Genomic DNA, 60,948 nt, shown 5'->3' on the forward strand with positions numbered 1-60,948 from the left:
CCGAGGGTCTTTTCCAAACTGAATGATTCTGTGATTCTAATCCCTGGAAACAGTGGCATGTGCAAAGCATCTCGATACCAAATACTGAAACAAGTCCTAGGTGTACCCCACAAATGCAAAAAAGATCAGGTGCTTGCCTGGCACTTGGCACCTGTTCTGTGTTGCACGTATCAGTTTGACCAGAACACAGTCGATACACCCTCTAGGGACTGTGCTTCCTAAGGGATCAAATCAGTAAACCCATCAACAGTTGAGGACTGTATCCTGCTAACAAACACTTCTCCTCAGGCTTGAAGCCCTGTCACTGACTTTAATGCATTTCCAACTGCCACTTCTAAACTGGAATATAAATAAAATGGAAACAACATAATTAACAATCGTAACAACAGCCAGACCCTGAGTCATATGTTAATACTCCTTCCAAACCACCCTGAAAAGCACTCTCAATAGGTACAGTTCCTGTTTTTCATCATTAGATATTACGGGGTTTTAACTTATCTCTGATTAAAAGGAAGTGCAGTTATTGGAAAAAAATAGAGCCGTTTATACAGAATACATGTATTCAAATTTTATTGTTTGTTTTTATAAACAAAATGAAGACTCACTTCCAAGCTAATTTAGAGATTAGGCATAGGCAGATTCACTGCCGACTTCTCGGAGAGCACTGCTCCGGCTGCGCCGAGGCAGGTGCTGGCTCTGCAGCCAGACAGATCTGTGCAGAGGAAGGGCAGTGCTGCCCAGCACAGGTACATGGATTTGTCCTCATGGATCTGCCTGCAGCATCAGCATGCTGGTTTGCAAATGTGCTGGTCAAATGTTAACAAATTCAAACCATCCTGATGCGCTCAATACAGAATTGGGACAAAACTTAAACTATTAATCTGGCCCACTGTTAGGTCCCACGAACTTCAGTGATTTGGATGAAACACAACAGCCCCCTGGGCATGTTTCATCCCTGGTTTTGAAGTATACCAAAAGACTTCCTCAGCTCAGCTGGGTTTACACTGTATGATTACTGATCATGTGAAGCTTGGGGTTTCCATAGTGGATTGCTTGGATGTTAACTGACATCAATGTGAGGGGTAGGAAGTATTTTCATTGAGAAAGTAGCTGGGTGGTAAATATGATCTGCAATAGCTATTAAAGCAAAAATACATCTGATAGTGCTAAAAGTGAGCAGAACTTCACAGGAGATGAGTTTCACACTTTGATTCCCAACAGAAGGTGAGTAACAGCAGTTTTATGGAAATAGGACAAAAATAGTTTGCCTAGTATTTCATTTGAACATGGAAATGTTACATAAATTTATGGGACTGTGATAAAAAGTGGTGAAAAAAAACCTGTAAGAACCCAGAGAGCATATATAGGGCTGACAAAAGAAAGAGAATCTATATAGGTTTTGTAAGTTTTTTTCTATTTGCTTTGGATGTGGGTCTTTTTTTCATGTCTAGGTTCATCTTCTGAAGACAGATGTATTTGTATGTCTGTTTACATACATACAAACATCTTTATAACAAGGTATGAAAAAAGTAGAGAAACTAGGTTGTAGAAGAAGACTAAAAAAGTACATTCACACTGGATAGCTAATTGAGAAACTAGTCCCAAGTTCACTGCATTCTATGTGTGCTACCAGGGTCCATCTACTCTAGATGGACTAGAAGATGACTGTCAATAAAAATTTTAGGGCCGAAGGCATCAGTGCTCTGCATCTGCACAAACCTTTTCTAAGCACTGTGTGTACCAAGCACAGTCTAATTCACAATTAACTCTTTTCATGCTTTTAAACATAGTCATTTCATTCTGCTTATTTTAATGATAAACATCTAATTCCCAAGCTTAGTGAATGATACTTATTCAACACCCATGCTCAGAAGCAGGGGAAGGCATTTCCCTTTGAATGTCAGTCGTGGTGTTGCTGAATGGTCTGCATGCCTGGGCTCCTCCCGCCAGTCACATATAATAGTCATCTCTGAGAAAGGCAGAACCCACATTTTCATCTTGAGGAGCTCCAGCAGAGTAAAAAGGAACCTCTGTACTTTTAAATGATACACAAAACTAAGAAGTGGTGACGTTTCTGTCATAAAATTCATATGGACAGGTTACCTTTAAAAGACCTAACCTGAAAAGATTTAAGAAAAATTCACTGCATCAAGAACTTTCATTGCTTTTTTCATTGTCTGACAGTGTTGTGTTTGGTTAGTAACACCTACCAGCTCATGCACAGAAGTGATAACATCAAGAAATATTTTGAGGATATTTTCTGGCTGCTAGCAGTTGTGGCACTTGGTCCTCCCGATACTGATCAGTAGTGCTAAACTTCAGGAAAACATTTGAGGACAAGCTTCGCTTCAGAGCCTGAGGAGGTTTATTGACGTAGCATTCAGGACTGGTTTCAGAGGTGGGCACAGGCTCAGCGCTGATGGGAGTGACTGCAGCTCTTTGCCATCACCTGATCTGGAGCCCACACCACACCAGGCAGTGCCACAAGAGACAAGTTGTTGCCTCCATAGTGTGGCTGGTAACTCACACGGGTGTTTCCGCCTACCCACTGCCTGAGTGATGCTGTGTGCCAGCACCAAGCAGGAACCAGGCTGATGCTGAAATGCATAAAGACTAAACTGTCCGAAAAAAAGAACATGATCCTTACCTCTGGAAATGCCACAGAATACAACTTTCCCTTGCCCTCCATTCTAAAAACTTTATTGTGGCTTCCGAAAGAAATAACTCTTAGGAGAAGTCAGTGAATCTGGGAAAGATTAGAAATTTTAATGAAATAGGCACTGCCCTGACTGCTTTCTAATTGGTTAAAACTGACAGCAAAGAAAAAAACAGGCATTATGACTTTTCTCTTACAAAATATAAAGTTTTATAATCCACATATTTGTCTCGTTGATCAGAATCATTTAATTAATAATTTAATCAATTCCTGAAAGCCACTAAAACAAGGCTTAATACCCATAACAAGACATCATACGTTCAGTTAGAAAACCACACAATCTGGTATTTCTTAGAAAGATGAAGCATTTGTGTCATAGAAAAACAAATGTTATAAAATTAAGGAAACTTTACAAATTCAATGCAATTTTTGCTGTATCTGCTTTTCAAAGAATAAACACACTTTATAATCTTAACATTTTCCATTAAAATGCAGATGGTTACATTCTGCCTTCAGTTACACTCGCTGAATGTAGAATTCTACTTACAGAAAATAAAAAATGGATTCAGCAATTTCTTCTTGTGAAATGTAGGGAGAAACTAAATGGCATGTATAAAAAAAAGGCAGAAGTTTATGACTTAAAAATGTGATTAAATCACTCCAGTGTTTGGGACAGGTTTTCATGTTGGAAAACACTATGATCATTTTAGCTTTCTTTCACTCCCTTTCTCTGTACCTAATAGAGTATCTCCCTTCCCGCCTCTCTTTTGTTGGCCTTAAATTAGAAAAGCATACCTGTTCAGGAAGCATGCTTATTAACATGTTCAACATGTCCATCTAAAATACCACTGGAGTAAGAAGTACAGTAACAAAATCAACAGCCCTTCTTCACCCACTGTTGGGTTTTGGGGGGGTTTTTTGAGGAAAAATAGCATGTGGCTCTTTTACTCTGGATCTGATTAAGAGAAGCCTCAGACGTAAGAGATACTTAGAATTCCTAGAGTTGAATTTTTCTCCAAGTGCAAACCAAAATGTATGAATAACGTTGTTATTTGCAAGGCTGGTATAAATCTGGAAGAAGTCCACAAGGACTTGGTAACTGAGGAGTTCTGCCTTCTGTGTTCCTGTGACTGACTTTGGTTAAGCTATGCAGGTTCATGTCAACAAGAGTACAAAGACTGTATTTTTTTTCCTCAGAGGGAGATTTTTTGAAACATTACACAAGCTCTTAAGATCAAAATTTTATGTTATGATGAGCAACCTGATCTAACAACAACATTAGCCCTGCTTTGAGCGGGGAGTTGGACAAGATTTCCTTCCAAGGTCCCTTCCAGCCTAAATTGCTTCATTCTCTAATTCTGCGATTATTTAAAATGGGCCTCCATTCATGAGTTAGACAGTTGAACACTCCAGAATAAATTAACATTATTGTTGATGTTGTGCCTTGATAAGTAAACTGATCTGAATGTGCCTTTAAGAAAATAAATCTACGTATTATCAATTACAATGAAGAGGTAATTATATAAAATACAACAGTTTAGTACTGCTTTAGCTAGAAATATCAAGGAAGTGATATAAGTACAAAAATAATGATCTCTGATAACACAAGATGAAAAGAGTATCTGTGTGGGTCAAACCAAAGATCATTCACCTCAAACATCCTGTGTCGGACCGTGGCTGGTATGGAAGCCTGGGGAGGAGCGCAAGAACAGACGGGCATTTACTTGTCACTTCCCCATCTCTTGGCCCCCACCATGCTGAATGCTGCTGCCAGACAAGGGCTAGAGGGAGAAAGCAGACTGAGAGCTAGTATGGAGGCACCTTTTAATGTTAATTTCAAGACTGCAGTAGGAGGTACAAATGTTGACATGTTTTTAAATTAAAATAACTTTAATTGATCTGCTTAAATAACAATTTGCTTTCAAGTCCCACTCCTGTAGACATACATACTCAAGAGAACGCGGGGTATCCAAGCAGTCCTTTAGCAAGAAAAATCAGTAGACAGGCACACAAAAACTGCACAGCTGCATGAAGTTAGTCTAGATATTTGCCAGGTCAGAGCATACAGCTGTGTACATCAATAAACTAGAGCAAATTCAGCTGGGGCCAATGAGATGGTCAGGGGCCAGAGGAGAGGCTGGGGGGGCAGGGCTTGCTCAGCCTGATGAAAGCAGACTTTGGGGCACCTAACAGGAGCCCCCCATGCCTATGAGGAGGTCATCAAGATGTCAAAGCTGGACTCATCACAGTGGTGCAGGGTGGGAAGACAACGTAAATGCAAACAGGAGAGGTTCAGACTAGGTATAAGGAAAATATTCTTCCCCCAGCAGCCAACCAAAAATGGGAGCAGACTGCCCAGAGAGGTTGGGCAGTCTCCATCCTGGGAGGTTTTTCACCAGCAGGCTGCGTAAAACCCTGCCAAACTGCACTTGGCCTCCTCAGTGACCTCACCTGGAGCAGGGGGTTGCCCAAGTGTGCTCCCGAGCTCCATTCTAACCTGAATTATCCCACAGTCCTATGACTCTCAGTTGGTTACTATCCCATTTTGAAAGCACCTATGGCATGTTTTGCTTCTGGCCTGATCCTTTGACGTGGGAATTACTTTAAAATAAATAGGTCAATCAGAGTGTGGATTCAGCCCCCGCCTTGCTTTTTACAATGGCCTATGCACGCTACAGCACTTCCATGCTTCGCATCTGCCAGATACCCAGTCCTGCAGTACGGGATGTTGTACGTATTTTAACCAAAATCAGAGACAATCTGCTATTTCAGAGCGAACTGATGCAGTAAGTTTGTCTCCAGTTTCACTTACCCTTTGTTGACCCAAGGTGGTTGTACCAAAATCCAAAGAATGACACAAGCAGGGAGCAAAAGTGAAGGCAGACACACCCTCTATGGACTTTGTTTTTTCCAGTAATACTTTCTCTTAGCTCATACGCCTCTGCTGTGCAAACGGACAGATCATCTTTTCTGTGATGTATGAAGTTTTACTGAAGCTTCATGTCAGATCTTGTTTGAAAATATAACCTGGAAATCTTACAAACAAAACCATTATTTGCCACTGATGATAACAATCTTGTATTCTGCCAGGATTTGTTATATGCTCTGGAAAAACACATACTTTCTGTCACACACTTAGCTCCTTTGCACCATTAGAAATGCAGAGTAACTGCTGTTTTACCACCACCAAACTTTCTGGAGGCCAACATTTGGGGGTGCGGGAGCCGCAGGTATGGCCCCCCGCTCCACGCCCCCATCGCCCATCCCCCGTGCCGCAGAGAACGCGGCAGTTATTTGCGGGGTCTCTCGGCTCCCTCCCTCCCCAGGAGCGGACACTGCTGTGGGACACCTGCGAGGGACCGAGGACTGGCCGGGCTTTGTCCTGGCGGCTGGAATATCCGCGCCCCCCCCCCCGCCACCCGCCCCGGGCTGCCGGCGCGGTGCTGCCCCCCGCCGCGCGCGTTCCCATGGCGACGGCGTCCTGGCAACCGCTCCCGCTCCCGCAGCCCGGCCTGCGGTCCCGCTCCGCGCAGCCGGGCGGACGGACGGGCGGACAGCCGGACGGGCGGACAGCCGGGCGGGCGGACGGACGGGCGGGCGGGCGCCCCGGTGGCGGAGGGGCAGTCACGACGCTTCGCAAAGGGCCGCTGCAGCGGTAGCAGCGCGCTAAGGAGCGGGGCTCGGCCGGCCGCTGAGATGCGGGGGGAAGGCGGGCAGCCCCGTCCTGCCCGGAGCCAGCACTGGTGAGTGAGCGCAGCGCCCTGCGCCCGTCGCAGAGTCTGTCCCAGCTCTGTCCCTCCGTGTTGCATGGCCATAGAGTGGTGTCCGCGCTGTGGTGTCCTCCTGTCGGCTGTCGTCCACCCCCGTGCTCCCACGGCCACGGCCGCCTTTACCGGTGACCCTTCCAGCGAGGAGCGCGGCGGCGCCGCCGGGGGTCCCGGGCCTGCCCGCGCGGCCCAGCCGCGGGCGAGGCGGAGCCCCCGCCTCTCCCCGGCCCGGCTTCCCGCTCGGATCCCAAACGCTGCAGAGCTGCGTTCGCACACACACGCACCCGAGCCGATCAAGAGGACCCCCAGCCCGGGCTGGGAGCCACGCCGGCACGGTCGCCCTCTCCCCGCGGGGAGCCGCCTCCCTGCACCCCACCGCGCGGCGCGTACACGCTGCCACGACAGCGCGGAGGGCTCCTGCCAGGGTTTGTTTCACGGGACTCGCCCATACGGCCGGGTTCTGACCTATCCTTTGGCCGAGTTGCGACACAGGCACTTTCTCACTCCAAAATGTTGCCCCAAAGTGCTTCAGAGTAACACCAGGATCTTGTGGCTGCTGGGGTGCTGCTGTCCTGTGCTCCCTGTATGGCAACCAAAGCGGTTTCTATTTTAAGAAAAAAAGAGTGATTAAAGTGTTTGCCTAGGCAGGTATTTCAGTCTGCTGTGATTCCCGTGTGACTTGTGGCAAGTCACATAGCCCCCCCCCCCCCCCCCCCCCCATGTACTTCACTTCCCTACCAGCAACATAAGGAAAATAGTATTTTCAGGGAGAGTGATGCTTTCCTACCCCACAGGTGTATTGTGAGAACCAATGTGAAAAACGCTCTGAGGTGCACAGACATTACAGCAAGTATTACACATAGGTTATAATGGAAGATGGAGAACTGAACACTACAGATGCGATTATCCTTCAAAACAGGAGAAATGGAGAACCCGCAGAAAATAAACCTGCAAGGCAGTCTGCTGAAGTAGGGAAGGGATGCCACGGTACAAACAGCAAGGAGTGAGCTTTGTCTTGCTAGAAGCGTTTCTTCAGCATGTCCCATGTATGATTTTTTTTTTCCCCAAGCTTTTACATGTCTGATGTCAGTGACTTAAAGAAACAATAAAGAAGTAGCCCACGTTTGTACGGAAAAGCTGCCTTACATATCAAGTGAACAGTTGCTTTTGGCAATCAGGAATACCGTTTACAACTGGAAAAAATATTTATCTTGTCCATGTATATTTGACAAGTATATTTGGAATATTCAGTAAATTAAATCAATGAACGAAAATTTACTGGGTTAATATATCATTATTTAAATTGCTATAGCAGTATCAAGCAGGAGACAACATCATTTAAAAAAAAAAAAAAAGCACCTGAAGCCAGTATTTCAACTGGTATCTAAGTTGATCCCAGTTTACTGTCATTAAAATTGGAGCTATGGGAAATTACACTTCTCTGAATCAGAACATCTTATTTTTTCTTTTCTTTTATATTTATTAGTCTAAATTGGTATTACACACACTCACAGGGAGAGAATTTGTCATTAGGTCTGACACCTATCTGTTATGGTTTACCTCAAATACCTCCAAACTGCAGAAAAGTTTTGTACAACTGCTGAACAAGATCTTAACACATCCTTTCTGGATGTTGGATCAGATCAAGAAATCTGATAATTGAGGATGAGATATTTCACTGTGTACCGAGTCATGTGCTTAAGTTAGCAATAAAAAATGAATGAGAAGTCCATCTGTGTAACTTTTGTTTCATGTGCACAATTTTTCCAGACATTTGCATTTAGCTGCATGTCTAATGGTTGTCTGGCAGAAAAAGTAAACACTTGAAGCAATCCTATGCTTACTCTGCTGCAAACATTTTTTTTCCATCAATAATAAATGGATGCTGAAGGCCACAAAACACTTGAGCATCTTTTTGTTTGGCTGTTTTTTATAAAGTGTATTGTTTTACTATGATACTGCTAGATGTACAGACTCTAATATTTGCTCTTTTTCTAGGTAGCATCCAGTGCTTTGCTGCTGTGACACGCATAGCTCTTCTTAAATCAGTGGGATACTCCTGTGTTTATAGTTAAACTGTGTTTAAACACTTCATTGCATCAAGATCATTAAAATGTGCTATGGCCCAGAGGACTAAGAGTAAATGAGCTCAGATCTCCTGATACCTGTGTGCCTGGTTATTGTATAACCTCACGGTACAGCCAGGAGGGACACCCCACAGAGTGGTGCCGTTGTTTGAAAAAACCAACCGGGAAACTACAAGCGTGAGGAACAGATTGCAGGACTGGACATTCAGTGTCTGCGCAGGATTTTGAATGCAGAGGTCATCATAATGATACCCAGCTCTTATACTGTGCTTTTTACTTACAGGCATGTAAGAATTTAAACAAGGAGGTAGGTATCATTATCTCTGTCTTCCATATAGGGAAACTGAGTCATTAGACATGGAAATAACTTGTCCCAAGTCATCAGGATCAGAGATTGAGCAAGGAATTAAAATCAGACCTTCTGAATTCCAGTCTAGTGTCATTGCTGCTCAGCAACCCAGCTTCTCTTAAACTATTTTTTTTTCTAATTCCTAGTTTCTGAAGCACAATGCTATAAATAGAACACACATACTGTGACAATGTTTGCTCTCTGCTTTTAGGCAGTGCTTTCATACGTTTCTAAAGCACAAACATGCTTTGCGTTTTGTGATCTCAGAGAAGAGTCCTATCTCTTCTTTACAATTGATATTTCACTATTTTGTTTCAATAATGATTTTTCTCTTTCTGTTTGTAGAGCATATTGCGCTGGATTTCATCAGCAATTGCAAAATTATTTTCATACAACAGCCTTTAGTTTTCAGTGAGGATTTTAAGTTCCCAAGGAATTTAGGCTCAGGCCATACTCACTCTCTTTATAGGTTAAAAGGTTTATTTGCTTTATATAGGGTGGAATAGTTGGATTTGATTGAGGCTACCATCTTTCTCATTAATTTAATTTCTGTCAGTGGACAAAGCTAACTAAGCCAGGTACTGGTTTCACAGTAAGATATCTAAAATGTCTTTCTGAAGCTATTTAACAGACCTACTCTGCTGCAACATCTGTCACAGTCTGGCTGGCTATGTCTAAAAATTAAAAACAGAATCTATATTCTTACCATGGAAGAATTTACTTACAACATAAAGTGTGGTCATTTAGATTTGAAGACAAATTAATGAAAGACTCAGTTTTGCTAAACTATGCGATGTCTAACATATCTTATTTGGGTTTCTGACTGCCAATGCTTTTCCCTGAAAAACACTTTACCCCTAATAAATCTGCTGTCATGAAATATTTTTATTTCATTCTCTAGCCAATACTTTCTTAAGTTTTATGATAATCCAGTAGATTTTACTTTTTTATTTATTGATTGATGATGTCTGAGACCACTAGTCAGATTGGGGACAAGAAGTTTGTTTGCCTCTATCCTGCCAAACCAGTTCTTTAGGTCAACAGCAGATTTCAGTTTCAAGGCTGTCAAGCTTGCCTTTTTCAAAAGTATTAACAAAGCTTTTTTAGCATTTTTTTCTTCTGTTCTTTTCTATTGATTTTCACTTGCATTTATTCCATAAGCATATTTGAACTCCAAGATCAGAGCTGCCAGCGTAATCTTAAACTTTATTTAAAGGTTCACTTAAAGCAGAAGCATTAAGTCATTTCAGTGCGAGATATAAACCATTAAATAATTCAATGTGTACTTTTTCAACAGACATAAATTATTGACCAGAAAATGGCCCAGCGAAGCCCAATCTTCCCAACTCTTGCCCCTTCTGAAAGGTACAGTTTGGAATATAAAAAATAAAATCTTCATATTGCAGAGTATTATGTGTCTCTCAATTCCCTATATATAGTAATGCTGTGACATGGGACTTTGGCATTAGTATGTGAAGCAAAGTGAAGCACTGTAGACTCATTCAAATCATAGCCCAAATCACAATTCCTTACTCAACTTTTACTTAACCCTTTCCCCCAAAAAATAAATAGCTTAAACTTAACTGAGTAGAAGTCCAAGAATTCTATACTTTAGCCAATCTCCTAATAGCATGGAGTAAGTGCGAAAACTCTGAGCCAGAACTGACCTTTGTTGGAGTCCTCATACATCTCTACCAGTATCATCATGATGAATGTAAACTGTTAGTTTGGCTCATTAACATGAAGCAACATGGAGAATACACAGTAAATAACAGAGTTCCAAGAAAAAAGATCTCTTTCGAAGTGGGGTTGAACTTGTGTCTTTCACTTATGCTTCTGAAAATATTCTGAAAATACAGAATATAGTGGCAGGAAAAGATTGTGTGCATCAGCAGCCTAATTTTTTTAGTTTGAGTGCCCATGAGCTCCATTGCTTTCCATGGAAGCTATGCAGTGCAGAGCTCTCTTGGAAAATCTAGACAATTATTCAAGGTACAGAATGTAAGGTATTTTGGGGGAAAATCTGACTTCCAAGAGTATGGGAAGTTTGTCATAATTTTGGTCTCTCCTCAGTTTCTACACCTACATATGCTCCTGTCCAGTTCATGGGGGAGCAAGCTTCTGTATGCTGTTACAGGATAGCTATAGATACTGAAAAAAGGAATGGACACAAGATACTCCTTTTTAATATCAGTTTGTTTCCATTTAATTTGCAATATCTACCTTCCACAGCTACTGCTTTTATTAAGTCTGAAAACTGTAGAGACAAATAGCATTACTTCTGAAACTCAGTAAAAGGGTTTTGAATTTGGATTCTTAATCACAGTTCTGAATTGTAACTGCTTTTATGATGCTAATGTCCTTTTCTTAAGATCCTATGCTTTTGTAAGCTTCCTTAAAGAATAGGAAAAAGAGCCTGACCTGACTTTGTACAAGACACACGCAGTAGCCAACACAGCACCCACTTATGTGTAGCAGTGGGCTCTCTCTCCGAGTATTTTGGTGCTTCTCTCCAGTATCGCTACTAAGATAGTATCGCACTGTCTCCAGTGGAAAGACATTGCAAAGTTTTGTGTGAGAACTTAACAATATCTGGGTATTCTTCTTCACTAGACGGGTTCGAAACATACCACTGCATAGCCAGGCGTTGACAGCGGTCCCGCTGGCATCTGCAAGCCTGGTGGATCAGCTGGAAGACAGAATCCTAAGCCATGAGAAAACAACAGCGGCTCTTGTGGAACATGCTTTTCGTATTAAGGAGGACATTGTTTCCACTCTGCACAGAATGCAGAACAAAGGGGGGGGTGACCGGTTGGCTAGGCAACTCTTGGAAGAACATATCCGAAACATAACAGCAATAGTGAGGCAGCTTAATCGGGACATTGAGGTATGTTAAGAATTTTTCACAGGACTAATGCCATCTCAGCTACTTATTCCTTCTAATTTAGTAAGAAAGTTTACCACAAGTAAAGGTCAGACAAGGTCTGAAGATTCTGTCTAAATTGTTTTTATAACTTGAAAAACTGTTTGCAAACTGCATCATTCTTTCAGTGGCTATGAAAATAGCACAGGATATTAGCATATAAACACAGAAACCTTTGTGGTACTAATAAGCTTGCTTTCAAAAGCTGCACTGGAAAACCCTGAAAAAATGAATTAATGCAACACTAATACCCAGCTAAACTTCAGTCCAAAGGCTGTGCTGTATAAACACTAGGAAATGCCTTAGCTCTATAATAAAATTTCTTTCACTTCCAACATACTGACAACACCAAGTAGCAAACCCAGCTGCTCATTTTTATGACCTAATCATGTGCAGATACATGACTTCACATCTAACCTCTGCTGCAATGAGCAACAGGGGTGTGGTGGGGAAAATGAAAGGATAAAAATTAAAATTTAAGTCTCCATTCCATTGTGAAGTTATACTTTATACATATTAAGGTATTTATGGGCAGATTGAACACTAAGAATAAGAAATAATAAATGACCTAAAAGGTATCTGGTTTAGTAAGATACAAGACAAAGCTTTTAATAAAGTAATAATTAAATGGTATCTGATATTACTGAAATACTGAAAAATAATGAGTGACATTTTAAGTGTACATTAAATGTGACATATTGAGTTTATATTTGCATATGAATGCTTTGTAGATGCTGCAGGAACAGATACGTGTCAGAGACAATCTCAGCTATGGAACAAATTCTACCCTGAAGAGTCTGGAAATGCGGCAGCTTTCTGGTTTAGGAGATCTTCGGGGAAGAGTTGCAAGGTAAAAGTCAACACAGAAGTATATTTTGGGGACTAGCTAATGTTGTTTTGATCTTGAAATATGAATGTTAATGATAATGGTCTGAATTCAACTTTGGCAAAATTCCTGGAATAATTTTTCTTGGTGTTTTCAAGAAAATGAATAATAATCCTTTGCATTCCAGTATTACATATTAACAGTATCACCCTTAATTCCTGAAAACAGTTTTTAAATAAATTGCCTCAAATTCCTTAGGAATTTGGATTTGTTTCAGCTTTTAAAAGTGCTATGGTTAGACTGGTCTATGAAACAAATTAATTAGCACAATTATAAAGGCAGTATGGAACAATCTACACTCGTAAAGAACAGAATACTCGCACATTTTTGCATATATTTCAGAAGTAAAAGATCTGTGCATTCTGTTATTGGTTAGCAATATGAAAAACTACATAGGCTACCTGACACATAAGGAACAGAAAACTGTAAAATAATAAAGGTTTTACAGGCTGCTTGAAACTCCAGGTTACAATTGTGCAACTACACAGACTTAAGGTTGCACCATTAATGACACATTTACAAACCCCAGTACAAGCACATTTGCTTAAATGTCTGTAAAGTTGAATGCAAAAGACAGAAAATACCTACAGCTATAGAAAAAGGACCTAATCTGGCCTAAAGTAGCTTGGCTAATAACTTCAGTGGAATGACAGTTGTTCTGAATTTGACCTGTTCTCTACATTGTACAGATAATTTTTCTTTTTTGTACTTCAACTGATTTAGTGATAACCTTCAACAGCCTACAAAAATAATCAGGGAGGGATTTTCCTTGAGCTAAAGTTTTTTCATACATTATTTGATTGTTCAAAGTGTCCACTGTAACTTTCATAGCCCATTTTGTAAAGAATACTTTAGAGAGGTTTTACATACTCTCTTTTTTTAAGTTATGCACTATCCTTTTGTAAACAGGAATGAACTAAACAAGTTTGTCAAATCAGAAAATTGATTGAAAAATATAGATACACACACACATCTATATCTATTTCACTGAGAAATCCCTGACAAATTTACATGCTTAGATCTTCCTGCTTCTTTATATAAAAAGTCCACTTTGAAATCATACTACATCGTGAGAGAGGGGTCCATATGTGGAGCAACACAGTTACTGACACCTTAGGAAGGCAAATGTAGTGCCTTTGCTTTCAGTAACAGAACTCAAGCGAATAAATACGTGCCAGCGTGAGTTTCACAATGGGGCCCTTGCCTTTCCTGAGTACTTGGTATGGGGCTCGGTGGTGGACTAGCACTGTCTGTGCCAGGTTTTCTTCCTTTATTTACTTAGGGCAACGCCCTTGTACTGTGCCTGGGTTGCAATTTATCTGATAATTGTATGAGATTATACCAATCTGCCTTATGTCAGACTGTGCAAGGAATGTTGGATATTTGTATTCATTACCATGAGAGAATCAGTTTATTGTCTTTTAACTGTTACCTTCTATTCAGCAATATCCGCTCTACATAAAAATTTTCTGTCACTGAGGAAGAAAATAAGCTTCCCTTTATCAGAAATCAAGTTAAAGCAGTGTTCCATGGGAGAGTTATTTGCCTTTATTTACAGACATACTCTGTTTTGAAAATTAGTGTTCCTGTGAGCAGTAATTATAGTAATATCTGGAGATCATGGTCAAGATGGCAGTTTGTTATGCTGTTGGCACTGTACAGATACCTACCAGAAACTTTCCCGTGGATAAACACTTTCTGATTACTCTAGCCAATGTTCCTTACATAAAATAAGCTGAAGTCACCCAATGTAATTTTACTTTTACATCTAGTCCTGCTAGCTTTCAGATGAGTTCAAAGACTGAAACCTTAGAAACATGATCAAGTTACCGTGGGTTACCAACTTACTGCGCATGAGCTCTCAGCCACAGCCAAGGTACTATGTATGGCTCAGGCTGTAGTGACAGAAGGCTAATTTAACTCCAAGAACATCATGTTTGCTCTAGGCTAGAAGCGTGCAGATGGACAATCACTGTCAATCAGTTTATTTATAATGCATGATAGTGAATCACCTAAGTCTAAGCCTTTTGGTCCTGTAATAATTTTAGTGTCAATCTCAGGATTTCGGCCAATTTCAGTTCCAGTAACTACATCCATACTAAACATCTTATTCAACTTCAGTATTGGAGAGAGTGGTGTTTATTTCCTAACACCAACTGTTCTGTAACATGTCAATATATCATGGAACAACTGTCCCATTTTTTGAGGGTTGCTGCTTTTAATGATGAGAACAGGGATCCCTACATGCGCATGCAGTTCTTAAGCACAGCTCCAAAACCACACTACCCACAGCTCTGGATGAGTGAGATTCAGGCAGACCTCACAGCTGACCTCACCTGCATCACAGAATCAACCCATATTGCTACCAGAAGAAGACGGAATACACATTACAGCTCATGTCTCTGGACCATTTCTCATTAAGCATAATTTATTGATGAATTTGTAAAGCATCATTACAGAGTTCACCATGAATGATGCCATACATTTTCCTAAGAATCAGCATTATTATTAACTTTAAGAAGAATATTACCTCTATTAAATTCAGTGACACATTCAGCAGAAAATTAGATAGATGCCGATAGATCCATTACTCCAGCCTCCTATCCCTGATGTTGGCAATTTTATATAACACAGATTTACCTATTCTATTTCTAGTGATATTAGATCATAAATCTCTGGAGTAGTGCCTTATCATTTATTTACAGAATAACTTGTGGACTATGATCATTTGTCTGGAAAGTTGAAATACAGCAGTCTGGTCAGAACCATAGCAGTAGCTGTCTCTAGAAGCTTCCTGATAGCTGAAACTTCCAGAGAAATGGCAACTATGCATGTTCAAACTGGGCCTACTTTGCATATATATCTGATTTTTTATATACATTATAGATCTGATTCATTTCAGTCACCCTGGACTCACTACATGTAGGCAGATTTTCCTACACTGCACAGAAAATGAGTCTTGATGCATCTGGGATGCACTGCGTTTATGAACTTGATATGTACAATAAATCTGCTGCGCTCTGGCTACTGGCTGTGTAGGAGATGCACAGGGAGGGCTGATCCGGGCTCCTTGATCCAGGCTATCCAGAATCTACCAGCTCTGCTGTTCTTGTCCAGTGGATCCCCTGGACATATCAACTTGCTTTTCACTACTTGTTCTTCACCTACTTGTTTTCACTGAAACACTGGTATTTTAATTGAAACGTCTCCTGTTTTATTACAGCGGGAACATTAAAAACCTGTATGTACCGTTATATGGCATCCTGTTGCAGAGTATTGGTGTAGTTCTCAGCTTTATCTAGTCCCTGGTGGTACTGAATAGAGCAACCATTATGCTTTAATTTCTTAGAGATGAAAGAAACAAAAATACTCTTCAGTGTGCCAGAAAAATAACTACTGCTTTTGCTTACTACGAACTGGAAGGTAGTTTTTGAGAACTTTCAGAAAATGTCCTCCCAAATCAAACAGTAGTAAAATGAACATTGTGGTGCATCTTTGCCCCAAATTTCAACAGCGAATGTGTGCAACTCCACATGAAAAACTGCACTGGGTTGTTTGTATGACCAGCTTCAGCATTTCTGACATGAAGACAGAGAATTATTTATTGTGTATTTCTTTGTACAAAATGGTTTTATATACAGCTTATATTTTTAAGCTAGTATTCTTCCTAGAAATCTTAACCTGTTTCTCATTTCTTTCCTTGTGGTTTTAAGATGACCAAACCTCAAAAGTTGTTTTCAACTTCTGTCTTTATATCCATAGTCCACTGGCTTCATTTATATAAACAGTCTGATTAAATTACCCACGAACTTAAATCCAGTGTGCAGAAACATTTAGTTTTATTTTTAAGAAGAATTCTGTTGTTATTTTAACATGAATCTATAAATAAGTATCAAAGCAGAACTTTCAGAGGTATGGGAAATTCAGTGCGGATTGCAGTGTGCCTTTTTTTTTTCCTTCTTTTTTTTTTTTTTTTTAAACAGGGAAAAATTCCAAACCATAATGTGACCTTTTGTTTAGATTGATGATCTGATTTTGATGCAATAGAAACCTGCATCAAAAAAGTGTTAGAAAGCCCATGGTTTTCCATATGTTCATCTTGCTATTGCCTCCCGCCTCCCCCCTTTGAAGGCTAGTGGAAGCATGGACTGAAGTTATTTAATTGTTGTAAGTTTTTAACTCAAAATGTATACTCACATAACTAATACCAGAATCTCATTCTTTGTCTGCGACACATTAATGTTTTCTTCCAGGTCAAAACTAATCAGGTGTTTGTGAGTGTGCACAATATATATACAGCAAAGAGACTTCTCTTTGACCACTTCAATATATGGAATATTGTTTTTAAAAAAAACATAGCACAATAAGCATTCCATAACTACTGTCAATGGTATTTAAACTTTATTCCAACTTTGTTTAAAAGTGTGCCAATTACAGTATCCCTGTAGAAAAATGAAATAATCTGATTAATACATACCAGGCTGACACTAAATTAACATAGTCAGAATTTTAATGTTTCAGTTACCATGCAACTATGTGACCCCTTTGATCATGTAACTGAGTTCCTCAAAGAAGAGAGATGCATGGTGATTAAACCCAAAACACTCATTTGCCTTAAAAACAATTACAGATGCCTGCTGTTTACATTTGCTAGAGTAGTTTCAAAGCTGTTGCTTTTTATATTTTCTGTCATGCCTCAGAGAAACAAACTAACCATTTTTTTTGAGCCCATAGGCTTTTGTTGACTAGATGCAAGATGATTTCATTCCTCTGATTCTTTCTGATCATAACAACATGGAGAGATTTGGCTTCTCTTGCCTTTCTAAAGAAACTGCCTGACTGTAAGACCTACAAATATGGCTCACTGCTATGTAACCTTTAGCTGGTCTTCCTACAGATATTACTAACTGGTCTTACAATGCTGAACTGCTAAACAGTAAATTAAATTTCCACAAGTTTTGCAGTTTCTATGTGCTATTTTGCGTTACTGATTATTTTCATATTGAAATTGTACCATAATACTAAGCAGATGCTCCATTTGTCATTTTAGCTGTTCCTTTCCCTTCATGTTTAATGATAATGGTAGTTACTGTAACGGAGGTGATGAAAATGCATGTTGAAATGAAAGCCTTTGAACTGAAATGTGACTAAAAAGAGGTTAAAATGTGTCATCGGTTTAGGTAATGACTTAACATGCCTTAGCTTGTTCCATTTTACTGCCTTTTTCTCCCTCAAATTGTAACTGTTGTCTGTTCTCCGTCAGTTTCATAGATCAAATTTGGTAACATTGCCAATTACATAGTTCCCTTAGTAAAAAAATATACATGACTCATACTTCACAAAGGTCTTACTCCTGAAATTATAGTACTTATATTTTTGCAGCTCAGTTAATGTCCTTATTGTATTACTGTAGATTAAATCCATCTGACCAAAGTATTTTTGAAATGTGGTAGAAAATGCACATATTCTATAGCACATTTATCCTGAAAATGTTACAGCTTCAAGAATGAAGAAAGCATCAATGTGAAGAAAGGAAACTATAATTATGTTCCAAGACCACATTTCATAGTCTTTTGTGAGACAAAATTGCCATTGCTTTCAATGACAGTTTTACCTCAGTAGAGACTAATAACTGTAAAATTTGCCCCACATTGTTTACTACACATTAATTGTATACTACTATTTCACAAATAAAAATAAGAATGTAAAACTCAGAGCAACACAGCTACAATAATGAAAAAATGGTCCTCAATTATTTAGGCTTCCGATCATGTAGGCAAAATCATAAACACCTTAAAAATGTCTTTAGGAGTATGACAAAAATATGAGGTATTGAAATTCTTCATCTTTGCATTTCTAATGTGATTTCCCTGACTGAGAACAACACAGTCTACACATACTATGTCACTGCCAAGAAGACAGGAACGTGTGTGTCTGACTATTTGACTTCTAGTCCCATTTGGGAGCAGTTTGCTGAATACTATATGATATATCATCATTCTTACAGTCTCATAAGACACTGTTTTGCTAGACAGCCAGCAATTTTACAGAAATGCCCAGTCTAAAATGGACAATTTAAAAAACTGGACCTTATATTCTATTCAGCTGTTGCTTTGGTATTTGTTTATTCAAACAGGTGTGATGCTGGGTTAGCCAGACTGTCTGCAGAGCATAAAATTACGTATGAAAGACTTCAGAGCCTAAGTAAAGACCAACACACCTCCAAGCTGATCTTAGAATCTAAAATCAAAGAGGCGGAAATACAGGTATGGTATTTAGACCAAAGCGATCCATGTATGGGTAAGAGTTACAGTCTAATTCACACGGACCCAATTACTGTTGAATATTATCCTGTGAGGTCACAGATTTACAAATGGAGAGGTGTATCTGCTCACAGTCCTCATTAGATTGAATATTGGTACCTAGCTCCATTACTGTACTGGTCTAACTGAAAAAAGGTCCTGAATTTGCTGCCTTTAACATGCTGTGTAGAAGGGGCTAGAATTTAAAGGCACCTGAAAGGACTCCAGGCATTTACAAAAAGTCAGTGATTACTGGCCTGAACGGCTTTTTGAGGTTGAAATGTGAACATGACATGGATGCTCTACAAAACTACCACAGCAATGCAAGCATCAGTGTTTCCCTGTATTTTTTGGCCTTCCCAGGATGATTTCATATGTATTTGAAGACAATTTTTGAAGGTCTGCAACACAAAACTGGTTTGGGATTGTATGAATCCATTAATCTGTCCACCAGGTTTCTCTTGCATTGGGTGTGGGAATGGAAGTGAGCACTAAGATACAAGCAGAGACTTATGACATTGAGGAAAAGGATCCTTCATATCTCCATCTCAAGGTCTTCCCATTTTCTTGTGTAACAAAAGTATTTTACATCTTAATTTTGCAGTAGGTAAATGGTTAAAATCCACTTTACCTTCCTCAGAAGACTCAGTATAGCATATTAGCATGTAAGCATGCTAGGGGCATAGTGTCATGAGTCTTGTAAAATAGAACAGTATGTTTCATAGAACTGGGGTGAATGTTTTGGTGAGAGATATTTTCTGTTAGTAATGACCTATCCTCAGTGAAATCCAGCACTTTTATCACTGCAGTAGCCATTATACATGAAGTAATGAAGAATATCACTCAGTATTGGTGGAATGCTTTGCCATTCTTTACTCTGCTTACGTGGCAACATGGAAACGTATGGATCATGTAAATTCTGCTGTCTCAATGGGTGGAGCAGGCACATCCTTTCAAGGAAAGACTTTTCAAATTATTTATGGCTGAAAAATTACAGTTTTCACAGTGTCAATACTTTCATCTTGCAAGATAGTATATTTTTCATGGTAAAGTAAAATGTGCAAATTCAACAATTTGTGAAATGTCAGAAACAACAGCCCCTCTTTAAGATGTCCTCTACTGTTATGAAAACATCCCAAATGAGACTGTGATGAAATGCTGTTGAAAAATAGCAAGTTCTGAATTTTGTTTCAGATTTCTCACCTCCTGAGCAGAGTAGAGCAGTCAATCATGCAACAAGAAGCAAAGCTGAAGATTGCCTACAAAGAGAGCAACCAACAGCTCCACCTTCTGGATATGAAGTGAGTGCCCGGGAAACCTCGCTGCGGCCGCGCGCCTCGGGAGCCAGGGCCTCCCTCCATTAGCCAAGTTTGGCTTTGTAATCTTCAGGTCTACGAAAGCATGAACCTGTTTAAATATGCATGTGTGCCCAACAGATATTACAAAAGCATAACGGTCAAGTGGGACTCGCTTTCAACAAGAATTCTGCCCCTGATGTGGTTAGGCAATTTTGAAAAGCCCATTAAGTCCCTAGTTAAGTATTCAGACAGAACTTGTATTACAGAACACGGCTAAGGATTTTTGTAAGAGTGGCCTGGTACCTTTTTGCAAGAACTATATGAAACAACGAATGCTGGAGGGAGCTGTCAAGAGCAGGGCAAAAGGTTAAACTCAAGCAACCAGGAAGCGAGGCACAGCATTCACAAAGTGTTACTGCTTTAAATTGGCGTCAAATATGAATACAGAACTCAGATACCTAAATTATTAATGATGAGCTGCTGCGCTACTACTAGACATTATATAGGGATATTTTCAATTCAGATATTAACTCTTCCAGGCATTTCACTCAGAGGCAGTCCTGGCTTAAGCCAACCACATCTTTACTGCTTATTGCCATCCCATCAGTTACCTCAGTGAAACTTTGCAAACCAGATGAAAGAATAGATCCAGATTTCAAATACTCACTGCAAAAAAAGACTGTCTAAAGAAATAGCTTCACTGGCACAATTGGTTGGTGTAAACGAGGTGAGTATTGGCAATTTAAGTGGGGCTATATGAACCAGCATTGCCACTAAAATAAACGGTTACCAAATCTTTGTTCAGATTTAAGACCTATGGACATGAAGATTATAATCTGAATGGATGACCATATTCTGTTTTCAGTGCTGCAGATAATTTACATCTACTATGCCTTAAAATGTTGTGATGTGTTTCATATAAATAACTGCTCTTTTGTTGTGCTCTTTCATCTTTATTTTCTGAAACAATGTTACCTTACCCAGTTTAGTAGCCTTAAAGTTCAAAGATTCACCTTAAAATGGTGTCAAGAAGGTATTAAATTGTTGTTAATTTTTTTATGAACATGTTCATTAAAGAGTCACTGCTGAATGACCAAAAGTTCTACTCTTTTATATCTGCTAATTTCTATTATGCTCTTAGATTAAAAAATGCTATTGAGGAACTCAGCAGCCAGATTTTGTCTGCACGTAGCTGGTTGGAACAGGAACACGAAAGGATTGAGAAAGAGCTTGTGCAAAAAATTGACCAACTCTCATTGACTTTTAAGGAAAACACTGTAAGTTTCATTAAAATGTCCTAATACTTCTCAGGAAGTATTCAAAAGTATTATGAATATCTAAGATGATATAATTGAGATATTGAGTGATACTTTCAGACCTCCTCAATATTTGTATAAATCTTTTCACTGATGTCAAGTATAACATCCCCACAGCCTGACAGCCTTCAAATAAAGCTGATCACTTCTAAATGTATCAGTATTTTAGCCTACAGTAATCAAGTCAGTTTAAACCATTTTATAAAAATAATTAGAATTCCTTACACCTTTGAATTCTACATAAAAGATGATTAATCAATATCTACTGCAGATTTGGGAAAGACCACTGTAATTTCATATGTGGAGTAAATCATTAACATTCTTTTTCCCGGCTCCAGGAAATGAGTGAAAGAGCTATAGAGATGAAATTCAATCAAATGGCAGAGAAAATTGACAAAATAGAAGAAATACAGAAGATAACCATGGAAGCACATGAAGCAAAACAGACTGAAGAAAAGATAAATATTCGCATTGGCAAACTTCAAAATGAGATAAATGAAGATATAAAAGAAATGAAAGCTGAAGTTAATGCTGGTAGGACCATAGTTATCAAGCTCTTTATTCTGAATTGTAACAATGATTGACCTATAATAATACACAAAATGCCTTTGCTTGTATCAAAGTAGCTTAAAGACTTTTGGGCCAGATGTAATGGCTGTACCTGTGGCATTAAAAAGGATTTTCACTAAGTGTGAAAACAGTCTGAACACAGCAACAAGAGGTGACATTTTATTATCTTAGAAGTGCTCTCCCCAGAGCATACACAGGCATAGCTTGGCTGCAATCGGAGGCATTTTTGCCTTCAGCACAAAATTACAGTCCTATTTTTCTTCAGAACTTTTGCTATCTTCCTAGTGTAAAGCAGAGCGCTACGGTAGGAAGCACATTCTGATCGTAATTATGCAATACACTTGCTTTTGATTATGAACTAATTTAATTCTCACCTGCAATTAGGATTTGCAGCTATCTACGAGAGCATTGGGTCTCTACGGCAAGTTCTAGAAGCAAAAATGAAGCTGGACAGAGATGAACTACAGAAGCAGATCCACCAAATGAAGCAGGAGGTTCCAACATGGAGAGAGACTGGGCCATGACTGCAAGATTTTGTCTGAGAGATTAATGCTTACCTGGCTAAACAGACAGACTATAATCTTGTTGCAGTCTGTAATCCAAATTAAATGCATGTACCAAATGACATGCTGCTGTTGCACAGGTCTGTATGTTTACTCAAAGTGGTAAATGCAAGCTCTTCACAGATCAACTGACAAGCTTTTAGGGTTGAGGTGCTGATTTACCACTGCACTACTCTAGTTGCTCTCAGGAGATTAAGCACCATGTAAAACTGGAGTAATATATTGGTGAAAGTGGCACGTAATTTGCTAAAGGCATCTAGTGCTCCCCAGTTTTGCAGGCTTGATCAGGCAGGTATATGCTTATACATATATATAAATATATATAAGCACCCGCACAGCTTCCGCCACCCTTCTTTTTTTTTTTTTTTTTTTTTTTAAAAAAAAAAAAAGGTTGATATCATTTGTTTAATATCAGTTTGGCAAGGTTCTCCACCTTGATACAAATTACTTAATTGAAGTCAATGGACATTTTTACAGTGACTTTCTCTACTATTGAGTTCCTGGGGAGACAGAATTGGCACTAAACAGACCAATTTTCAAAATGTAGGTACCATCAGAAAAATCTTCATTTAGTTTTGCAAGTATCCTCTGTGTGTGTGTGTGTAAACCTAGTAGTGTTATATAATGTAGTTGTAGACCAAGGTGATTCATGAACAATGTAAGAAACTTAACTCACGGGGTCTTAAGTATTGTGACCTTTTAAAATTAACCAAATGGAGCTGAGACAAGATAAAAGATGTATATAGCATATTTTATAACCAGGCATGTGTTCCTGTGACTTGTTTCATTATATTGGTAAAAACTTTGAAAGGTTTGAAAACAAAAGAGAAGGTGATAATCTATCATAGTCTGGAGAACATAATGTAAAATAGAATGCAGTTTATGATCTGCTTACAAATTTTTACTGAAGTAAATCAACCGATTTTTTCAAATTTAAGTAGACTTTAATAATTTATTAGATTCAAATTGCTAATTGCACTCACAGTATTTCCAAATAATAATGGTGCTTATTTCCATTCCCAGAACAGATTACATAATGAAAATCAGCACCCATATGGCACATTAATCCGGACAGGACTATATATATATGTTGATTTTATACCTTCATTCATAGCTTGATATTGCTCCTCATGTTTGTAAATCATGCAGGATTAAGCACTCATGAAGAATAAAAGACTTCATCCAATGTTCTATTAATTTATAATATTAACAGTAATTCAAATACAAAAATATTATTAATTTACACAAGCCTTACTGTTAACATAAATAAATGAACAGGATGTCTCTGCACTGTCTTTAATGGACCTTTCTTTTGGCCAGTATTGCAAAACCATATTCCTTTCTGGAAAATCAGTGGCAATTTCTCATCACTTCCATGAAAGAAGGTTTGACCCACAGAGCCACCATATTAAAAAATTTTTGCTCCAAAAACTTAAATTCATTGATGTCAGTAGGGCAGTATAGTGTGTAAAAATCAAGAAAATGCATACATCTTTACAGGATTAGTATATATAAGTATATATATACTTCCTATATAGTTGAAAGTAATTTGATGTATCAAAGATACATTTTGCAACTCTGGCTTCCAGCGCACTCTGATAACAAAACTGCTTTTGTTATTCCTGTTGTGTATCATCCATGTGCCATGAAATGTATTTACAATGGCAGCTAAGGGGAAAGCCCATTTCACTAAAGGGAGACAATGAAACGCTTGCAGACATTTCTTAAGAATTGTCTTTAAAATTCATTCGTTCTTCATGTCTGTATTCTTATCTATTCTTAAATATTTAGCCATGTACAGTGGAAAAGCTATCACTGGTATTTTATAAAAAAAGAACAATTGGAATTTGGAGTAATTGGAAAACTACCTGAGGGAATCTGGTATGATATGAAGAACATACAAGGTGAAACAGTTTATATAGGACTTTAATAAAATGTTTCTCTTGTAAAAATCTTGTGTGATTCATCCAGATATAAAACAGCACATAAAACCCTATCCAATTTCACTTTTGCTGTTTTGAAAATATTTTTTCCTAAATCTCAGCTAAAGCAAATAACTAAAAGCCTGAATAAAACAATACTGAAATGGGAGCTACTGTCAAGCAGTGTCGTCAAACCCTATGAAATGTTGTGTGGAGGGAGGCACAGGTTACAGGGACTCCCATGTGGGGGACAGACAGAGGGAAACCGTGAGCTAGGCTAGATGTACACACGGACACACACAGGCGTAGTTTGCCCACTACTTCTACTCAGTTGTGAAAGGAGGTCACATATTCCAGACCAAGGGGGTTCTGCAGAAAAATTGAGGAAAAGCCAGAATGGAAAAAAGTAATATGAAGAAAAATTGAAAAATCTGGAGAAGTAACAGAGAAAAAGAGTAAGAAGAGTGGAGCAATGGAACAGTAGCTGCATGGGCAAAGGCAAGGAAGAGTAGCTACCTGCTGATGAAGATTTTAGAAAGAGCTGAAAGTTACAAACAATAATATATTTGATTCAAAACACAGAACCCACAAGGGCGAGCACATTAATGGATTTGTCATAATTTATGCTCCCTACTTGCCTGCTGCATTTTACTCTGCTCAAACAACTGGAAAAATAAATTCTTTTGGTTTGTTTTCCCTTCAGTTACTTTCCTTTTTGCCTTTTTTTTTTTTTTAGTTTTTTGCACAAAATAGGTCCTTTTAGTTATGTTTCCTAATCGTCTTTGTAACACTATTACTTTCTTTTATAGCTATATAAAGTTCACAGTGTCTCACTCTTAGTTGTTTTCAGCTGCAAGAGAGAAGCTATGGTATCCCAGACATGTGAAACTGGGGAAAAAATTAATTTTGAGGGTTTATTCTTACCCTTTGCATCTTTTATGCTCATCTAATGAAACTATGCTGGGGGTGGTCTTCTCTGACGCTGCTCTTCAAGCCAGTAACTCAGCACTTTGCTGATGTCTCCTGGATCGAACATCTTTAGGAAAGGATGTCAGTAACTCACAGGTTACACGGCCGGATTAAATCACCCTAAAGAAAGTAACTTCTGAAGACACACCTGAATTAGCAAAGTGCTTAAACATGTGTTTACAGTGAAGAAGCTCTAAAACGTCTGCAGGGACGGTGTCAGGGCCTTTGGTCACTGCTGGGCCTGGGGACGCGCCCCGAGCCCTGGGGGCCAGCGCGGGGCCCACGGGGGCCGCCCCGCGGGCCAGAGCTCTCGGCCCTGCTCCGGCTCGCCCGCCTCAGCCGCCAAGGGCCGAGCCTGGCCCCGCTCTCGGGCCGTGCCGGGCGCGGGGACGCTGCCCGGACCCCGCACCGCGGGGCGCCCCGTGGGCCTCGCTCCCCGGGGGCCCCGGGGGCCGCGCGGCCGGCGGGCGGAGCCCGGCCCGGGGCCGCCCGCCTGATGTCAGCGGGGCGGGCCTGAGCGCCCGCGCCTCCGCCCGCCGCGGCGGTACCGGCCCCGCCCGCCGGCCGCCGGCTGAGACAGGTACAGCAGAGCGAGCTGGGCCGCGCCGGGGCCTTCCCGCGCCCGCGGCCGCCGTGTCCGCTGTGCTCCGCCCGGCGGGGGCCGACCCGGGATGCTGCGCCGGTCCTGGCCGGGGGGCGGCAGCGGCGGGGGGGCGGCGGTGCGGAACGGCCGACTGCGCCGGGGCGGAGCGGGGCTGCGGCCGCGGGTCGCGGGGAGGAGCGCGGCCCGGTCGCGGCGCGGGCGGGCCAGGCTGCCGGGGGAGGCCGGGAGGGGCCGGCTCGGGCTGCCAGGGGTGGCGGCAGCAGTTCGGGGCGCGGGTACCGCTGCCCGGCCGCGGCCGCGGGGGCGGGGACGGGCGGCCGCAGCCCTTGGTGAGCTCCGGTCGGCAGCACGACCGGCGACTTACCGACCGCTGGACTCGGGGACCCCGGGAGCGGCGAATGCTCCGCGGTGCTCCCAGACTGGTAGAGCGAGGGTAGTGCACACAGGAATTGTCCGGGTCGTTGATAGATGTGTCTCCCGTGTAAATAATAATTGTAATAGCACAGTACAATACTTGAACCTGGATTTTCAAAGACAAATAGCATCCTTAGTCCTTCGGTAAGTTGAGCTATCTTGTTCGGTATCTTAGTTTAGGTATCTAATTCCCACGTGGAATCAGGATCTGGAATTCGGTGTTTTTCATATGAATACTGCCCTGCTTGAAGATGGTGCCTGGGGCTGCACTGAGACACCGAGAAACGAATTCACAGGGGATGAGAATGAGTACTAGGAGTCTTGTTTCTAGGTTTCCCATCCTACTTAGGAGACTACGTTGGAACAAAATATAGCTTCAACTGCCGTTGCAAATTCTGTAAGATACGAGAAACTCAGAAAAAGTACTCCCAATATGAAAAATCAGACAGCCTTCATACCTTCTTTCATTGAAAGTCTGGTGCTGGACATGTTTGAAGGGAAAGGAAGCAAAGATTAATTTTGCTCTTTTAGCCTCTTTCTTAGATAAAGGTGGCCACGCCCTATTCATAATTTATGGTAAGAATTAGAAAAAAGGCAGTCTGCAAACTGCGTGGGGATATTTAGATCAAAGATTTGTATATAATAAGGAAAGCAGGCTGCTTTTTTTCATAGCATAAAAAAAGGTGGGGAAAAAAAGAGATTACAAATTTAGCACAAAAAAATGTGCAGTCTGCTTTAAAACTCACACACAGATTTGGCATTTACTAATCTGACTACCTGGACTGAGCTCTCAATTTTGTCCAACCCAGATTCATGCAGAAGTATTGAATTGCAGAAAAATGAGACTGGAAGGGAATCCTGGAGATGATCTAGTCCAACTTCCTGTTTCAGACCAACATTGACTATACCCGTTACTACTTTAAAAAAAAAAAAAAAGTCTTAGATGTTAGAGACTGCATAATCTTCAGAGCTTCGTTAGCCTTACTTTTAAAATATTTTTGCTTATTTCTGTTTTGTCTTACTTTAAAACTGTTTGCAGTTCATGTAAATCAATTTGCAGCTGTCCTCTAAACTGTGAATATGAAAAATTATTTGCCATCGACTTTTTTCTATTTGAAGACTGTTACACTATAGCCAGTTCCTTTGCCATCTTCTCACTAGATGTAACGCTTAGCTTAGGCCTTGCCAGTGTGGAGTACAAGAATTATTTCACACATCTAACATACACGCATAGTACATGTAAGTATACTGCTTGCTGTTTGCACCTCTTTCTGCGGCAGTTGCGTGACACTGACTTGTGGTTGGTTTGTCAGGCACTGTGACTCCCAATTGCTTTGTTTTACAGCGATGCCACATAGTCCAGCAGCCCCATCCTGGATCTGTGCAGTCAGTTCTTTCCTTCTGTAGAATATTGTTCTTACCTGCATTGTACTTTGTCCATTTTTCAGACCATTTTTAAAAATTTTTCTTCCACTACTTACAGTCCCTCTCAGTTTCAGATTGCTGGTGGGTTTAATCCTTGTACGCCTTAGTTTGTGACCAAGGTGATTAAAGAAAACAGTGAATGAATAGCACATGGATGTTTGGACCCTCACTCAAACATACTTGTTTTGACATAGAACTGATGATTACTTTCTGGGGGTGGATATTCAACAGATTTTTTACTTATCTTGCTGAAATTCCATCACAGCTGTGTTTCCCCTGTTTACTCCTGAGAACCCCATATAGATACTGCTAAAAGTCTTGCTATAGTAAAGTTGTTATTCTGCCACTTCTCTCCATAAGGCCTATTGCTCTGACATAAGAAATCAGATGGATGCTGTGTGCCTTGTCTTTACAGATCTGTGCTGGTTGCTACCTCCTCTCCTTGTTATCTTCTAGGTACAAACTGGTAATTTGTTTGATGATTTGTTACCAAAGTTTTCAAGAATTTGAAGGGAATTTTGAAAGTGACTGGCACATTTGCCACTTCTAGTCTTCAGATACCTCATTATCCTCCATGAGTTTTGCAAGGTGTCTTTAACACTTCTAAGACAACATTTTTTGGGAATAAGTCTAGACTGAAGTTTTTAAAACATCTGGCTTAGACAAGCATTCTTTAACCTGTTTCAGTCTTGTTTCAAGGCTGAAATCTTGCCCTTTGTCACTGTTTAACTGAGATAGCTCCCATTTTCTCTTAACCTTTTTAGAGAAGAACAGTAAATGCTTCTGCCTTGGCATTAGCCACCCAGTAGTGTTCTCTCAGAGGAGCAGACCAACAATTCTTACGGTTGTTTTCCTACTGCTATGTCTATAGATCATTTTCTTGTTGCTCTTGGTATCTCTGGCCTTTTTAATCTTTGTCCTTGTATGCTTCTGCTATTCTTTTATACTGATCCTTTAAGAAAGCTGATATAGTTCTGATTTCCTTGTTTCCTTTCCTCTGTTTTCTTGTCATACCTGAGGCAAATCACCTTCTCCTTTTACATTTCTTATCCTTTCTTTGCATTAAGATAGTTGGCACTTGTGCCTTCAGTAAAGAAACTGCCATCTCTTTGTCACTCTTTTTGTGCCACAAGATCTTACTTGACAGTTTATTGACATCTGCTCCTCAAAATCCATTCTTTGTTTTTCTGCTCTTATTTTCTTCCCAAAGATACATTATGCACGGCCAGTGTCTGCTTACTTGCTCATACTTCTGGTGTTGTTATAAGCACAATCATTTTATCCTTCTTTTCCCCCAGTTAGTAGTTAACTGTGTTTATTGTAGAAACACCTTCAGATGAAAATCTGGAGTTGGAAGGACTTGGTTTAGGTAGGCATTTCAAGTGCAATAATGAAGAGCATGTATTCTCTAGGAGAAGGTAATAAAGAAGAGGTGCTGGCAGGATGTAAGTGTAAAAGAAGATGATAGAAGGAAGGATGTAGTTGTTTCATGTTCTGTCGATGAGAAAAGGAGCTTATTCTTACCCACTGAAGGGGAAGGCAGTAGCCAGCTTGGAATCCCACTGGCAAGTCCAGCAAGGATCACAGTGGCATACCATAACCTTGCTTAAAAAAATGAGGGCTTGTGCTATACGCATGCTTAGAGGACAGCTTTACTTTCTGTTTTGTCAAAAAAAGAGGAATTTTATATTTTATTTAATTTTGAGAGTAAGAATACAGGAAGACCATTTGAAATGCTTTCATTCTGATGGAAGCAGAATTCTGCTTGAAGGGAGCTGAACAAACTGCAAGAGCCCGTTCTAAAATTTCTGAGACACTTGAGGATCATAGACTGCCAACTGTCCCATCACAATCCCAGTCTCCTTTTCAGTTCCCTGGGATACAGTATTTTGTGAACATGAAATCTGGCTTCTCCAGATGGCTACCAAAAGCCTATGAACAACTCCATCTTTCAGAAGAAGGATTTAGTAATTGTAGACCTCATGGTGTTCTTTGGCAATGAGGCAAATTTCAGGCAACATTTGAAGTTGTATGTATTTTTGAAACTAGTATATCAGAAAAAATTGTCAGTAATACAGCTTAATATGTGCTAAAGGAGCATCTTCTGGGAGCTGAACAATCAACCACTAAAGCATCCTGTCTCGGAACTGTAAATATTTATAGCCTGTTCAGTTCTTAACATGCATGTGCAAACATGGATTTCACATTACACACAGTATTTGTTAACACAAACTTGTATTTGCATTGTTTCACTATGTACAACCTTTTGTCTATAACTTTGCATCATAAGAGTTTCTTCCAGGCCAGGTATTGTTTTTTAAATCTTCCGTGGTTTTAGTTCTACAACAGTTTTTTTCATCTATATGTTTCTCATAATATAACAGCAAGTGTGTAAGATGCAGAAGTGAATAACAACTTGCAAAGGCAGATTTAGTCTATTGAAACTAGTTTTTAGGTGAAAAGTTTAATGCTGAAAGACAACAGTACTGTAACAATTTGTGCCTGAGGCTTCTGCGATAACTGCCGTTAATTAATAGAAACTCAGGGAAATTAATGAGGTTTCACTTTGCTGTGATACCTAAAAGTTCACGTACATGACTGCGGCTGCCCGGGGTGAGCAGCGGTCCGTTCCGTGCCGGAGCTGGCGGTGGTCTGTTCGTTTGAAGAAGAGCCCCCGTCCCACCGGTCGGACAGCCGCTGCTCTCGAGGCCGCGGGGCGCGCCGGGGGTCACGGGGAGGCCGAGGGGGCGTCTCCCTTCGCTGAAGTAGCGGGGGGCGGGGCAGCTCCAAGGCCGCCGCCGTTACCGCCCCGTGGGCGGCGGTCGCGGTGCCGGCCCCGCCAGGCCCCGCCAGGCCCCGCCAGGCCGCCCCGCGGAGCGCGAGACCCGCCAGGGGGCGCCCGGCCCGGCGTCTCCCTGGTAACGGCGGTGCGGGGCGGGTAGGTCGCGCGCCGCCAATCGGCGCGCTGCAAGATGGCGGCGGCGGGAAGCGCGGGGCGGCGCGGCGGCCCGGTGGGGCCGGGCGGCGGGCGGGCGGCGTAGGGCCCCCCCCCATCTCCCCGCCCGCCATGGAGCGCGGCGGCAGCAGCAGCAGCAGCAGCAGCAGCCAGCTGGACCTCGGCTTCTCGCAGCAGGGCACGCCCCGCCTGATCGTGGAGGACTCGCAGCCGGAGGGCGCGGGGCGGGCCTGCCTTGGCGCGCCGGCCCGGCGGAGCCCGAGCCCCGTGCTGGTGAGCGCCCGGCGCGGGGGCGGCCCGGCCCGGCCCGACCCGGCCCTGACGTGGCGCCTACGTCTGTCTTGCAGGAGATCGTCTGCAGGAGGGTGCCCGGTGGCGGGGCGGCCCGGGAGCGACCCGCCGGTGGGAGCTCGGCGCGGGGCCGCGGCGCGCCCGGGGGCTGCGGCCGTGCTGGCGGCGCAGAGCCGATGAAGAGCCCGGCCCGTCCGGAGGCCGCGGGGCTGCGGGGCCGCCCCGCCGAGGAGCGGCCGCCGCCCGGCCGGGAGACCAGGTGCGCGGGCCGCCGGCTCCGGGGCCGCTGCCCTGTAAAATTGCTGTCGCGGGCCGGGGACAGGCTTAAAACTCGGGCGCGGCTCGGAAGGCTCGGGAGCGCCCGGGCAGGGGCTGCAGCCCCTCGGAGCACGGGGGGGTTCTAAGAGCCCTGCGGGAAACCCCGCAGCCGCGTGAGTAAGTCTCTGTGTTGCAGTGCCCTTGGGAAGGCTGGGGACGGCGCTGAAGGTGATGCCGAGGACTCTGCTGCTTTGCCCTGTGTAGAAGGTAACTTCTCCATTTCAGGTCTCTTGGGGCTGTGAATCTGATCAACCATCTCTGTAGTTTTTCAGTTCAGCTGCCTCACTCGTCTCACTGGGGGTAGTTATGCCGGTAATAATGGGTTAGAAATCGGTGTATTTTTCCGGAAGTTAATCTGTATGCTTTGGTGTTTGAAAAAACAAAATGGTGATTTCATAGCATTGTTAACCAGGATCCTGGAGACAGGAAGTGGCTTAGAAGAGCATGGATGCACCGTGGCCATTAGGAGAGGGAGCCTTTTTATGGCAAAGAACTCCTGGCATAATGGTGGTTGTCATCAAATGACATTCAGGCACAGGCTGTGTATTGTCAGGATTATTTCTTCATCACGGAATCCAAATCTGCTGCAGTACCTGGTGGCGCTGTGTAAGACCTTGCTGATTAACACTGGTTTCTGAGTTAATGGCCACTGTCCCTGTTCTCTTACTGTATTTTTAATTCGTACAGCTGAGATCAGTGTTAGTTTATTCAATAAAGTTTCAGCAATAGCCTGAATACTGTTCTCCTTAGAGGGTGTATCTTTTGTCCCTGTAAAGTGATAGATGGCTCTTTGATGTTATTTTTTTTGGGTATGTATGTTAGTTATGGATGTTTGGTGTTAGATACAGGCATGTCGCAGCTGCCTTTTGGAGCTCTAGAGCTCTCACAGAGCCAGGACTTTGAGAGTGACTTCATGCCCAGTGAGGGAGATGCTCGGCATCAGTTTCACCCCGGAGCTGCTGTTCCTTCTTCCAGACTTGTGAAGAACGATACTAAAGATGGTACATGAAAATGATCTTGGATGTCCTTTTGTTGCTCTGTCAATTCTCTCTGGTGTCTTTAAATTGTAGATGTTATGTTTCTTTGACAGGAAATACAGTATTAGTCATTTTCAAAAATGAGTTCACAGCTCATTGGTAGTTGAAAAGAATTTTGCCTTCTCTTTCCTTTGAGCTAGTTCACTTGTTTTCTTGTAGCTGTCCAAGTGCTGTCATTGATTCTTGCACCTCTCTTTTCTCATTTGTTTCCAGAATATTCAGATAATCTGACAGTGAATTCCCTTCCTGGTAAAAAAACTCATTCTGTCCTTTTTTGTTTGGTGGTTGTTATCATTGCTAGCTCAAGATTTATTTTTTTGTTATGTAAAACTTGTCTTAATATTTGTGTAACTTACAGAACTACACTTTCTTCTCTTTCTATATTAATCCAGGTGACCCAAGTAACAAATAGTTTTTTTTCTCTTGCTAGAACTGCATGGGGATAGCACAGAAACTGTCTCCAGCACAGAAGCACATACTGCTTTGGAAAGCCAGGCAGAGAAGTCGGAAAGGTAAAACAGTCCATGTTCTTTGAAGGTCTCTTGCTGACATTCTGGAAGTTGATTTGTGGCTTTTTTACTATATTTTTAGATGTAGGAGGGTTCAGGCTTCAAGGCAAAAGAGAAAAGTGAAGGGAAAGATGAAGTACTGATGCGACCTTTTTGCAACTGAGGAGAGAGGTGGTGTCGAACTCACACATGAAGATATCAATAGGTTTATTTTTAAGGGAGAGTGCACTAGATAAGAAAATATACTAATAGCTTTCTTAAAAGTTAAATGACTGGAATATAGTAAAAGTAATAATTCAGTTTAAATCACAGAGGTTATTTCAAGATAACTTAGTCACTGCGGCATGGGCTTTGGCCTCACAGGAGAAATCTAGAGGCTAAGTGGTGCTATTCCAGGATGCTTTGGAGTATTTGCTCCTATAAGCTTTATAATTGTTTTTAAATGTGAAACTTCAGTTTGTTGAAAATGTCATGCCAGATAGCTCATCTTGTATTGTCATATTCTGCCACAAAATAATATTAAAAAAGAGGTGAAACAAAATTCCTAGAATCCATGTTGAATAGAAGTCAGAAGAACAATATGCATTCCATTTAAGCATCACTTAGATTGGTAGAAAACTTAAAAAACAATTCTGAAAGTGTAACTTGCCAAGGATCAACATGTTTTGTCAGGAGAGGGAGTTTGGTCTTCCTTTTTATCTTTTCTTTTTTTTTTCCTGTGGTATACACAAATGAGTACCTTTTATCTGTGCTGATAATTTTTCTTTACAGTAGTGCAGTTTTACTTCATACTTTGAATTTCTCAGGTTGGTGACTGTGTCTTGCTTTTCCAGAACTCTGCAGGAAGTAGAAGACCATACTGGGAAACAGATGCCTGTCTGTGACCCCACTAAGACTGAGAAATCCCTTGATTCTAGTCACGAGGAGTTGGATATCTTGTCAACTCAGGAAGAAATGTTTCCTGAGAGTAATGCACCAGGTAACAATGAACAAGCAGAGCCAAAATGTCCTAACCATCATCCCTGCTTGATCTTTTTAGGCATGTAGTGTCTTAGGGTGCAGAGTGCTGTGAGTATTTTTCACGTAATTTCTGCTGAAATTGAGAATGCATTGGAAATGAAAGGCCACAACCTCTTTTACTCTACTGTAGAGCAATGTCTAAATGTCACTCTGTGTTAGAACGATTACACTGGCTTGTTAAATACATTTAATTTCCGTTCTTTCTGTGCCCTTTGAAGAACAAAACCAAAACCACCCCTCTTACCCTCTCCTGAAACACAATAATAATGCTCAGCCTTTGTAGTGATGCAATCTAAAGTGTGGATAAGTAGTGTAGGCAAAGGTTGTCGACTTTCTTATGCTGGGTAGCTTTGGCAAAACATTACACCTTACTCCTCTGACTTGGCCTACCTATCTGGGATAGGACAGGATCCTGCAATCAAAATCTCATACCACAGTTTTGGTCGGTCTTATTTGTCACCTAGGTTAACGTTCCTACCCTGTAAGAGAAGAGATTACCTGAAATAGGATCAGGAGAGAGGTCATCACTGCATGTTTTGCTAGGAGGAGGTCTGTGTCTGGTTTTGGTATCCACAACTGAAAGGCTAATAAAGGAGTAGAAAGGTTCTTAATCTTAATAGTGAAAGGCCTAGAACGTAAAGTTTTGAAAGGCAACTCTTTCACAGTTTATAAAGCATGATCTAAATGAAGTCTCACTTTATGCTTTCTCTTTAGTTTTAATTTGTGCACAGTTGTGTCCATACCAGTATGATCTTGTGCGTGAACCCTCTGTATCCGGAAGGTTCAGTAACAGCCTCCTGCTCCCACAGAGTCAGCAGTCAGTGCAAGGTGTCGTCTTGTAAGAACCTTGCCTGTGTTTCCATTCTAGTGCTGGATCAAATGCACTGATATTGGAGCCATTGGGGATATTTCTTTTAAAATTCCCAAGTAGGAAGACTTGTACAGTCTGGCCCAATAAAAATCTATTCTATAGGTACAAACTTATGTTTTTCATCTTGACTATATTATGCTCACATTTCATATACTGAACTTTCATGTGCAGTCCATCTCTAACTCTGCGAAAATCAGCTTGTCCTTGCCTGCCTGAGAAGTAACTGTGCAGTAGTGTGAATATCATTCTTCAGAATTTTCTGATCAACTTGGTTATTGGCCAGATTTATAATCTTATTTCCTTTTGTTCGAAATGGCTGCAGGGAGTGGCTGTCCGAGCACCAGGGTGGAAGAGGGAAGTTCTCTGGCGTATACCCCTGCTCGCAGCCTGCAACTCCTGCAGCTCTCCGGACAGGGATCCCTTGCACAGGAGAGTCATTCCATGTAAGCAAAAAAAATCCCCAAGCTATTGCAGTAGCTTAATTGCATTAGTGCGTTTCTACTACTGTTTTCTTTATTCAAGGACTTGTGCTTGATTTTAAGCATTCAATGTTTTAATTTTGTGCTATGAGAGGAGCATGGCTTTACTTTGTGATGAAATGAGCTAACGATGCCCATGTGGTCAATGGCCGTTTCTCAAGTCTCTTGATAGTGAACACCTGACACTCTCCTTTTATGAGAAGACTTCTATTGTGACAAGCTGGAGCTACATTTGGGGAGAAGTTAATGCATTTTCTAGTGATGTATGGTTGTCTTTTCCATGTTCCCTTCTCTTGGTCCACAGTGTCTCTTCAGGTGTAGTTACTCCTCCTCCTGTTGCCTTTGGATCCAGTGCTCTTGTCCCCAGCACTCCTACTGAACAGGAGCAAGCAAAAGGTAAAGTTTCCTGCATACCTCTCTGTGGTTGTGTTTCTGTGCTCTGAGGTTTAGTCTGAGCATGCAGTCTTTTCAAAACCTGATAAAATTATAAAGAGTAAAGCAGTATTGAGAATAGTGAAAGAGGTAGGTGAAGGGAGATCTGTATTTGTGACTCAGATGCTGATGGACTGTTGGTATGTCCTGCACAGGTATCATCATCAAATTACCAATGTGGGCTAGCTCCCCTTCACTTGAAAGATGGGAAGTACTTCATATGGGATACAGATTGCTGCTTGCAACTGTCCTCCTTTCTTAGGGACAAGCCATTCTTGCTACAGGCAGATATCTGTATTAAGGATATACTCTTAGGGCAATAGAAAGGACAGAGGAGGACTGCATCATAACAGTTATTTTACCTTAACTTGGATGACTTACACAGTATTTTAAAAAGCTTTCGTATTTTATATTTGTGTATTCTAGAACACCGTGCCAAAAGAGGGATTGTTCTGTATGATACCTTGGTTCTTAAACATTTTCTCTAAGCAACCCTTTGCCATCAGGGATAAGATATCCATCCGCTCAGACTTTATACAAAATCACCATTCCTTTCTGTGAGATTCCTGTCACAGAATGTGTAATACTTTTAGAATACATATTTTGTTAGCTGGGGTCTGAATTTGGTACATTTTTAATAAAGATAGCAAAAGGAAAAAAACCCTGATAAATGCTATTTATAAATTTAGATACTTTTTTCTAACTGTAGAAGTTGTAGACCTGTAGCAAAATAGTTACATGAATTCTTAACAAAACATTTTCTCCCACCCTTAAATTTAAGTATATGGATGTTCTTGTTGATTTCTTTTTTTTTTTCCCCCTCCAAAAAGAATTCACCTGGAGAGAAGACTTTAGACTCACCCATTAAAGTATGAGAATGTTGCATACATCACTGGAGACAAGTCTTTTAATAGAATGTTGGAAACCTTAGGTACAGTGCAAGAATTTGCTAATAATGTATCTTCTGCCCTTTCAAACCAGATGAGCAGGTGGATATATCTGTCCCTGCAGAAGGAAGAGAGCTGGTGCAGAAGCAGAGAGGAGATACGCTGGTGGAGATGGGCATCCTGTGTATCCCACCAGCACCTCTTGTCCTGCCGCAGGCTTCAACTCCAGTGTCCCAGAGTGCCCCAGCCTTCTTCCCTGGATCCTTACCTATACCATCACAGCCAGAGTTCTCTCATGTAAGGGTTCATGCAGATATTTTTTCTGAGGTTTTTATATATGGCTGTTGCAGAAGATGCATGTTTGAGTCAGCCTCTGTGCTTCTGCGTTGAGCTTCCCTACGAAGCTCGTTCTCAAGAGCTTTCCCGTTCCCACCCGTCACCATTACATGTTGGTCATGCTGCCTGACAGTTTATCCCGCAGAGAAAGTGTGGAGCAGCTTAAGAGGACATAGTGAGTTACTGAACGTGGAATTTGTTGTCTTGTAATCTGTGCTAGAAACCTTTTCTGTGGGTTTTTTTTCCTTTCTCTCTTTGAAAGGCTGCTGCTTTCTGATGATGAATTGGGCATCCTGCATCTCAATTGTGTCATAAATTAGGCTTTTATCAGGATAGACCTTAGCATAATTTGTTACAGAGAAGGTGAAACTGTTTTGTGATAAAGCATTTGTACTCACCTACAAGGCTAGAATTCATTTACTCATTTTTCAAGTTGCTTATTGTCTGTTGTTTCCTTTGTGCTTTTTCATTCTGGAAGTTACTACTGTTCAAAGGGTTTTAACAGACAGTTGGTGGCTTTATAGCTTAATATTACAAATTTCATCAACTTAAGGCAGAAAATAAAGGTTGTACTAGAGACTCAGTAGTCGAAGCAGGGCTTCTCCTTAGCTGAAAGTAACTTTCATGCTAATGTGATAGATTTCTCCAGAGAATCTTTCCAGAACCCTTGTTTGTTTGACTAAAAACAGCTACTGATTTGCCATAGTTGACCTGTACTTCATGGTTTGGTAGTGTGAGATGTGTACCAAGGATTGTGTTTGACTTTGCTGCGGAGGTACTAAAAAGTGATGGGTGGTGATAATTTTTCTCAACAAGAATGGGGCAATTATGACTCTTCTAAATGGGGGGCGGGGGGCAGAAGTTGGGCTTTTTTATCTGTAGTTTTGTGCTGATCTTGCTCTGCTCCATAATCTAGTGTAATGTTCTAGGAATAACAGATAAAAAGTGTTACCCAGGATGCCGTGGTGCTCCATGTCCCACTCTCTTCATTTTAGGATATCTTTGTTCCAACTCAGAGCCCAGAGAAGAAGCATGAAGAAGAAAAAGCTGCTCCTTTAACCCATTTATGCTTGCCAGGAGATCTCTCTGGACCCACAGATGCTTTGTCAAAGATGTCTGCAGGTGACTCCATGTCACAGCCTTCTGAGTCCTGTAAGCTGATGCTTTCTGCAAGTGAATGTAGCCAGCCCACAAATCCGGAGGTCAGCTCAGGCTCTCTGAACATGGGCCAAGATAGCGAAACCACGCAGGTGGGGATGATTTCTGAGTGCGAGGCCTCAGACTCGAAACTCTCTTCTGTGGAGAATGACAATGTAAAACTGAGGCTGGATGCAGGTGATCAAGCCCTTTCTGAAATCTCTGAAAAAGCAAAGAAGGAGGATTTACAGGCTGCAGGAAAGCCTGTAATGCAGTTAGTTAGTGCAGGGGTAGCAGGAGATGTGTCATTAGCCCCTACAGCTCATCGGGAGGTTGAGTGTATTTCTGGAAGTCAGACTGCTGCAGATCAGTCTGGTCTGCCTGAGGTTTTGTCATGCACTCAGGGTAAAGAAGCACAGTCTGAGGATTATCCGTTGGAAGAAACTTCTGAACCTGAAGCAGTTCCTGAGACTCAGTGTGAAGAACAAGAAGAAAAAGTGCAAGTAAAAGAGAAGCAAATAAATGAAGATGGGTCCCGTGTTAATACAACACTTTCTCAGAGGTTTATTCTTGAAAGGGAAGTACAGTGTCATGAAGATATGGAAGTGGAATTTGCTGATGGTTCTTGTAAAAGTAGCAAAAATTTGTCTGATCAGGCTGAAGAATTAGGAAATATTGGACCAGAAAGCCAGAGAAAAGAAACTTCAAAAGATTGTACTTCTGGCACTGGAGTGTCAAAGAGCATGGATAAACTGTCCTTTAAGGCTGCTTTGGAGAACATGCCAAGGCTCAATAAAGTTTTATCTAAGCCTTCTGCAGGAGAGTTACTGGAACAGCACAACAATCTGTTTCCTATGTTAAAGAGTGATGTTCCCTTGGAAGTGGCATTGTGTGCCAAAAAACACCCAGGTTGTTCAGAACTAGGACAGATAATCGTAATAGGAAATAAGCCACCACTTCAAGAGAGAGGGGTTGACATGCTGGTGACTCAACAGGAGAATCGGGTGCCAAAGAATACGGAGGACACTGTTACAACAAGGAGTCTGGAGGGAGAAGAGCGGAGGCAGCCACAGGAGAAGGCAACTGCTAAATCCCCCAGTCCTAGTGGTAAGTGAATTTAGGTTAGTAGTTTGCAGGTGTGTGTTTTGAATGATGTCAAGGACAGCTGTGTACAATCCTCTGTGTTTTCAGGGAGTGCTGACCTTGGATGTGTGATGAACAGTGTCTCAAGAGCAGCACTGCAAGTTACTGTGTTAGTGCGTAACATGCCTTTATTTTTTTCCCCTTTGTCACACTACTTCAGGCCAGAATGATAAAGTAGTTCTTGTTCCTAACACTTTCTCACTGTTTTATGGCAGAAACAAAGAGCAGCTTTGAAAACTCAAAATGTTGTCACCTTGGCAATGCCCAGGAATTCTTGTAACTTTTTTTTTTTGCCTAGAAACAGCAAGAGTAGTATCCTTGAAAGGAAAAAGGCGTGTGGTAGTCTCTGCTTTCCCTCTTGTAGGTCTCCTTTCCTTTTTTCATTCTCAGATTATTTTAGAGTAGAATGGCTTTTCACTCGTGTGTAAGCTGTGGCTCAGCAGGTGTTGTCATGATGCGTTGAAATCCCTTTAACATGCTCTTCTGTACAAGGAATGTGAGGTGCTGTACCTGGGTTTTGTGGAACTTTTGCCTCTTAGTTGGTTCTGTACTCCTCAAATAGGAAGGTATTAGAAAACAAAGTTTTACTAGAGATTTGTCGAGTTGTACCCATTTTTGAGATTTTAAGTCATCTTTCATTAAACTGCAGGATGAGAGTGGGAGAGAGTTTTCCCCCTCTTATGATGATGGTAGGTGACTTCCAGGCTCCTGAAGTTGGTGATTATGAAAGCTGAGGGTCTGAAAACATTACTTGTCAACAGGTGATGGTTGTCTTTACATCTCCTGAACAGACTGGTATGTTAGTAGAAGTTTATTTAACTCTTCACTGATGTGCTAGGTGGTTTATGCTCTGTCAGTTATCTAAGTCCTTCAGTTAGAGTTCAGTGGAAGATTAATAGAGTTGTGCAGTGCTATTAGAATTAAATGAGATGTCTAGTGGGGAAAGTGATTGTGAACCATCTGCTAGATTCAGATTGACTAGTCTGTGATTTTGATTTGTGGAACCTATAAAGCTGGGGGCTAGATAGAATTTCTCTTACCTCTCAAAGGTCATGGTACTGTTGTGTAGCCCTGTAGTCTGTTCTGCAGAGCTTTGTGCAAGTGATAATCTTTTCTAGTTTTCCCTTTTGAGGAATTAGTGTAAGACGCAGTGCTTAAAAAGCATTTCCTAACACTCAGCCTTCTTTTTGTCTTTTACCTACTCAGTTGATAACTGGTCTGAATAACTTTCTGTTCTTTGTCAGTGAGGGATATCTCTCCTATTTTATCTGCCAATTTATGTTTGGGTGTTTTTTCAAGAGCTGTACATTTCTTAAGAACTTTTTCAGAACTTCCCTTGTCAGTCTCACAAATCCAATATTCTTTCTTACTGTTTTCTGAACTGCTTGTTTAATTTTTCCAGTTACGAACTGATCCTTATTGCCATTTTTGGCAGCTTTGGCTGTTTCTTCCTGAAAGCCTTCTGAGCTCGTTCTTAAATGGTTCCCTCCCCTTTTCTTCAGTTCTTGTGACCTTGAACCATGCTGACTTCTGGAACATGTGATCCTGTTTGGGAAGGTCAAAATGGCATATTTCAAAAGGAGCACGATGAAGAGCTTTCTTCTTTATGTCTGAACAGAAGTAGGTGAGATGACTTTGAAATGCTAGATGGAGATTGGATGTACAGAGATTGAGTGTAATACATGTGTTTTCAATACCAAATTTGCTGACAAGTTTGAGAAAGATGCCATTTAATAGTATGGAACTGGCTGGTGAGAAGAAACGAGAGATACTAAAAGACAGGATGAAGGTAGCATCTTACATTGTAAGATAAGAATGACAGGTGAACTTTGATACCTGTTGGTGTTAGATTACAGTGAGGTGTGGAAAAGAGATGCAGGTCATCAGTTTTGGAGAGACTTCCAGCAAAAGTTAAGAGCAGTTTTCAAGCTAGACTTTGTTATAAGTATCTGTTGACCTATTCTAAAACAAAATAAAACTCAAATTATTTTCAAGGAGTATGGATTGTAGTGGCCACAGCACTTGAACATCACTGACATCTGAGACCAACTTCGGCAGTGGTTACTTCATTTTTGAGCTATGTATACATTTAGTCATGTAAAAATTCCTGTGCTTTAGGGCTTCTGGTATTTTCTTTCTTTAGATTTAAAAACTCCACTTTCCCAGTAACTTACTCATATGAATTAATCTGTATTGTTGAGCACTGCTTAATATAACAGCTATCATAGCAATTTAACTGATGTAACTTTTACACCCAATCTTCCAAGTACAGTAGGACCAGTCAGATGTTCGGGTGCTTTTTTGGTTTCACATTCTTTAACATCCCATAACTAGTGACCATCGCTTTCTTTTGGAATGTTAGAGCAAACATCTTTGTTGTTGAGCGTGAGAGTGTTTCAGTTGGCCAGAAATGCAATGATTTTTTTTTTTTTTTTTTTTAATGTAGTGCATCCCCTGACAATAGAGTCTTTGTTGGCTTGGGGAACCGGTGCTAAGCAAGTAACATGCTGGAGGCAATGCGGTGGGTTCTTTTCTCAGTCAAGACAGTAGTGTCATCAATTTCAGATTTAAGTTCTTAATTTGTGGTATTTGGATGTGTTTTAGCAACATCTTATCCAAAGCTTGGAGGCTGCCTCTCTAATCATATTTAGGGAAAGCTTTGAATGTTGTTTATAAGAGGTACAATTGAATCATGCTGTATTTTTCAAACTAGGGAAAAAACCAAAATGCTTCAGTGACATATTTTGGAGGCTGCACACCAAATCTGAATCACCAGGGTTTGAGATACTCTGTGGACCAAGAAGAACAGCTTCTTTGTTAGTGTTAGATTATTCTGTTGCCATTTAATGGCTTTTTGTTGTTGTCGGGGTGGGGTTTTTGCAGTCTTTCCCATTCAGTGTCTTGCAATAGGTCATTGTGCCTTTGTGATAACTCTGAACTGAAGACTGAAAGTGATGGTTTCTGTGAATTGAGATACTACAACAGTCAGAAGAACAGTTACACTGCATCAGTCTGGCTTGGTATACAAGTTCCCCCAGTATTGAATACGAGATGCATATGGATGAATATAGGACAAAAATGCAGTGGGGAGATACAAGAAGTCTTTCACCATCAAAAGTATGATGTAGGAGCATGCTGAGTCTGACGTAATGTCTTTTTTTTTGATATCTTGGATAGTTGTTGTTTTCTCCCCCACCATGGAATTTCTGTGTGTGGTTTGTTGTGGGTTTGTTTTTTTTTTTTAACCTCTGTAAACTTTTAGACTTCAAAGCTTCCTGCAGTAGGAAGTTTGACAGCTTAAATTATGTACTGGGTAAAAAACTAGCTTTATTTCACCAGGTGTTAGTTTCATTTGATGCCCCCTAATTCTGAAGACTTTAAAATCTGAGAATTTAAATTTTATGTAGAAACTTGCACATGGCAAGAATGAAGGAATTTTATATTAGTATCAGAAAATCTATTTCCTTTCCATTAAGCCTGTTAGGGAAGTACAAAGACTGCAGGAGCTCAAATGTTATTTAACATGAAGTTGAATGATGAAGTTTTAGATACAGTATTCTTAATTTCCTTTAACTAAAGGAAGAAAAGCTTTATTCTATAAAAAGTAATGCTTTGAGGGGATCTGGTCAAAATACAGGTCAGGAAGTTCAGAGGTGTTCTGATGCCATTGCATTTTGTGATCTCAAATTAACTTTTCTGTGAACAAGTCCAAGGCATTTGGTATGATGGGTCTGCATGTTTCTTAAGACAGTTTGACATATTTAAGAGAACAGTACTGGTCTTTGAAATTAAGAACAGTATAGATTTTATTAAAGTGATATGTTTGGCAGTACACTGCTGAAATGATGATAAAGATAAGTAGCTGTAGTTATGTAACAAGGTAGGTTTAATGGCCTTTCACAGAGTTCACAATCCAAAACTTCTCTTTTAAGAGAGTGCGAACAAAATTGCATTTAACTTAAGGTAACATCTCCCTTGTTATAAACTTGTACTTGAAATGTTTTTTCTTAGATAAATCTAAATGCAACTTAAACGCATCACACTTGGCTGGATTTATTTTCAAAAGTGAACAATAAGCCACTCTTTGGAGTGGATAGGAAGGATAGTGACAAAGATGTTGAAAACCTATTTTGACCTCAGTGAGGGAGGAAAGACTTATTCCATTAGTTTTGTTAAATATGGAAATTTGGAAAGAATGCAGCTTGCAGATTATTGGTATGTGAAGTTGAAGGTTTGCAAATAAATGGCATGGGGTGAGGCAAAAGGAGGGAGCATTTTTCTAGGTTCTTAATGTATTTTATCTGTTAAATCCTGCAAGATCCCCATAAGGTAAATCCACCAAGGCATGGTTTCCCTGGTGGGATAGGCTGCCTCGGCCCATAGACCCTGCAGACCCTCTGTGCTGCGGGCTGCCCGAGAAGGGGTAGAAGTACTGGAGAGGACAGGAGGATGGGATCAGCCCTTCTGTTGGCAGCTTGCAGCTGGTTATGAAAATGCAGTATCTCTTATTTCTCTTAAAGCTCACTTTCCAGGCAAGTTTCTGCTGTCATTGTCTAACCCTTAATTGACTGCTGCTAATTGTTTGGGCTCAGAGGTGGCTGTCTGTCTGACATGTACCGCTGACCTTTTATGCAAGGCTGTTTGATGATAAAACATCATTCTGTTTAAGTTTCAGGTTGTTAATTCAGGCAACAGATAGCTCTGCCAATCGCCTTCTGTCCTAACATTCATTTCTGTTTCTGGCCTCATCTCCCTTTTCTGTGGAAAATCCTGAGTATTTCTGAAGCAGAGCTGCGTTCTGTAAAAGTCCTATTCATGTCAGGATATTTAGTCTCACTTTTATCTAGCACCTGGGGACAGCTGCATCAAGTTGACCACAGCCCAGATTTTTACCAAGAGAGATTGTCCACACGACTTGTGAGGAAGATCAGTTAAAGCAGCTGTCCTGAAACCAGTAGCTCTTCAGGGGGGTTTTGTACAGAACAGTACCAGGGTGATGCTTTTCCCCATTTCCACAGCATAGTGAACCTGTGCTTTTCATATCTGAAGCAAAGCAGTCCCCTGAAATTACTGATCCTGGCGCTTTTTCTCTTTTAGGAACCCCGTTTCATTTTACTTTGCCGAAGGAGGGTGATGTCATTCAGCCCTTGACCAGCATAACGCCACCTCTTATTGGCCAGTTTAAAATGGGACCCAGAAGACACAGCACACCAATTGGTGAGTTCGACCCACACGGCTCTGTTCTGCAGTGGAAGCCTGTTGGGAAGCTTTTGATTATTGATGGGGTAACTCGAAGCTACCTTGGCAGAAAACTCTGCAGTTATACGGGGAGTGTTCGTGCCTTTTCCACACCTTCCTTGTTAGGTTCTCTCCTCAATCTCTAGCCAAGGTGTTTGATCCCTGAGTGTGGGGTGGTAGGGAACTTGTCTTCCTTGTACTCACTGCATTCCCACATACAACTCCATTAAAGAATGTGGAAGACCCCTCTGAGTAGTGAAAGAGCTTAGACTAAGAGAAGATTGTTTCTAGTATTCATCATCTTTTAGTAGGACTTTCTCTGCTAGGTTCACAAAATGCCCTGCATATGCTGGATGAAAGGAAGCAGAGTCCTGGTTTGAGCCCAGAAGGCAACTGAGCCCTGGGCAGCCACTCTCACCCCTTCCTCCTCAGTAATAGGATGGAGCAAATAAAGCAAAAAGCTCAGGAATCGAGATAAGGACAGGGAGGGCTGACTCACCCATTACAGGCAAAAGACAGACTCGTTAGGGGAATTAAAACCCATCAATTTAATTCAAACACTGACAACAACACTTAACAGAGTAGGACAGTGAGAAGTGTTACCACATCTTAAAAACACTTTCCCCCACCCCTCCCTTTTTCCTGGGCTCAGCTTTGCTCCCAGTCCCTCTAGCTCTTCCCCCCACCCCCAGGTAGCACAGGGGGCAGGGAACGGGGGTTCTGCTGCTTCTTCCTCGAGGCGGGGGCAAGGGGAGAAACTCCACACATTATTCCCTTGCTCCACATGACGCCCCTCTCACAGGAGACAGTCCTCCACAAACCTTCTCTGTCATGAGTACAGCAGCGGGGGCTGCTTCTCCCCTCAGAGTCCTGGCCTCCTTTGGGTGCAGTCACCTCCCCTGGCGTGGGCCCTCCCCAGGCCGCAGGTCAGCCTCTGCTCCTCCGGTGACTCCCACGGGTGCAGGGGGGGCCCTGTCATCTCACCACGGGGGACAGGGAGGCTGTGCTCCAGCACCTCCCCCCCTTCCTCGACCTTCCTTCCACTGACTCGGGGTTTGCAGAAGTGTCATAACCCCACCTCACAACCCCAGCTCTTCCTCCCAGGTTCCCGTTGTTAAATACGTTATTGCAGAGGCGCAGCCGCTGTCGCTCGTTGGCTCGGTGCTGGCCAGAGGCAGGTCCGACTTGGAGCCGGGGGAGCTTTGAGAAGCTTCTCACAGGGGCCACCACTGTAGACCCCCCCGCCGCCGTGCACACACACCCCCAGCACAAGTATGTATTTCTGCTTGGGTAGTAGTAAAGTGTTCTTTGCAAGCTAGGAATGATACCTGTGCTATAGAATTTTCATGCTTCAGAACCCTAGATAGAAATTTCTGCTACTGCACTATTGCAAATGAGGTGTGCAGTGAAGCATCTTCAAAACAGTACTGGAACCTGAACCCCAGCAGTGTGAATGACAGTAGCTACTTTCTGTTTTATTTTTGTTTTTGTTTCCCTATTTTCAGTGGATGATAGTTGCCCAGACAGCACTATAGTGACTAGTGATGTTACAGCAGAGGGCACAATGGGCACCAACAACGTCACCATGGAAAGTGCAGTGGTATCAGCAGATGTGTCAGACGTGTGTGAGAAAGGAGATTCTCATGTGGTTCCTGAGGCTGATGCAAAACTCTCTCTGCGAATGAACCTTGTTACCCCCGTGAATGACGGGAGCGAGGAGTCCCTGCCGTTCAGCTTGGAAAGTAAGACAATGAAACCTTGAAACATACGGGTCCTACTAGATCTCAGCCCTAACACAGAACCTCTTTGTGGCATTCCCTGCGACAGTCTCTGTAATTTTTCTCACTTTTCTTTTTGGGCAGTGTCACTTAAATTTGTTTCTCTGTTTCTGCAATGCTCTAAGCAAGGATGGAGTGAGAGGAGAGGCCTCTGTTCTGAGGAAAGGTATTTCCAACAGACTAAAAATTGTGATGTATAGTGGCAACATCACAGGACAGGAACTGGATTTGATTATACTGGGAGGGAAAAGATATTAAAGGCATAATCTGCACAAAAAAGTTTGACAACATTTTAACTAGAACAATGACATTCAGTCTAATAGTCTAAAACTTGTAGGAACTTTGTGGTGAGAAGTTGTGCATGGAGGTCTGGGCACCCTTTGTCCAGCGTTACTCAGCCTCTCTCTTCCATGAGAGGCGGGGGCTGGGAACAGGCAGGAAGGTCTGTTCAGGTGACGCCGAAATCACGGTTCCCTTCCTTCTTGTTTCAGAGCCTACAGCCAGTGACAGGAAAGATGGATCCACTGCTGCTGCCAGGTAACGGTTTGTTGCTGCACAGAATTAATATGAAGGTCTGGGTAGATCCTTTTTCCACTTGTTACCAGCAGCAAAAAAAAAAAAAAAAGCCTTAAAAATGAGACACAGAAGGAGGGAACCGTTTTAGCAGTAGACATTAACTCTTCAGCTCTCGCAGCAGGTTTTAAGTACATAGGCAAGGTGGGTGCCCCACCTGCTCTTCCACTGTAGGCTTTGTGCTTCCTACTAATGTCAGCATTTTGCCTCCTTCTGATTGTAGTCAAAGCAGAAATTCATGTCTTGTGCAGTCTGGAATGCAGGTCTGCCCTATCCACCTCTAAAATTCCAAACATGGTTTTATGCTTTCCTATTGTGCAATTCTCTGCAAAGAATCTCTGAGGAGTTCTGAAAGAGAATTCTCTTTTTGGTATGAAGCTAGAAACATAACCAGGTCATCAGTGTACTGAAATCACAGTTTAATGGGTTGACCAAAGCATAAGTTACTCCCTTTGGTCTCTTGATCTGTATGTATCTATCTTATCTCACATTTAATGCCTAGCATTGCTTAATTTTAGTTTGGCGAGTACAGTCGGTAAGTACTGATAAGAATCTGAGATAGAAGATAGTGACCGATAGTCATCTGAGTAAAGTAAAATGGTTTGAAGCAGTGAGAAAACTTTGAAATGAACTCAGTATCTCTTGTCACAGGATTGCATGCTGGATGGTGATCATGCCTCAGTGCTGAAGATGAGTGGCAGTCATTCCTCACTGATTGAGGATGGGTTGCCTTTGTTAGGTAGAGGTTGAACTTGACCTCTCAGGGTCTGCTTTATGACTGTCATTCCCAATATTTTTGGGGTGTCATGAAAATCCTAAGAAGTAAGCGATAAAGGGTCTAACTGTGTCCCCTGATGGTACCAGAGGTAGTAGATGGTGAAACTCCTGATGGCGCTGCAGTTTTCCACACTAAGTTTTCTGGAATTGTTGTGTTGCTCTTGCCCGTTAGGGCATCTGCAGAAACGACAGAAATGCTTATGCAATTGCAGCTTGTTTCTTGACCTTTGAGACTGACCATCTCACTTGTTCTGTGGCTGTATAGGTCAACAAGCTCGATACCAGTTGTTGCTTCCCCAAGGGGCTAGAGAACTCTTGTTTTGCTGTCTAAGGGATTTTCTCACTCCCTGATGCTATTTTGTTTGTTTGTTTGTTTTAAATCTGCACTGCTAGCTCCCAGAAAGCATCATCTGTGTTTAGTCGTGTCTGTGAAGTTCGTCGAGAGGATGAGGCCAGAGGTCATGGTCTTTCCGCTTCTCCGTTTAGGTAACTCCTCACAGTCTTTGCCTGCCAGTCCTGGTTGGATTTATATGCACATGTGCATTTTCTACATCAAAGAAATTGCACTAAGTCATTGTCTTTGGGTGACTTAGAAGGTTGGGGACAACAGGGTAAGTATAATAAATACTGTACATTTGTATCTCACATGGTGATCAGACTTACCTTTTTGACTGAGCAACGATGTGATTCCAGCTGTCTAATATGCTTTGGTAAAATCTGGGGCTTGAGAGAACTAAGATCTTACTTACAGCTGTTTTAATACCTTTTCTTTCTCCTTCTTCCAAGATCTTCTGACCTGTTGTGTTTGTTATTGTTTCTGCTATTGTCTCCCTTCCAAGTCCATCAGTTTTTGCTGTGTCTGGTTGCTTTGAAAAGAGGACTGTACTACTGCATATGTAATGGTGATCAGGGTGCTGGCTGGAGGACCAAGTGTAGAAAACTGCTGCTTCAGTGTTTTCCATTCTGTCTTTTGATGGGGCAGTGAGATCTTGGTCTATGGAGAAAGAGTAACCTATATTTCAGGAGCACTGTACAGTTACACTAAAGACTGTAATGAATAGGGAGTTCCAGTGCTGGGTGATGTACAGACAGAGCGGAAAACGGTCACTCTGCAAAGTCCTCAAGTACATGAGGGAACTCAAATGTATGCTCCTAGTAAGGCTCAGTGTACAGTCCCATATAGTCCCTGATAACACTTTTGACAGGGCAGACAAATTCTAATGAAAACAAGAGACAGCATTTGTGTTTGTGCTCCTGCTTGTCCTCACTAGGTGTGGTTACCAGTTCCAAGGCAGCAAAGTGCTGAAGCAGCCTGTAGCAGCTCAGGAGGGCAAGACTTCCAGAAGCACATTGCATAGTTGGTGCCTGACGTGCAGAGTGTAGATTGCTTTATTAGTGTTTGGAAAAGCACCTGGTTCTCTACAGGTGTCAGCCATTCTTCTTGCTACTGTGTGAATAGCTTCTGATGGTGAAAGGTTACTTTATAATTTGAGACTCACTGAGTTCTGTGCAATCTTAAGAAGTAATTGAATGACTGCCAGGCTTGTGTTTCATAGTGCTTTCACTTGAGTGGCAGCATATTGGTTGTCTTGCTTTTTTAATCAGTAATTTTGATCTGTGTATAACTGGTTTGCAGGGGGAATCTGTTCAGTTTTCCTGGCACGCAAGAAGATGCTGAATTACATAAAAATCCAGGTGATTGGCAGTACCAGCAACACAAGGCAGATGGCAGTGGTGGACAGGTCCCAATTCCTCAGAGGATGCCGCAGGGCTGCCCTCAGCAGCCTCCTGGTGCAGAGGATGGGGAGTCTGTAGAGACTGGTATTGTAAGCACTCAGACAGAAGAAGGGAGAAAAATGCAGGAGAAATCAAGTAAGGCTGATAAAATTGATGAAAGCCGAGAGAGGCGGGCAAACACCAAGAATAAAGGGACTCAGACTACAGCAGACTGTCTTTTTACCCCAACAACTGTTACAACAGCAACACAGACGTCGGAAGAAATCTGTAGGCAGGTGGAAGTGGGAACCAGTATGTCTGGGCAAAGACCTGGGCGGCAAGATGCGAATGTCCAAACCGAGGAGAGTGAAGAAAAGCTTGTGAACGCCTCTGGAGAGGACACAGACTCTCTGCACAGTCAGGTGGGATGAAGGCTGCCTGTATTTAATTTTACTGCTTTAGAACAGTAAAGTGTCTCTTCAGCCAGTAAATTCACTGACAGTAGGTTCTCTGTTGAAAAAAGCCAAAAGACCACTTTAAACTGTTAATGTCACAAACTTTCCTGTATCAACTGTACACAACTGCTGAGGTATCAATACTCACTAGGCAGCATAAGTTTGGGAAGTCAATGTCTCCATATTTATTTTCTAGAAAAATACCACAAGTTTGGTTGGTTTGTTTGGGGATTTGGGGGGGGGGTTGTGTCCAGATGTAGTTAACACTGTAAAAAAAATTTCACTGTTTGTTGGATGGAAATGAGTTGCATGAAATTTTGAATAAAGGGTTTGATGCCTTCTGTTTTGCACCAGCCAGCTTCTGACAGCTTGTTCTGCTACTCCGTCCAATGTCAGTGGATAAACACATGAGGGGAGAGCTCCTTCAGAGAAACATTCTAACAAGATAAATAACTTGGAATTAGTATTTCAGGAAGTATTGCAGACTCAAGAAAAATCACTGCTTTGCAGATACAGCTTCTATATTTTCTTGTGAAGACAAAAACTAGAAAAATTGTTTTTTCTAAACTTGAGTTAAGAATAGCATGTCCTCTGGGAAATAGGAGAGTAACAGGGCCATAAATATGCAGTGCAACACTAATGTGATATGTCTGAGAGTCCACTGAACAAAAGAGTATCAGAAGCCATGCTAAGCAAGTTTGCTGTTTCCTTCTTGAACTGCTACAATTTCACTCCCTCTACCCATCAGCAAGGCAACAAAATGTGTTCAGTTCTCCCTTGTTTAGTGTCTCTTGTGTTGTTGCATCTAATTTGTAACAAGATGCTGAAAGGTTCCCTGCCCAAGTACTTGAACGTGGTATGAAGAAACTGTACTGCAGAGATAGCTCTACCCAGAAATTATTTGCTTTTCATTGTGGTCTGTTTTGTTTTTAATTTGTCCTGTTTATTTCAGGGAGAGGAGGAGTTTAACCTCCTTCACCCACCCAAAGGCCAAGTTCAGCATCGCCACACGCGAACTATTAGAGAAGTGCGCACTGTAGTTACGCGTGTTATAACAGATGTCTACTACATAAATGGTGCAGAGGTGGAACGAAAGGTCGTTGAGGTAAGTTCCTGTTTTCAGGGCCAAACGTAATGAGATGTTTGCTGTAAAATAAAGTAAATTAAAATGAGAATGTGTTGTGGCTGCAGAAAAGATGTTGAGTGAACAAGTCAGCGTGCTGTGATGACAAATGTTTCTTCGTGAGCGACCATGCAGAGTGTTTGGTGTGTGGTGAAAGCTGTCTATTTGTTGCTGGTGTACTTTGTTCCTGTTACTGTATTCTGAAGGCACTGACCTTTTTTCTTCCCAAAGAACTGAACAAAAGACTCTGCTGTGTACATCCAACTGCTTTAAAATTCTTGGGTGTCTGTCAGAATAGAGAGATTTCAGAATGGGCAGAAATTCTATTAGTAAGCAAAGATCACTGCTGCCTGTAAAATTGAATGATGTAAGGTAGTTTAGCCTGTTTTGCAGCTCAGCGTCACTTTTAACCACACTCTTTTGAGTCCTGTGGACCAGATTCCATAAGAGAACTACAAAAAGCAACTTAAAACCAAAAAATAAGCAAGCCTATTGTTAGTACACTTGTGTTGGTGTATGTCCGTTAATTAATCAGAAAATCTTTAGGGAATCTCAAAAGATAGCTGGCAAATGCTGGTTTGATGTGCACAGCATCGGCCTACTAGCAATAAAACGTTACTGCTGTTCTGCTGCAAAGGTGAACAACATGAGAGTCTTGTGCTGTGTTGTTACAGTGAGTAATGACCCAAAAGGATAAATTAGTTCAGTGCAAACCTTATACTTTCACACCTGATACTGCCCATGAACTTGCTTATAGTAACATTAAAATAATTAAGTTTCCTGAAATGTGCTTACGTAGGTTGTGTAATCACAATCACATAACCATTTCCAGTTTATCTACCAACACTGGCTATCGCTATTTTGTAGTTACATATTTTTATATCCATAAAACTTTAATGGCCTCAAATGACCAGCTGTCTGAAACTGATCTTGGGTTATTAGTAACCAAGGCTGCTAGTGTCTCATGTATTTGTTGCACTCTCAAAGGATGGGAATTGTTCAAAGCCAGACTGTCCTGTTGACTGATTTCTTAATGTGACTTCTTTGTACAGAACAGCAACAGCCCTGTGCTGAGAGACACACTGTCTGCCATTGATCAGTCCAGACTCAAATCTGCACGGCTGTCTTCAGTGTCACAAGTGTGGCCTCACCTGATTGTAGAGCTTCCATCCAGCAAGTGTGTGACCTTTGATGAACTTTGATGAACCTCTTTTTTTTTTTTTTCTTCTTCTCCCCCCCTCCCCCCTTAAGGAAACTGAGGAGCCTGTAGTGGAGTGCCAGGAGTGTGAGACTGACACATCCTCCTCCAGAACTGCAGTGGGCTCATCGCTGACCTCAGGGGACCTTGGTGATGTCAGCTCCTTCTCCTCCAAGGCCTCAAGCCTTCACCGTACATCCAGTGGAGCAAGCAGTGGTCACTCTGCCACACACAGCAGCAGCAGCAGCTCAGGGCGAGGAACTGGAGCTGTCAAAGGGAAAGTGTGTGGGACAGAAACTGGAGAGTTTGCTTTACCCATTGGCAGAGGCGTCTTAGGAAAATTAAGGTATGTGCAGAACCCTGGGAAAGGAAGAACAGATACTTTACAGAAGTGAACAGCTGCCTTGGGTGGAGTGTGAAGCAGGGTAAACCCTAAAGCAAGAATTTTCTGGGAAGAATCTGGCTTGATGAACAGAAATAAGGAGATAGTCTTTGCTTTCACATCTGTTCTTCCTAAAGGAGTCGTTTGTTTCCTTGTGAGGCATTGCTTTGACTAAGCTCTTGCCAGTTTAGCAGTGATGAAGCAAACTTCTTGACCAGTTGTGAGATCACAGAGAAAATGTGGGGAGCCTCATGAGCTGGCTTCTCTTTTCTCCAGCCCTAGGAAAGGAGCTGGTCAGCCAGCATCTCCACTCCGAGTTAGCCAGGCAGGAGCACTGCCTTGTGAGGAAGAGGAGGACTCTATGCCTGGCACTCGTCAGGGTGGCAGAGCACCTGTGACACCTCGTGGGCGAGGAAGAAGAGGCCGCCCACCATCTCGAACAACAGGAACAAGGTACCCTGGAAAAAGGAGACCGTAACTTTAATTTATTGCCAAGGAAGAGGATGGGGAGCTGCTGTCTTAATGTGACAGAGAAAGAGGAGTACTGAATGTTTCGGGAGCTAGTTTTTGGTGATAGCATGCAGCAGCTGCAGGCGTCTCGCCCAAGTACTCTTTGTTTAGTAACTGTTTTTCCTGATCCTTCTGGGACTGCTTTCCTCTTCTTTCCTTCTGGGACTGCTTTTCTCTTTTCCACAGAGATTTAGCTGGACTGCCAGGAGTGGAGGATCTCTCAACTACAGCATCACCTGAGGAGAAGTCGTTTACTCGTTCAGTTCGCCTGCCAGATGGAGGGGAGAAATCTGATGCTTCTGGCTTCTGTGCCTTACGTCGAAGTGACTCTCCAGAAATCCCATTACAAGTGGTGACTGGTCCTTCAGACTGTGCAGACTCGTCCTCTGGGAGCAGCTTTGTAGGCCTCAGGGTTGTAGCAAAGTGGTCCTCAAATGGGTACTTCTATTCTGGGATGATTACCCAGGATGTTGGGGCAGGAAAGTACAAGCTGCTCTTTGATGACGGATATGAATGTGATGTGCTCGGGAAAGATATTTTACTCTGTGATCCCATCCCCCTGGAGACTGAGGTGACTGCGCTCTCAGAGGACGAGTACTTCAGCGCTGGTGAGAGCAGTGGGTGACCTCCATCCTTGGGTGTTCTGAGTTGCTGAATGCACTGGGAAATGGGTGACTGTTCAGGAGGATGAGGAGCCTGGGTATAGCTGGTTAATGGGTGTTATTTGCTGTCTTGTCAGGTGTGGTGAAGGGACACCGGAAGGAGTCTGGAGAGCTGTACTATTGCATTGAAAAGGAAGGCCAGAGGAAGTGGTACAAACGAATGGCTGTTATCCTGTCCCTGGAACAAGGAAATAAGCTCCGGGAGCAGTTTGGGCTGGGTCCTTATGAACCTGTCACCCCCCTGACCAAAGCAGCTGACATCAGTCTTGGTAAGGGGAGGTGCTGTTGAGCTGCTGGCTGGGCTGTTCTGTGTCTTGTGCCTTTGAGATGCTTCTAACTCCTGATCTGCATTGCCAGTGCTTAAATCTTTCTGGCTATTCAGCAGTGCTTTTGGTACTTCCTAATGGGATCTTTGAGATCCTTCTATTGTTTTGTGTCTTGCTCAGAGACTTAGTGGTATTGACTGGCTTGTGGAGAGTGGCCTGCTCCTAGGACAGTGATGCTTGCTGGCCTCATTGACACTTGGTGGATGGCTGCTATGGTACAAACTCCTCAGCAGTACTGGGAGCAAAAGAGACAGGCAGGGTACAGGGCTGGAGAAGAAAGCTATACGAGCGAGGTATCTTTTTTTGTTGCTCTTCTCTGTCAGGGTGGTAGTGTGTACCTTCTAGGTACTATTCAGTTTAGCCACCTCTGTACAGATAGGTAGGGTGAAAGCTCGTGGAGTTAGGTGACAGCCAGTGACTACTCTCTGCATACTGTATTCCAGATAATCTTGTGGAGGGGAAGAGGAAGCGACGTAGTAACCTTGGTTCTCCCAGCACTTCCAGCAGCAGCACAACTCCCCCTCGTAAAGGGCAGGAGAGTCCACGCATCCCGCTAGGCACACTATCAGGGAAGAGGAAGCTCGTTGCCTCTGAAGAAGAGAGATCCCCAGCTAAACGTGGCCGCAAGTCAGCAGTGATAAAGCCTGGTGAGAACCTTATTTTCTGCTCCTAAATTTGCATTCAGCTGTTTTTTCCCTCCCTGGTATTTTTATAATTGATCTTTCCCATAAGCAAAGAGCAGCTCAGCTTGCTTGTTTGCCTTGCAGGATTCGAGACTTACTCTCCCTGGATGCATTCAGCAGCCGGAGATGTTTTTAGCATAGTCTCAGTACTTACCTGCCATCTTTTCAGTTTTGCCTCTCTCCTTGCCTATCTCTTTTTTAATCTGTTTAGTCAGTCCTGAAATACCTGGTGATTAAAGGGACCCTTCACCACAGTAAGTGTTGTTTCAGGATGTTGATACTGGTGAGCATTGTGCCATTAGTCATTCAGGTTTTGATTTGAAGATTCTTTGTAACCAGGAGAGTAGAAGATTGCTACCTATCCTAGTGTAATTCTAACCCAGTCCTGCCTCCCTCTGTCTCCTCCAGTAAAATAACTGAAGTTGAACATATCCCAAATCTTACGCAGGGTGTTTGTGCTGACCCTGACTTTTGAGACTCGTGGTGCTTCCATCTCTCTGCAGGGGCTGTGAGAGCCGGAGAGTTCGTAAGCACTTGTGAAGGTGCCGATGCTGTAGATCTCCCAGTGCTGGAGGACCATCATGGACCCTTGCCCCACAATAAAACCCTCTTTTTGGGCTATGCCTTTCTCCTCACCATGGCAACACCCAGTGACAAATTGGTCAATCACCAAAAGCCATCAGATGGTCCCACAGGGAGTAGTGAGGAGGAAGAAGGTAAGGCAAATCTTACCCATTGCATTTCAAGTGGAATGCTGTGGATTTAGCAAAAACGCTGGATGCTGTCTGATCAGGCATTTGTGTGAGTGCTTGTTTTACTCTTTAGCTCTTTAATCCTTTACAGAAAGGACCTAAGGCTCAGTCTTTATTTTAGAGAATTTACAGCCTAAAATGTGGCAAACATCAATGATGATCATAGGGCTGTTCAGCAAGTTAAGAAAGATGTGAAAACTAGTGACATCAGCAGTCTCAGAATAGTATAATATGAGAATGAAGGTTCTGAGAGCTCCAGGGATAGTGCTGGGAAACACAGTACTTCAGAGCATGAATGGGTTGCTCCAGTTTGCCTTTGCTAGGGTCATGTTTCATGCAGTGAACTGCAGCATGAGAAAAGTGACAGGGTGCTCACCTGGCTAGTTTGTTTGGCCAGTGCTGTGCTTCCCTATCTGCTGCCTTTTTTTTTTTTTTTTTTTAACCCTTCTAAGGGTTTTCTCTAGGTATTCTTGGGAGAAAGGCTGGGGTCCCTTACTGGAAGGGATGAGGGCTCTGTAGACTGAGAGGTGTATGGACATAAGCAGATAAATTATAGCCAAAAATTGAACTTTCTGTTTCTGCTGTAGAATTTTTAGAGATGACTCCATACGACAAACATTACATAGCACAGCAGCTGCGAGCAGGAGCTGGCTATATCCTGGAAGACTTCAATGAAACCCAGGTAAGGGCTCACTCACTAATCTAGAACGATAGTCACAGAATAGTTGAGGTTGGAAGGGAGTTCTGTAGCTTGTCTTGTCCACCCCCTCTGCTGAAAGCAGGATCCAGTAGAGCAGATTGCTTAGGTCCTCGTCCAGTTGGGTTTTGAGTACCCTCAGGGATGGAAACTCCACAACCTCTGTGGGCAGCTTGATCCTGTGATTGACCACTTCCGAGTTAAAAAACAAAAACAAAAAAACCCCCACACCACTTTAAATGGAATTTCCTGAATTTCAGTTTGTACCTGTTGCTTCTTGTCCTTTTAGTGGATAACAGTGAAAAGAGTCTGGCTCCATCTTTGTGCACCCTCCTATCAGTCATGAATATGCATTGATAAGACTACCCAAAGCCTTCCCTTTTTGAGCTTAAGCAAGCTCAGCTCTGTCAGCCTCTTCTCATGTGTCAGGTGTTCCAGTGCCCGGGGACTGGGTCTGCTCCAGTGTGTCTTGTGTTTGCAAAACCCGGGGGTGGATGCAGTACTCCAGCTGCAGCCTCACCACGGTGCAGCGCCTAGAACAGTTGGAGGCAGAGCTCTTCACTTACCAGATCCACTTGGGCTAATAATTTCATTTCATGTCACTTTTACTTAAACTTAGATTTTTTTAATAGGAGCATCTTGCTTGAGGATGCAGAGTCTCAAGTGAATGAGTTCCAAACTAAAAGAGGAATCTTCTCGTTTGTCTGAACTGGAAGAGATAGTTACAATACAAAAACTACTGGGCAGAGTTTTTGCCTCTGGACTGCGTAGCTTGGAATAGGTGATTATTCTAGGTACTCCTGATTTCAGAATCTGTTTATCTAATTCACCTTTCACATAATACAGCTGTGAAAATCAGGGTTTCAGTTGTTGTCTGCTATAGAGCGTTTAGCAGCAGCATAACTTCTGGGTTTTTTTGCAAGCATTGTCTCCTGTTTACATGCCTGTCTATCTCCCCTGAAGTGTAACGCAGCGTATCAGTGTCTTTTAATTGCGGACCAGCATTGTCGAACTCGGAAATACTTGCTGTGCCTTGCCAGAGGGATCCCTTGTGTGTCTCACATCTGGGTCCATGATAGCTGTCACGCTAACCAGCTTCAGAATTACCGGAATTACCTTTTGCCAGCTGGTTATAGCCTCCAGGAGCAAAAATTGCTAGAATGGTAAGTGCCAAATAACCGTGACCTTGAGTCCACAGACTGAGGATTTAATCAGAACTGTTACACTTGGGAGGCTCTTGAATACTACAGGTACTGAAGGTGTCCGTGGTCCTGCTCCCCATGCTCTCCTTCCCATGTAGGAACAGCACTTTGTCCTGGTTTGAGCCCAGAGGGCAACTGAGCACTGGGCAGCCACTCTCACCCCTTCCTCCTCAGTAATAGGATGGAGGAAACAAAGGAAAAGCTCGGGAATCAAGATAAGGACAGGGAGGGCTGACTCACCCATTACAGGCAAAAGACAGACTCGTTAGGGGAAGAAAATAAGAACATCACTTTAATTCAAACTCTAACAATAACACACTTAACAGACAGAGTAGGACAGTGAGAAGCATTACCACATCTTAAAAACACCCTCCCCCACCCCTCCCTTCTTCCCGGGCTGTTTTCTTCCCAATTTCTCTACCTCTTCCCCCCTCAGTGGCTCAGGAAACAGGGGTTACGGTCAGTCTGCCAATCCTTCCTTCTCGGGGGGTGGGGGGGGAACTCCTCACCTTCTCTGTCATGGTCCTCCCAGCGTGCGGAGGCTGCTTCTCCCCTCAGAGTCCTGGCCTCCTTTGGGTGCAGTCACCTCCCCTGGCGTGGGCCCTCCCCAGGCCGCAGGTCAGCCTCTGCTCCTCCGGTGACTCCCACGGGTGCAGGGGGGGCCCTGTCATCTCACCACGGGGGACAGGGAGGCTGTGCTCCAGCACCTCCCCCAACTTCCTCGACCTTCCTTCCACTGACTCGGGGTTTGCAGAAGTGTCATAACCCCACCTCACAACCCCAGCTCTTCCTCCCAGGTTCCCGTTGTTAAATACGTTATTGCAGAGGCGCAGCCGCCGTCGCTCGTTGGCTCGGTGCTGGCCAGAGGCAGGTCCGACTTGGAGCCGGGGGAGCTTTGAGAAGCTTCTCACAGGGGCCACCACTGTAACACAAGACACACAGACCCCCACCCCCCTGGTGGTGCACACACACCCCCAGCACACACTCCCATCTCTTCCCTTGGGTTTCCAGTAACCCCTAATGCCAGGGTACGTTTGGGTGCCATATACACAAAAAAGCCTCCTGGGAAGGAGGGAAGATGTCAGTCCCCTCACGAAGAAGACAGAAGTCAGGCAAGACTTCCCACACACTTGGCTGACTTCTCCAGTTGCTCAGAAATGGATAAATGAGAGCAAATCTACTGTGATTTCCTTTTCCTTTGGCACGTTTTGAGCCAGCTGCATTTTCTATGGAGTCTAATCCAGTAGGTCTGATCTGAGACAAAGAGTTGTCAGGCCAGACCCCTCAGGCAAGGTGAGGGCTGGGCAAAAGCAGTCTGTAAGTCTCTGGGTTTTTGGGCAGGAGACTGATGCCCGCCTGCTCAGTCCTGTCAAACCAGAGGCATTTTGGATACATGTAGAAAAGGTGGTTCTGGATTAAGGAGGAGCTTAGCCTAACTTTGGATTTAGGCTGCTGCATACACACACCCCCTCACCAATGTTGTCTAGCTCTGTTTTACTGTCTATAAACAGAGGACAGTTGTTCCAGGTATTTTGGGGGGATGGTAAGAGAGCAGGTCACTATGCAGAATAGTCCAAGAGCCAATACAGGAGCCAGTCAGGTGACTAGAAGTAGGTAATGGTCCTGAAATAAAGTCTCAGACTACTTGGATATTCTGAGCAGTCTGCATTGCTCTTCTTTGTTCTACAGGCACCCACGAGAAAACCCATTTCATAACCTGAAGGTTCTCCTGGTGTCAGACCAGCAGCAGAACTTCCTGGATCTGTGGTCTGAAATCCTCATGACGGGGGGAGCAGCATCTGTTAAACAGCATTACTCAAGTGCTCACAACAAAGGTATTCATTGGCTGGTTTCTCAGGCCTAGTTGGGCATCCCGTGCCACTGTGGTCTCTAATATGTTTTAAAACTGTTTAGGATGGGCTTACAAGGTTGTCTATAAGCATAAAGGAAAGCAAGTGCAGACACTAGCTCTCTGCTTGAAGGTAAATAGAAAATTACATCTAGACCTTTCCAGAGAAGGAGATGCAGCAATGCGGGAGACGAGCCGTTAGCTTCCCACCTATGTTGAAAGGGGGAAATGGGCAAGAGTGGCTCCTGGACCTTCTGTAGGCCACTCAAGCTGTGCTTCCTTGTCCTTCTGAGCTCAGCTGTCTCTCCCTCTGGGATGCAGGCCCTAGTACTCACAGACCAAGGTCAGGACTTGCTTATCTAGTCTTGCCTGTAATGTTGGCTACTGGGTTTCTGTTAATTTCTATCTGGACTAGAGGGAATCTTTTACTTGCAAGGTGCAGTGTGGCTGTAGAGCATGTCTTAACATTTACAAATAGCATTCATGGGCTAGGAATGCCAGGACATGGAAGAGAGATGGATAGTGGTGAAACACACTGATCTGCTGCTGCAGAGAAGATCGGTTCTCTTTTTTTCACCTGACAGATGCCTGTCTTTCCTCCTGTGCAGATATTGCTTTGGGTGTTTATGATGTGGTGGTGACTGATTTTTCCTGCCCAGCTGGTGTCTTGAAGTGTGCAGAAGCGTTACGGCTGCCTGTTGTCTCGCAAGAGTGGGTGATCCAAAGCCTTATTGCTGGGGAGAGAGTAGGCTACAACAAGCATCCAAAATACAAACATGACTATGTCCCCCACTAAACTAAAACTTTGCCCTGCTGTCCCACTGTTGTGCAGACTGTGTTTTAATCAGGTTTTAAATGTTTGTGTAATTGGACAGTGTGCATGGATTGCTGTATATAGTTTTATCTGCTGGACTTTTATGATGAAATAAATGTTCAATCTCTTGTGGTAGCTGCTGGGACTCCTTATTTATCTAAACTTACTCGAGGGCCGTGTCTGAAGAGGAAGGCAGAGAGAAGAGAAATGCTTACGTATCTCTGAGGTGAATAGCACTAATACTCTACTTTCTGACCTCAACACAGTCAGTTATAAAGGAAGGGAAAGGGGCGTTCTCTGTATTTACAGGAGCGAGTGCCCTGTGACCAAGTTCAGGGCAGCAGCGGCAGCACTTCTGTTGGTTGGAAGAATAGCACTTTGTGTACTCCTCCGCCTTGTTCCTGCTGTTCTCCATTCATTTCATCACGATGTTGCTGAAGTGACTGGTAAGAATTTCTAGGACACTGTGTCATTTTGTTTTGGCTACTTTTTCCCTGTTGTGACTATATAGGTGTTAACCTGCCTCAGTGCAGACTAGCACTACCTAAGCAGAGATCTAGACACAGGGACCCAGCACAACTAAACTGTGGGGAGAGCGAGGTGCAGAGCATGCAAGTGCTGTGTCTCTAAACGGCAGCAGGGTAAAGCACCTGCCTCGGAGCTGCTGCATTCACAGCCAGGCACCTTATCTTAGTGCTCACCTGGCAGAAAGGCAAAAGCCAAGCTTGACAGCTCTCCGCTCCGGC

The 60,948-nt window shown here is 42.5% G+C and overlaps 2 protein-coding genes across 11 annotated transcripts; both read left to right on the plus strand.

The window, feature by feature from the left end:
• Positions 1–8,792: 8,792 nt before the first annotated feature.
• FAM81A (family with sequence similarity 81 member A) lies at positions 8,793–24,004 on the plus strand. The gene is made up of 9 exons (XM_074837347.1): positions 8,793–8,817; positions 10,157–10,224; positions 11,473–11,746; positions 12,514–12,632; positions 18,805–18,934; positions 20,165–20,271; positions 21,410–21,545; positions 21,923–22,118; positions 22,539–24,004. Exons 2-9 carry the CDS (start codon positions 10,178–10,180, stop codon positions 22,676–22,678), a joined length of 1,149 nt encoding a protein of 382 aa, XP_074693448.1. The 5' UTR covers positions 8,793–8,817; positions 10,157–10,177; the 3' UTR covers positions 22,679–24,004.
• Positions 24,005–31,053: 7,049 nt separating this feature from the next.
• TP53BP1 (tumor protein p53 binding protein 1) lies at positions 31,054–60,337 on the plus strand. Of its 10 annotated transcripts, none has more exons than XM_074836819.1 (27): positions 31,060–31,280; positions 31,355–31,557; positions 31,753–31,823; positions 32,459–32,617; positions 32,867–32,902; positions 33,084–33,165; positions 33,996–34,141; positions 35,376–35,496; positions 35,837–35,928; positions 36,946–37,148; positions 38,183–39,431; positions 44,565–44,684; positions 46,211–46,447; positions 46,975–47,020; positions 48,227–48,319; positions 49,470–49,971; positions 50,957–51,109; positions 52,379–52,671; positions 52,984–53,160; positions 53,404–53,825; positions 53,957–54,148; positions 54,649–54,852; positions 55,392–55,604; positions 56,228–56,322; positions 57,301–57,500; positions 59,229–59,374; positions 59,973–60,337. In XM_074836819.1, the coding sequence occupies exons 1-27, from the start codon at positions 31,119–31,121 to the stop codon at positions 60,182–60,184; spliced, it is 5,829 nt and encodes a 1,942-aa protein (XP_074692920.1). In that variant the 5' UTR covers positions 31,060–31,118; the 3' UTR covers positions 60,185–60,337. The 10 variants fall into 10 exon arrangements, 8 of the variants coding, with proteins under 8 accessions (XP_074692920.1, XP_074692924.1, XP_074692922.1 ...); XM_074836820.1 differs by having other exon boundaries at positions 31,062–31,280; positions 59,997–60,337; XR_012624785.1 differs by lacking the exons at positions 59,229–59,374; positions 59,973–60,337 and adding an exon at positions 56,970–57,131 and having other exon boundaries at positions 31,058–31,280; positions 57,301–57,438.
• The last annotated feature ends 611 nt before the right edge of the window (positions 60,338–60,948 follow it).

This window comes from Strix aluco, chromosome 12 (genome assembly GCF_031877795.1).
Source record: "Strix aluco isolate bStrAlu1 chromosome 12, bStrAlu1.hap1, whole genome shotgun sequence".
Classification (NCBI taxonomy): Eukaryota; Metazoa; Chordata; class Aves; order Strigiformes; family Strigidae; genus Strix; species Strix aluco.

What these genes read in the sequence shown, in the direction of transcription:
- FAM81A (XM_074837347.1), top strand. Translation starts at nt 10,178, where the DNA reads ATGGCCCAGCGAAGCCCAATCTTCCCAACTCTTGCCCCTTCTGAAAG. An exon ending in CTCCACCTTCTGGATATGAA is followed by an intron (nt 20,272 to 21,409) that starts GTGAGTGCCCGG and finishes TTATGCTCTTAG; the next exon opens with ATTAAAAAATGCTATTGAGG. An exon ending in GAAAGCTGAAGTTAATGCTG is followed by an intron (nt 22,119 to 22,538) that starts GTAGGACCATAG and finishes ACCTGCAATTAG; the next exon opens with GATTTGCAGCTATCTACGAG.
- TP53BP1 (XM_074836819.1), top strand. Translation starts at nt 31,119, where the DNA reads ATGGAGCGCGGCGGCAGCAGCAGCAGCAGCAGCAGCAGCCAGCTGGAC. An exon ending in GCACAGGAGAGTCATTCCAT is followed by an intron (nt 35,497 to 35,836) that starts GTAAGCAAAAAA and finishes CTTGGTCCACAG; the next exon opens with TGTCTCTTCAGGTGTAGTTA. An exon ending in GGCGTCTTAGGAAAATTAAG is followed by an intron (nt 52,672 to 52,983) that starts GTATGTGCAGAA and finishes TCTTTTCTCCAG; the next exon opens with CCCTAGGAAAGGAGCTGGTC.